The 72,089-nt window shown below is 35.1% G+C and overlaps 1 long non-coding RNA gene across 1 annotated transcript; it reads right to left on the bottom strand.

Moving 5' to 3' along the window:
• Positions 1-35,628: 35,628 nt before the first annotated feature.
• LOC150055703 (uncharacterized) lies at positions 35,629-55,605 on the bottom strand. The gene is made up of 2 exons (XR_016537451.1): positions 55,451-55,605; positions 35,629-35,971 (listed from the first exon to the last, which is right to left on the bottom strand). It is a non-coding gene; the product is annotated as an uncharacterized LOC150055703 (long non-coding RNA).
• Between the last annotated feature and the right edge of the window lie 16,484 nt (positions 55,606-72,089).

The raw sequence follows: 72,089 nt of genomic DNA, 5'->3' as shown, positions 1-72,089 counted from the left end.
GGAGGGCTTTTTGACTGAACAATTCTAAGCTTCCAAATGTCAAGCTTGCAATCTGTGTGTACAAACATCTGTGTGTACAATCTACCATTGAGGGATTTGCTCTATAATCAGTTCTTCTATGAGTTGTGAATGTAGGATCTGCCTAACATGAAATAAAGGCACATAAGGAGGAAGGGAAGGGAATGTCTTTTTCCTTTCCATTTATCTACATTTTGGGAGACACTCCATTTTTACCAACAAGACTATTTGGTTCATGTTGCTCCTCTCTGGGGCAGCAACACCGGAACAGGGAGGGACACACAGGGCCCACTTGTAGTCCCCCAGGAGCCGAGCGAGATGGTAAGTGTCGATGACTCAGCCCTCCCCCAATTACCGGGGAAGAAAAATCCACGCTAAGTCAGAAGCAGTGTTAACCATGAAAGGTCATCAGATCTCTCTGCTGATCTCTGCTGATCTGATCTGCTGTGCTCTCATGTTCTCTGATGCTCTCATGCCTTTATTGCGTCAGACAGTTAGTTTGATACTGTTAGGGTAGGAGAAGGTGGGAACTGGGAAGCTAGCCAATAGGAAGAGGGCCTCTGTGCTACCACTAAGGGTCTGGGTGGGGCTTTCAGGTACTGGGCAGGACAGGTGCTGAAAAGCGAGGGAGACACTGCTGCCAGACCCGGGAAGCTACGGGGGTTCAATCAAGTCACAGAGATGCCTTAAGAGAGGTATGCAAAGGACCAAATGCCTGGACAAAGCCCTTTAATTGCTGCTGAGCCAGAATCAGGCCTCAGAGATGAAGGTCAGGCCCCAACAGGTTCATCATCTAATGGAACTTTTACCCTTGCTTATGTATCTTTCTTTATCATTTTGGAAGATTCTCCCTATGCTCTGGAGTTACTACATCTTTTTAGCTAAATCACTTCAGATCTTTATTTGCAAAGAAAAGAACAGCATTAGTGTGTCCAATAATGAATGGTTATTGCAAGATGAGTTCAGAGAAAATAATTAAGAGGTGGAAATCTCTTAAGAAACTTTTGCAAAACAATTGTAGATATAAACTATTTATGTAAATGAGGGGCTTACGTTGTATCTCACCTTTGTTCCAAGTAGATGACTAGGCAACTTATCCTCAAAAATGTACACTGTATTCTCCCATTCTCTGAAGTTGTTTCCATGAAGAAATGCAGTATCTGACTAATAAACTTCAGTATGGATTTTTAGGCCACAGATAGAAAAGAATAAGTGATTCATTTGGGACTAATTACACAAGAGTGGTTCATTAGCTTATCTGTAAATGGTTGGCATTTCTGGAGTCTGCAGCTAGGTTTCCTGAACAAAAATAACTGCTTCTCCTGGGTCCCATCTCTTACCTTCTAGCTGTGAATTAAAAATATAATTGGCAACAACTTTCTTCTCTTGTCTTAAATTCATGCAAAAATTATCTTCCTTTGACCATTCTTAATCAGAAGTGTGAATATTTCAACAATACTGTGATATAATTTTGTTTTCACGAAACCACAGCCATTTCTAGCTCTTGGATGGAGTTTAGTCTTTATATTTTACAAAGTTCAGTTTTTGTAAGATTCCATTTTGGCCCACCATACACTCATAGTAGTATCCACTCTTCATCCAGCACATGAACAATATTGTCATAGATTTCTTGTGTAATTTTAAGGTTATCAACCTGTCTTGGTAAATTACCATAATTCTGTTACCATACTACAGAACTGTGAATTGATTGCAGTCAGAAACTTAGGAGAATGAACTGAAACTATGGGAGATGTGAGATATTCTGTGGAATGAGAGTTGTTGAGATGTTTGAAGAAAGGCCAAGAATTAAATAACAATTTTTTTTTAGTCTTTTGAGGAACTGCCATATTGCTTTCCATAGTGGTTGAACGAGACTGCACTCCCACCAACAGTGTAGTAGTGATCCCTCCTGGCCGCATCCCCTCCAGCATCTGTTGTTATTAGATTTCTTGATCATGGCCATTCTAACTGGAATGGGGTGGAATCTTAGAGTTGTTTTGATTTTCATTTCTTTTATGGCCAGAGATGTCGAGTATTTCATCATGTGTCTATAGGCCATTCTTATTTCTTCTTCCATGACTTGGCATTTGCCCAATTGTCCAGAAACAAGGACATACTAAATCCACTAGCACAACGATGTTCATTGCAGCACTATATACCATAGCAAGAATATGGAACCGACCCAGATGCCCCTCAGTTGATGAGCAGATCAGTAAGATGTGGTTTTTATACACAGTGGAATTCTATGCTGCTGTCAGAAAGAATGACATCACCCCATTTGTAAGGAAATGGAAAGACTTAGAAAAAAATCATATTAAGTGAAGTAAACCAGACTCAAAGGAACATAGACTCAATGGTTTCCCTCATTTGTCATAATCAGTAGAATCCCTGGGCTCTCCTAGCAGAGATTTACAATAGAACAAAATCTAGATACGTAAGGCCATATAGTATGATGCTAAATGAAAGGACCTCCAGCATATAGAAACAAAAGCCATATAATGAGTGATTGTTTTCCTTAATGTACTATGTTATCTCTCATCTCTTTTGCTGTCCCTTGCTTATCTCATATTGTTACAGTATTTCACCTTGTTATCTGATATATTGGATATATAGGTATTTGGTAATTTGAAATGGGATAGGGAAGGAGGGAAGAGAAGATGAAGGGCAGGGTTGGGGGGAGGGAAATGGGACCAAGACATTTGAAAGGGTATCAATATATGTGAAAGTAATGCACCCTCTATCTGAATATAATGTAACCCTTCTATTAATTACAACAAAAATATATGAAAAAATATTAAGACAAGTGAAGATAATGAAATATGTGTCATTAAATGTGGCAGTTCATAGGCCTCTCAAAAACTCATCTAAGGATATTTTTATTTGAGTATCCTGGAGTAAAAATTTAAGCAAAGATTGTTGTTGGAATTTATTAAGAGGAAATATCAAAGATAGACAATTCCTGACCAACTTATTTGATTAGATTACAATAGACAAACCAAGAAGAATACATCAAAGTGGTCACATTCTAATATGCTGCTCAAACTGTTTCAATAAGTATAGAAAAGCTAAGTTCAAACTGACTTAAGTAGAGGACACAGATTTATTTCACTAAAGTTTGGGTCAAAGGAGAGTGCCTTTGTCAGAGTTTATGTGGCTAATTACAAGAATAAAGAAAAGGAAGAAAAATTCCTTCAAGTTTGAGGTCACAGAATAAAAACCTATTACTCAGGATTAGATGAGGAAAGGAAAATAGTGTTAACACTTTTCAAAATAACTTACAGCTTGTGACTTTAAATATATTTTGATAGTAAAGCAGTTGTTCTTCTAATTCTGAATCTGGGATGTTCTAGAAGATGGAACTATAAACAAAATTCTCTCAGGACAGGTACATGCCTATGTTATACCTTTTTGACTTTAAAAATTAATTGGGTCTTAAAACATGCCGTTGGATATATCTTCTTACCAGAGTAGCTGAAAGGAATGATTTAAGAATAACTTGAAATTACAAAGGCCTTCACAAATTAAGTTAATTCTCCCATGAAATAGCTTTTCTGTGCAGAAAACAACATTGCTCCTCTGTAAATGGCAGTTAAATTTGAGATACAATTAAATTAAATAAATGTAGAAAGTCAGGATTTTTAACTGCATGCTCTGCTTATAGCCTGATTTAAAAACTTTTTCTTGTCAATAAATATTTTCTTTAAATTTATGACATTTTAAGGGTATGTATATACCTTTCATATCATTGCAATCATCATCATCATCATAATGGTGGTAAATAAGTATTATTGCTTCACACTGAAATAGTCTCAATCTTACTCCTCTTTAAACTCTGACATTTTGTGATCTATAGCCTACTTCAAAATAGAGTGTGGTCTCTTTTTTTTCCCTGGGTTCTGTGTAATAAAAAGAAATGGAAGTCCAAAGGACAGCCATTATTTCAAGATTTCTTGTAGAATTTTATCCGGAAAACTAGTAAATAAAATAGCTGTCTGTTAATCTCTGTACTTTCTTCTCTTTTCAGATTTTTGTGAGCTCTAATGATAAATTTATTTTCCTGTGCTGTTTAGCGTAAGCCAAGTCAGGATTTGTCTTGAATTCCAAGGACAAGATAATGTTTTAGATTGGAGTCCTTTTAGTTAAAACCTAGCAAAAGACAATGTTTTTATATGAAAGACTTATTGTATAATTTTGTTTGGTAGCTGTTTTTCTTTCTCTTGTGAGTGAACTCGAAAGAACTTTAAGAAGATATTTGTATTTTGTATATGCTTGATATGAAGAATTAATAGGACTTATTGTATTACCTTTCTATGACAACATACTTGAGATAAATATTTTTTGTTATTACAGTTTCAGTTTACGACTCACTGGTCTTACTCTATGTAGTGAAGACAAACGCATTGTGGTAAAGAACATTTGGTAAAACAAAGTTACTCATCTCATAGCTTCTGGAATGAGAGAGTGAGAGAGACAGAAAGAGACAGAGACAGAGAGACACACACAGAGTGAGAGAGAGACAGAGATGGAGACAGATAATGTAGCCAGAGACATAATATTTTCTTCAAAGACACCACTCATTCACCTCTTTCCTCCAACTCATTCCTACCTTCTTATAATTTTTGTTTTTGTTTTTTTGCTATCTCCCAGTAATGCTTCCTACCAAGGATTAGTCTTTGAACCCATATGAATCTGGGGAACATGTTTGATCCAAATCATGCATCTGGCTTCTTAAGATAGAAACAATCTTCAAAAGGACAAGTCAAGAAGTGACAATGTTGGATTTAACCTGAGCCCTATGATTCTGAACTGTAAAGGTGAAGAACTTTCCTCAGTCCTGCTCAGTTCTAAAAAAGGGATTATTAAAAAGGATGATGGGTCCCTGGTGGCTTAGATTTATAGGTCCCTCCTCTGTTTAACCTCTGACAAGGTCAGGAAGATCTCCCCAAATATCTCTCTCTCTCTCTCTCTCTCTCTCTCTCTCTCTCTCTCTCTCTCTCTCTCTCTCTCTCTCTCTCTCTCTCTCCCTCCCTCCCTCCCTCCCTCCCTCCCTCCCTCCCTCCCTCCCTCCCTCTCTCTCTCTCTCTCTCTCTCTCTCTCTCTCTCTCTCTCTCTCTCTCTCTCTCTCCCTTCTCTCTCTTTCTGTCTCTCTGTCTTTCTCTTATGAATGATGTGTTAAAAAGCTGGCCCACTTGGACAAAAGGAGTGAAATTCTTGTTAAGTGAACTTCAGTTATGATTTCCTTTCTTCCCCAGGCACTTAGAGTTGTGAGAATCTCAGCCTGAATCAGCAAACAACCCTTCCTTAACAACCTCTCTCAAGAACAGATGGCCTCAGGGCAAAAGAGTTTCTGATTTACTATCTTCCTTTCATCCCACTTCCCCATCCATTAACCTTATTTGCTCTCTCAGGAAAGAGAAAGTCCCTTTCAGTGTGACTTGTGAGAAACATTCAGATCTAGTCAGCTTTCTCTCTGCAGTGGCTCCTGTAATATCCACATTACATTCACCTCTTTACTACTCTTGAAATGATCTTTTCCAGTAAACTTTCTCTTTACCAGTGTTCAGAGATGCTTGGGTTTGACACCTACAGAAATTTGGTTGTAAAAACATTAAATTCAGCTTAGGTCTTAAATGGAAACAGTAAATTAAGGCAACAAATACAAATTATTAGTAAGTTATTATCAAGCTATATACAGATTGCTAAACCTTTTGGCTAAAGTTTGAAATTGTATTTCAAGTTCCTAATATACACCCTTGTTTACCTTGTGATGTGGGTGTAGGGCTCTGTAAAGTCCTTATCAAGTTGGTAGATAGTTAAGCCTCAACATAAACAAGAATGGTGTAGCAAATGACAGTCATTTTCAACCTGCTGCTCTTTAGTCAATGATAGCCTACATATACGTTGATGTTCCCTCCAGATTTTAATGAAGATGAACCATTCCTATTGCGTAGTGATTCTATAGCACTCCCAATGACATAGTGTGCCATCATGTGTGGTTTTTTTTTTTTTGAATGATGATGCTGGCCTAAACAAATCTATGCTGTAATCACACAAAATCATCACACATGCAATTTCGCTCAGTACCTAATAACCATGATGCTACATTTCTCGGTTTATGCTTTTCCTTGATTTATGCTTTCATCATTGTTATTTTTAGAGTGTGCTACTTTCAAAGAAAACTTAGCTACAAAACAGCAGGCCTACAGATGACATTAGCTTCACATATATGCCATTTTCTTCAGCCCTTGATGGCACCAGTTGATCTTGTGCTTGATTTTATCTCATACTGTTTGGTTCACATTGGCCATTATCCATGGGCCATAATGTATAGGCTATGTAGCCTAGATAGGTAACAGTTCATATCAGCTAGGTTGTGGTATTGGATTCTGTAATGTTCATATAATAAAGAAACTACCGAAGGACTCGTATCTTAGGACACATCTCCGTCATTAAGCATCACATGAGTGTTGTTTGATGATGTTCTTTTCCAAGGTTCCAAGGTTCAAGTTCTCCAAATTTAGTTTTCTATGTGAGGCTCCCCAAAGTCCTGTATTAGACAAACTCCCACAGTACCTCTGGCCCTGGTCTTCCCCCTAGTAGGCCTTCAGAAAGCTGCAATGGATGGACTATTGTTTCTGAACGCTTTTGTCCAAGCCATATGAATGTGCCCTTTTGTGTGTTTCATAACGTTTGGTAGCCATGATGCCTTTGTAGAAAGCTGCATCTCAAAATTGATAGATAGTGGCTTTTCCTTATTCTTAGTTCTTTGTTACATCTGTCAGTTTTAGTGTGTGTGTGTGTGTGTGTGTGTGTGTGTGTGTGTGTGTTTCCATGCATAATAGAGCTTGAACTCAGAGCCTGGATGATGTCCCTTAGAGATTTTAACTCAAGACTCATGCTCTAACAGTTGACCCAAAGCTCTACTTGTGTTCATAAGTTAAGAATCCCATGGACTTTGCAGTTTAAGCTGCTTGCGAACTGTAATCCTCGGACCTCAGTCTCCTAATTAGCTGTATAATAAATTTAAGGTATTAGTGCCCAGCTTTTTTTATTATTTTCCTTCTTCAGCTTGAAAGAAGCAGTTGACAATTTGGCTCTACCCTTTATGGATCCTTTCAAGCCTCTTTGAGTATTTTAAGCAGCTAACTGGTTTTCTGTTTCTGTGTTTTTACTGGATGATAACTCTTCATTTTGAGTGCTCCTTTTACAAATAACTAGTGTCATTTCTGCCTCCCAACTTTGTGACTGAAATTTTATGAGGGAAACAAATTCCTTGTTCTCAGTGTTGAATATTAATGGATTATTATCTTAATATTCCCTTAGAATAATTATACATTTAATGAACTTATGCTCACCTGTTCAGTCTAGAGATCTAGACACTTGTCTTGCCCCTTGTCTTTCCAGTCCCATAAATTCTATTGACAAGCTACTTCTTTTTCTTTGTTGTTTTTTATTATTTTTTTGCCAGTCCTGGGGTTGGGCTCAGGGCCTGAGCACTGTCCCTGGATTTTTTCTCAAGGCTAGGGCTCTACCACTTGAGCCACAGCACCACTTAAAGCTTTTTGCTACGTATGTGGTACCTAGGAATCGAGCCCGGGTCTTCGTGCATGCTAGGCAAGCACTCTACCACTAGGCCAAACTCCTAGCCCCTTGTCAAGCTACTTCTATAACTTTTCCCTTCATATAGTACCCAAATCGGTATACTTTCTCAGCCTCTGCTCTGGATCACTATTGTACATTCCCCATAGATGGCTATGTGTTTCTCCTTTTGGGACTGTTTCTTAGTCAGCTGATATCATAGATCCATTGGAATATAAATTGAACCATGTTATTCACCTGACCCAAATATTTAAATGGTTTATGAATGTGCTTTAGATTAAAGATCACTGATATAATCCTTAAACTTCTTCGTTTATCTTTATTTTCTACTTAACTGTTCCAGATTCTCCATTTTTTCCTATTTAAAAAAATTACTTATCTTAACTAATTTCAAGGAAAATAACAATACTATTTTTGAAGCATTAAATGTAACCAGGACAAATTTGTGTGTTTTCAAGAATATATAGAGTTAATGCCAACAATGCACATTATCTGACATCAGCTGCTTGCCTTTCAGAGACTGTGAAACACAACTGATGTTAAAGTGTCACTCAGTGTTAGGCTATGCAAAAATATGATATCAAACTGATAAAGTATTACAGATAATCATTTGCTTGGTTGTGTTACTAGACTTTTCTTAACGTCCACATATTTATTTTGACTACAATCTACAAACCTTTTGTGAACCATTTGAGTTGAACACTCTACTGCATTCTTTTTTTGTGTGTGTGCCAGTCCTGGGCTTGAGCTCAGGGCCTGAGCACTATCCTTGGACTTTCTCAAGGCTAGAGCTCAACCACTTGAGCCTCAGCATCATTTCCGGCTTTTTTCTATGTATGTGGTACCGAGGAATCGAACCCGGGTATTTGTCAAGCACTCTACCACTAGGCCAAACTCCTAGCCCCTCTACTGCATTCTTAAGTACTTAGGATAGATTCAATAAATATCAGTTGGATAAAAGTAATTTCAGTGCTTCTTTCAACTTAATGTTAATATTCAAGATATTTTTCCAAGGAAGAGAAAATTATGGCGTGTTTGCACAGATTGACTATCTATTCTGTGGCTGACCTTGAAAAATGGAGCTGGTCCTAGGTAGGTACTGTTGAGCTATGGATTAAAGAACTGAGAGAAATGAGCCTTCTAGTTTCAAAGACAGTATTTTTTTCTCAAGTGATCAGTCTATAGGCTTTGTATACCCTAGTTCTTAGCAAACATTTTCATTCCTCTATTTTTCTCCACAAAGCTTACAGGCTGTGATTTTAAATCTCAAAGGTAAGCTTCTTGTCCCATGGGATGTAGGCACTAGAGCCTGAAATTTTGTCCTTATAATTTTAGTTTTCGGCATAAGTTGTCATATTGAATTGATAGTCAAAATCTAGTACTTAATGTTTTCCCTTTTATTATCTGTGTTTAAGACAAAAGAAAAATCACTATAGATAATAGAATTTACGTGCCTGGTCCAATAGTTTCAAGAGCAACTTCTGCTTCTTCTCTAACTCATCATTTCTAATCATGTCTGATTTATTTGTAATGTAAGCCATAACTGTGGGTGTTGGCTTTGGGAGTTTGACAAGATATTCAATTACAAAGAAATGATGTTAAATAATAAGCAAATAAAAAGTATGGGGGGAAGCTTTTTTTCCATGGACATACTGCTTTCTTTGGCTAGGATAGAAGCATCCTGCTCTCTAAGATAAAAGTAGGTAAAGAAAGCTTGTATCTAGGGGTGACTTTTTAGCTCTGAAAATAGTATGAAGCAAACTGGGGAACTATCAAGGAATGTAAAAGGAATATACTGAAAGTAGGCAACTTCATTGAGACTAAAGGTACCTATATATAAATTGAAGAACATAGAATTACTTATATAAAAATTTAGTCCCTAAGCATTTGCAATACCACATAGAATGTAAAAGAAGACAGAATTTCTTGCTCTTGGTGCAGCTCAGTGTGTGTGTGTGTGTGTGTGTGTGTGTGTGTGTGTGTGTGTGTGTATGTTTGTGTGTATGTGCCCAAGAAAAGCTGGCTCCAAGCACTGGGATTTACCATGATACGCTTCAGATATGGAAAGTATAAGGATGCCTGGGTGATCATTCATTGTGGAATCAGACAAATCCAAGTGGTTAAAAAAATCATAGATTCAAATGGTACTTCAAGAGATAACCTTGACATATCATTTTTAGAATCATTTCAGTATGACATATATCCATAGCTATCATACCAAGAAATCATATTACTAGGATTCTTAGGAAAGTATAGGGAATATGAAATCAAGAAGGACAATAGAATAAAGTATAAGCCTGAATGTGTTGTGCAGGTAATACTACTTATAATTAAAAGAAATTATATTTTAACTGTATTTTCTAATAGAGGAAGAAAAGATAGGTCACTCAAAAGAAAGTTCTTTCTTTCATAGGACTTTAAATAGGTCCAAGGAATTTTCAGAAAAAGAAAAAATAGGAATTGGGTTAAAAGGCCAACTGAGGAAACAAGAACTTGCTATCAGACAGGGAACTGCTCACATCACTGTACAGTCTTGACCTCTTACATGAAAATAGGTTATCACAAGTGTCACTATCAGGGGAAAAAAATAGGTTGACTCTACTTCACCTTTTGTACAAACTTTGAGGTACAGTTGAAACGTTCTACTTAAGCCATTGTTCTATATAATTGACATCGCATCATAGGTAGTGAGTTATGGCAAAAGACTCATAGCTTTCTGATGAAGTGTAATCAAGAAAACTAACTTCCTACTAAGCTAGAAAATAAAATATCGAGAATGGAGATGATTTTAGGTAGCAGTTTCCTTTTCATTGTCTGTAAGGGAGTATGGTCTTAAAATTGTTTATTTCTGCATGGTTATGCTGGTACCAGTGCTTGAACTCAGGTCCTCACTGAGTTCTAACTCATAGCAGGTATTGTGTCCCTACCTCCAGGTCACCTTTCAGCTAATTAACTCATGGTCTTTTCTGCCAGACTGGCTCACAATTGTGATCTTCTTAGTCTTAGTTTTTTGAGTAAGTAGGGTTATGGTTATGACCCACTGGCACTGGGCTTTGGACTTAAAATAAATTGTATGTAATATGTGGCCTTAACCTATTATTTTCTTTAGGCAAAAACTAAACCTGGGTCCAGTAGAATTGCCTGAGAGAGTAATAATCTGCTCTACCTAGGCATGAGGTTTGTAATTTTAATTGCATGGATTAAGACTCATAAGCAAAGAAGAAAATCTGGAAATTATTATAGTGTAACTTATTTCCTTATGTTTCTCTGAAAAATATGTTTATTCCAGTTCCTGGGGGGAAGAATAGGAATGTGAAATTGATTTTTATTTCTCCTTCAACACTCCAACTCTTTTTCTTGGTAATTGCCTAAGTAATTTCAAGAGAAAACAAATTGATCAACAAAATGGTTGATTGAATTTTAGTTACTGATGCTTTGAAGAACAAATTAAGTTCCTTTTGTTTAAGTTTTGGTACATTTTTGTGGATTTCCATTTAGTATAATATACATGTAGATTTCCATCAATTTTGTGTCCTTTTAAAGCTATGTAGAGTGAATAATACATGAGCATTATCATATATAACATTTAAAATTTTGGTCAATTTTAACACCAAATAGCATAAAAATAGTTGGTAACCCCAAAAGTATCTAATATATTAAATGTAAAAGTATTTAATAATAGTGTACTGGTTGAAACATCTAAAAGGTCTGCTTTTATTCAATAGGAAACATACATAAAATATGACACTTTAGAAAATAAAATTTATTTAGCATAGGACTCAGAATTATACATATCAAAGTTTTAACAATGGCACTATGTGGATGCATATGTTGTACTTATTTGTATTCTAATTACTCTGAAGTAATATAATTGTGATAAGGAAAAACATATTAATTTTAAAAAAATGAACTACAAAAGAAAATGGTTTTGGGGAACCAGGATGATTTATACCTCAAAATGAGAATTCATTATAAGCCAATTATTCCTATTGTGCTGGGTGGCTGTATTTTAATTTGATGCTTAGGTATGAAGAACACATAGTTTATTCCATTTAAGTCTCTCTTGTTGGACATTTAATTGTGCTCACCAATTAAATTCATATTATTGAATGCTGAAGTTGCCCCAAATTATCTTGAGTTAACTTACTCAGCAATTGCAATGCTTGCTTATTTTTTAAGTGACATTAAAATTAAAAAATTGAATTAACTAGAATATTAAATGCAGCTTTAAAATCTGTTTATACATTAGTTCTAAGGAATATAATTGTGCCTTTATATTGTTCTGATTGCTCAGTCACCAATAATAATGGTTGTTTGCAGTAACAAGTAGGAGCAGGAAAAAAAACCTGATGGCTGAGAATAATGACTTGGATATTGACAAGGAATGCTGGTTTTTACAGAATGACTTGTGACATACATGAGGGTGTTGCTTTATCCATAACTTACACAGCCTATAAAAACTGGGTTCATCTGATTATCCAAGGCCAACTATTCCCTTGCATGATATGCAAGAAGATCTGATGACACCTTAACTCAATTCTCCTGGACAGACAATTGTGTCTAAACCTCAATAAAAGTCTGAGGTCTTGGGGTGTTTTGTGATAGTCTTTATAATCATCCATCTGGTGGTACACATTTGGTTTTTTTCTCACTTTGCTTTGTATTACTAAAACTGCTTTCCTATAAATATTCTCTAAGTCTTTCCTCAAATTCTTTTCTATACATGAGATATCACTGATTTCTAGATTATTGACTGGAATTTGGTAACATTCATAATCATTTTAGTATGTATAACCAAATCAATTGGTCTACTGCTAAGATACTTCTTTTCTCCAACATTTAACATTTAATTATCCCATTACTCTAATACAATCATAAATTATAATGTTTATTTTTCAATTTTTAAAATGTTTCAGCCAATTATTTTTGTACTGTTAATTGCTTTCTTACTACTGCTTATTATTTCTCCTTATTCTCTTTCCTACATATTCTTGCCTTTCATTCATCTGACTTCTTTCCCATGTTTTTATTTCGCTCTTAGTATTCTGAGGCTGCTTTTCATATTTTTTAAATGTTCTGTTCTTCTTACTCTCTTCCCCATCTTTTCCTCTACTCTGTTGTTTGCTGTACCAAATGTAGATACATTTGTAAATTTTTACTTTAATTCTTTTGAATTTTTCCCCAGAGGTGGCTTTAGATAAAGTCTGAAAATATTTCTGGATTTTTTTCTTCTCTACCTTGAAGTTTTGTGTGATTTTTCTATTTCATCTTAACCAAAAAACAAAGCCATAAATTTCATTCCCAGTAGGTGTCCATTGACAATAGACATCATGTGACTATGTTCTGTAATGGGGCAAAAACTGAAAAGTATGGTTATATAGATTGAGATGAGGACATTACCTAGGCATCCACAATGCAGTTATAATTTTGTTTGTACATACAGTGTAGAGCTGGGAGCATGGCCTAGTAATAGAGTGCTTGTCTAGCATGCAGGAAGACCCAGGTTCAATTCGTCTGTATCACATACATATAAAAAGCTAGAAGTCATGAGGTAGCTCAAGTTGTAGTGTGCTAGTTTTGCAAAAGACCAAGGACAGTGCTAAGGCCCTAAGTTCAAGCCCCAAGACTGGTAAAAAGAAAGAAACCCGAAGGCAGGCAGGCAGGCAGGCAGGCAGGCAGGCAGGCAGGCAGGCAGACAGGCAGACAGGAAGGAAGGAAATAACAGGAAATAACAGTGTAGAAAAGTAAGGGTAGGGTAGGGTGCTGGTGGCTCATACCTGTAATCCTAGCTACTTAGGAGGCTGAGATCTGGGTATTGTGGTTCAAAGTCAGCTGGATCACAAGAAAGTCCATGAGACTCTTATCTCTAATTAACCATCAGAAAACAAAAAGTGGTGCTGTGGTTCAAGTGGTAGAGATATAGCTTGAGCTGAAGAGCTCAGGGACAGCGCTCAGGCTCAACCCGGGCCCAGAATTCAAGTTACGTGACCAACAAAAAGAAAGAAAGAAAGAAAGAAAGAAAGAAAGAAAGAAAGAAAGAAAGAAAGAAAGAAAGAAAGAAAGAAAGAAAGAAAGAAAGAAAGAAAGAAAGAGGGAGGGAGGGAGGGAGAGAGAAAGAAAGGGAGGGAGGGAGGGAGGAAGAGAGAGAGAGAGAGAGAGAGAGAGAGAGAGAGAGAGAGAGAGAGAGAGAGACAGAGAGAGAGAGAGAGACAGAGAGAGAGAGAGACAGAGAGAGAGAGAGACAGAGAAAGAAAGAAAGAGAAAGAAAGAAAGAAAGAAAGAAAGAAAAGAAAATGCAATGTGTTAAGATCCTAGGTTCAAGAGTTAGCCAAGTAAGGAATGTGGAAGTTCTACAAGAAGAGAATGTTTTCTCTCTTCTCTTAAAACTTCATGAAGAACATCAGCTTTGGTGATTCGTAACACTACCAAACTTTGACCACCAACATAGTTATTTTTTGCTGTTTTAGTCACTGACTTTGTGATAATTTATTCCAGTATCAATAGGAAATCTGCCTGTGTAAAGCTGATGGTTGACAAAAATTTAAGATAGATTGTGTAGGGGATATATCTCAGTGGCAGAAAGTTAATTCAAGCATGTATGTGGTCCTGAGTTTTATTCTATAAGCTGCAAAAGGAAACAAAGATCCCCTTTCAGAAAGGGAGATTTGCTGTTTGGAAGGAAGGTCTGGAGAATGTTTATGAGTTCCATGGGTGACTGAGGATCAGAAATAGTTGAGAAGTGCTATCCAGTGGCCGGGTGAACACACAAAAGGGAGATATATTCTGACCATTCAGGAAAAAGTAACAAGTATTTAGGACATTATTAATTGAACATCTTCAAATCTCTATTTTAATCTATGATATAATAATTGTTTCTATAAACTACTTGGGGCATTTACTTTAGGAATTAAAAAAGGCATCCTTACTAGTATATGTTGAAGTTGAGCAGCCATCTAGTTCAACTGAATATGGATGAATATACAAACCTTAACCCTTTCCTTCTAAATAACCCATCTAATGCAATAAAAACAAAATAAAACAGAACAAAAAATGTTTTTTTTATGTTTCAAAAAATACATTACAGTTGAATGTTACACCAATCAGTGTTAGATCCTGAGTTAGACACTCTGGGTAATTTGATATTAGGAGAGGTGTCACTTGCTTTCATGTGCTACAAGGACTGGAATAGGTGGCCCTATTGGGGATGAAGATCCCAGGGCAATAAACCTTTGACATGTCACTTCAAAGTCATTGGATTCTGAAGCTTGGAACTAACCATGTCCTAGTCTTTAGGGTTTAGAGCTCTAAGCATCTTGATGGGCCAGTCTATGCTTGGCACATATAAATGTGCAAGGTAAATATAAGCATAAAACGCCACCTGGTGCATAACAAACTGCAACTATTTGTTATCTGTACCTCTGTATTCTCTTCCCTTCCTCCCTTTCTCCCTCCCTCCCTCCCCCATCTATCCTCTTTCTCTTTCTTTCTTTCTTTCTTTCTTTCTTTCTTTCTTCCTCTTGTTTCTTCCTCTCATTTCTTTTCTTTCTTTCTTTCTTTCTTTCTTTCTTTCTTTCTTTCTTTCTTTCTTTCTTTCGTTTGTTCATTCATTCTTTCTTTCTTTCATTCTTTCTTTCTGAACCAGTATTTGAATTTGAGCTTCTAGACCTTGGCTTTTTTTTTTATCAAGGCACATATTAAAGCACACACATACTTTTTACCTTTTACTAATTAATTTCTTTCAAGGCTGTCTTTGAATCTAGCCATTCAGATCCTAGACTCTTGAGTACCTGAGATTACAGAAGTGAAACACCAGCACTTGGCTTCATTATGGTTATTTAAAACAGACTTAATTTTCCCTTGTAATAAATATTGGTCACTTTTCTTGCGTAACCTTGTGTCCAGATACAGAAAACCCTCCATGATTATTCTGTGCCATGGTCCAAGACCATTTTCATGTTTTTGTTTTCAGTAAATGAAATGCAATGCTTACTAGAATAAATACTTTTGTAGCTATGAGTTTTCTTCTTTATAATTAAATAGGTATCCAGAAATGTTTTACTATTAAATGTCTTAATTTATGTATTTATATGTCATGGAAGCTCCCCCTTGAAGGCCATTAAACTTATGAATAGTCATCGTTAAAGACTAGTCTTGCCCTCCTATCCACTCAAAAATGTGCCTTGCTGTTAAGGAGCTAAATGAGAGATCAGGAATATTTTCAAGTTCATCTGAGAATACATCAGCACCTGAAAATCTTGCAGTGTGTACAGCAAATTCTGGGCTTTGGAAAATATTGTAGAGCTGGAGTTTCTAGTCCACTGAGCTTAAAGTTAATCACAGTGTTTAAGATTAAGTGTAGCATTTAGGGAACAAGGGGGAAAACATACCCCAAGTGGATTTACCACATCTGTCAATTACTTCCAGCTAAGGGAGGCAACTTTGTCTAGAAAGAGAAAGGGAAAATTACTCAAAGGTATTGAATTTCTTTAATATATTTGAATATACAATGAGCAAAACTAATTTGGACAGTAATACCAAAAGAAAGAGGAGAGTGCTTATATATATTATATATCTATGTATATAGATATATTATATATCTATGTATACAGAGATAGATACATTATTAATTTATTAGAAAATATTGTTATTTTCCATGCATATGAACAAATATATACATGCACATGATCATAACACATTCATACTAATATACATGGAGGAACAGATATAATGATAGTATAGATGTGTATGTGTGTGTGTGTGGGTACAATTCACTCTTGACTAAGTACACAATTGAAAATTGCTTCAATTGTCTATACTTCAAAGTTGTTTTAGAAGAATAAATATTCTAAAAATTGAATAAACAATTCTAGTTTTTTTTAACTAATATGGTTTTCCTTTCTTTTGCTCTTTCTTTTGTCTTGGTAGTGGGGGTTGAACTAAGGGCCTTCTGTGCTCACTTGGCATTTTTGCTTAAGGCTGACGTTCTAACACTTGAGCCATTCCTCACTTCCAGTTTCCTTTGCTAGTCAATCATAAATAATTATCTTAGACTTTTCTGCCAGGGCTGGCTTAGAATTGTGATCTCAATCTCCTGAGCAGCTAGGATTACAAGGGTAGGCCTCTGGTGCCTAACTAGATTATTCCAATTTTAACATCAAAGATAAAAAAAAATTGTATCAAACGGACACCATTAATACCCTTAAATTAGCACTGAATTGACTCCAAAATCTTCCATGTATTGAGTGTCACTAGTACTTATTTACTCTAACCTCTTTATAGGGAAAGTAAAATGAACAAATCTGAAAAGAATAAGTCCTAAGTATGAACATCACCTCAACTATAGATTTGGAGAATGCACTTGGGAGAGAGAGGCCTGTATTTACTCATCCGGTCTCTATCTTACTTTCTCCTCTTTAGAGGGTTAGACAGTACCCTTCATAAATTACTGCAAGGTAGAGATAAAACTTGATGATTTTAATGGAACTGACTCCCATTTCCCTAGAGTAATTCAGCTAAAGTTGGTCCATGTTGAACATCAATGAAATAATTTTCTCTCCCTTCTTAGGTTCATTTCTATAAAGAGAATTAAGTGGGAAAATTATATGTCAGAGTTTTTTTGTGACCAGTATTTGAACATTTTAATGAATTGTCTGAGCAAAGATTATTCATTTAAGCACTGTTCGCATTTTAACAATAGCTCATTTGTAGTATTTAATTACATGATGTTCCAGGCGATATCATGTCACTACAATAGAATAAAAAAAAGATCCCCAATCACTATTTTGCATACTTTACCTAATTAGAGAACATTACTTTTATGTTATGAGTTATAGTTTAATATTGTATGATAAATTATATTTTATTATTTGGATAGAGAAGATGGGAGAAAGTTCAGAAAAGAAATGTTTGACTAAACACTTAAAATAAGATTATATGTGCTTGTCATTAATGTAAAACAGGCTGCATCAGAAAATGACTGTATATTTTTGTAATTTTACTTATTTAAAAGGGTTACATGAGTAAAATACAGTAACAAAACATTAACAACAGAGTAGTAAAATCAGTAGAAATAACTGATATGATATAATCATTTCCATTGGTTTAATAGCCATGTATATACAAATAATCTAACCCCACAAATGAAACAATTTGCCTTTGAGTCAAAGAAGGCCTCCAGTGAAGAAATTGTACTCTTTCCAACATACAGTTTGGAGGCAATTGTATAGCCATAGACCAACGTAATGAAACTTGATCCACACATCCAACTGTCTGCAAAATTAACCTCAACAAGGATAATTTAAACTTATAACACTTCTGTAAGATAGCATAAAAAAGATCTCTGGCAACTAGGGCTGAATATCTCATACAAAATACCCCAAAGCTGATGGATAATAAAAAGCAATCACAATTTGGATGTCATCAGAACTAAAAACAATTTTCTTTTTTTTGTGTGTTTGTTTGTTTTTTGTTTTTTCCAGATATTTTTTATTGTAATTAACAGAAGGGTTACATTATATTCACCAGATAGAAGGTGTATTACTTCACACACATTGATACCCTTTCACATGTCTTGGTTCCCATTTCCCTTCCCCCTACACCTGCCCTTTATCTTGATTTCCCACCCTCCCTATCCTATTTCTTTTTTTTAAATTTTTTATTGTAATTAATAAAAGGGTTACATGATATTTGCCAGACAGAAGGTGCATTAATTCACATACATTGATACCCTTTAAGACTCTTTGTTAGGAAAATAAAGGATAATATCTAGGACAAATAGTTATAAATAACGTATGTGAGAAATATTAACAAAACATACATGTAACTATCAAACACAAAGTATAGTGGGTGTGGATGTGCACACAGGCAATCCCAGTGTGTGGAAGACAGAGTTTGCAGTGATGTAAGGAAAAACAAGCAAACAATCCCATCTCCTTCAACCAAGACCATTTGGAAGTAAACAACGTAGAAAAAGTATTCTACTCAAAAGAATTTTAAGGTAAAAATAATTTGGTGAAAAAATACATTTGGCATTTAATTAAAAAAAAATAGTGACAGGGCCAGGAGTTTGGCCTAGTGGTGGAGTGCTTGCCTACCGTGAAAGAAGACCGGGGTTTGATTCCTTGGTACCACATACATAGAAAAAAACTGGAAATGGGGCTGTGACTCAAGTGGTAACAGCACTCAGGCCCTAAGTTCATTCCCCAAGACTGGCAAAACAAAATTATTGATACTTTCTATTGAGGAACACCAGTTGAAACCAAAATTAAATATTCCTAGATTCTTATTAAAGTAACTCTGGTAAAATATGGTGACAGTGCTAAACTGTGCAGACAAACATTGCTGGTTGTTCTGTGAAACCTAGAAAATAGTTTAACAGATTCTATCTAGAAAGTCCAGGAATTATACTCAAGATGTTTCTCTTCTTGAATTGAAGAATTATGGCCATCTGTAAACTTCTACATAATTGATCAAAGAAGCTTTGTAACAAACTTCCACTATTGTAGAAAGAAGAACAATATCACTCTTGGGCAGATCACAGCAAATCAACATATAATCATGATACCTGTGCAAACATTTATTGCAGCACTACTTACAATAAAAGCTTTGGAATCAGGGTATGTACCCAATAACCAATAAGTGATTAAGGAAATGGGTTACACACATTCAATTTAGTGTTGATTAATCCATAAAAATAGAATTATGTCATTTGTAAGATGCTATTGGAGAGCATCAAGTCAAACAAGATATGTTTAGCTCAGAATGACAACTATCGCAATAAGCAAAAATTATTTTTCTCTCCCAATCACCAACAGATCTAATGGTTAAAAATGACTCTTAAGAAGAAAACATTAATAATAATGTGTTTTTCATATAGCCTAATGATCTCATTTTAACTGATTTACCACTTCTAATATCACATCTTCAAATATGGAGTTTAGGACCTCAATATTCTACTATCTGGGCAATACTAGAATTTGAATTCTAGTTAATGTACTCTACCACATAAAGTACTTCACCAGACCTCTATGCTTTGGCTTTGCAATTAAGGTTTCACATTTATGCCTCCGAATGCATGGATGATGATACTTCTATTCATAAAAGGAATGTACCACCCTACAAAGCTGTTTTGGTTGACATTGGGTCTTACTTTGTTCTCCCATGGTGATCATCATTTCTCAGTCTCTGCCTTCTGAGTGGGTAAGATGAGCAGGCATGAGCCTTCATGTCTAGCACTATACCAATTCTAAAGACATAATTCAGACTATAGCATATTTATTTATATTGGATGCAAAGTGTGCTTTGGGTATTGCTGAATGACCCAAATTGCCAAGTGGCATGTTATTCTGATGCGAAATGAATCAATTTTCTTGATTAAGTTGGGGTCCACTTTGCTTCTAGCCTCTTCAAGAAAATTAAAAGCTCTTATAATATTTTCCTAGAATTAGCAATGTTACCATATTCAGATTCATCACCACAATTTCAAATGCTCTTCTTCAGTTACTATTCTAAAACAGTCATTCAATAAAAAATAAAACAGAAAAATCTGAATTGTACAGAGAATGAATTGTCACAACCAATCTCAATACTGTAACTCGAAGATTTTGACTGACCAGAGACGCTATTGAATTCTTGTCTAGCACAGACATAAAACAATGTAGTAAGCACTGTACCCACTTTTCATAGTAGGATACCACTTTTTTTATAGTAGAACATCACTTTTTGTTTGTCCCAGGAAAAACTTCAGTAGGAAGGTAAGAATGTACACCAAAGAAAATAATAACTTTACTGTTTGCTTCAGCAAATTGCTCTAAACCAATTTATCTGGGCAAACAGTTTGTTCTTCTGGGCAAACAACTCCCTTGTCTGGAAAACAGAATGGTTGTTTTTGCAGATGGCTCACATATCAAATGCATTTCTACTCATCCAAACCCTCACCTAACTAAACCTAACAATGCTAAACTATTAGGTCTCATAGCCTTCCAGGACAGTCCTTATTTTAGATCTATCTGTGACACTATTCAACCCATAGTCTCTTTGACCACAGAAACTGATAAAAATTTCCATTATTTTCTATGTTTTTAACAGTGACTTACTGGCAATAAAACAATTGATATAATTTCCACCTAAAAGGTAAATGGCATGTTGAAGATATTAAGAATAATTTAGGTAAGAGATTCACATACATTTTTGAGAATTGTATTTGTTTTAATTTTCCTGAGTATTAAATTTTCCCTTTCAAACACATAACACAGTTAAAAACTTACAGAATAGAATAATACTAATAATACATTGTAACCATGAGTGTAGATACAGGAAGAGACTGGGTGATTTTTAGAGATTAGGAATTAAAAAGGAGTAAAAAGACAAAGTATGGGGGACCCGGAGCTTGGCCTAGTGGTAGAGTGCTTGCCTAGCATGCATGTAGACCTGGGTTCGATTCCTCAGTACCCCACATACATAGCAAAAAGCCGGAAGTGGTCCTGAGGCTCAAGTGGTAGAGTGCAAGCCTTGAGAAAGTCCAAGGACAGTGCTCAAGCCCTGAGCCTAACCCCAGAACTGGCAAAAAAAAAAAAAAAAGACGAAGTATTTGAGGAAGCCTTGTGACAAGGATTTTACTGTAATCTTGTTTGTGATGATAATTGCAAAAAGCTTAACAGGGATGAGGTTGAAAACAGGCACAAATCAACATGCACACACATGCTTACACACAATAAACAAAGGGTGAAAATTACAATGAAATCTGACAAGCCCTTGGGAATGAGTATATCAACTCTGATTTATTGATCTGCTCTTGTACTGTAGCTGACTGTGCATGATTTTCGAATTGAGTCCACCTGAAAGGCACTTACCTTTTGACTTTTTCTTTGCAATAACTATTTACGTTATTGTAATTAATCAATTAATTAATTATCACAGGTTTTCCCTCTTTACCTGTAGTCAGTCATATCTATAACTCAACTGTTGGATATATTACTTTTCAAAACAAGTTATTTATTTATATATTTTATAATTACCATAATATTCTTTCAAGAAAACTAATATCAAATGCTTTTGTAAGATGTATTAAAGGGATGTGCTAAAAAATACAAAAGTCACTCTCGAGCAGATTTTCTAATGAAAATCATTTTGTTAGACACTTGTTTAAACATCTACATTGCAAATACAGTATAGTGATGGTTGAAAAATACTAGATAAGAAAGTCACTCTGATGCTCAATATTTACAAATACTTTTTTCTTAAAATGTTGCAACATAAGCTGGGTTTCAGTGGCTTTGGTCTTCTTTCAAAGCCATCCTATGCAAAAAAAGATAATAAGCAGAAAAAAGCATGCTGGAAGCACAACTTTAGTGGTAGAGGGCCAGCTGAGCAAGCAGGCTGAGCAAGGTTGAGGCCTTGAGTTAAAACACTAGTACTAAGGAAAATATGCTGGGAAAAGAAAAATAAACATGAAGTTTACATTAAGCAAGCTATGTGATTTCTCGTAAGTTACTGAAATAAGTATAAATGTTTACATTTGCCTATCTATCTTTTCTATATAAAAATGACTTTTTTTTTTTTTTTTGTCGATCATGAGGGCCTGGGTGCTGTCCCTGAGCTCTTCAGCTCAAGGATACCGCCCTACCCTTGAGCCAAGCCCCAATTCCCAATTTCTAGAGGTTAATTGGAGATAAGCATCTCAGGTCCTTTTGTGACCAGGCTGGCTTTGAGCCTTGATCCCCAGATCTCAGCCTCCTGAGTAGATAGGATTACAAGCTTGAGCCACTGTACCTGGCTAGAATGACCATGTTTTGAAGGCTTGGTGCCCAATATAATGGTCACTTCTCTTTGGTAAAGTAATTGGGTAGTAAAAGCTCTGCCATAAATGAATGAATGGATTTATTGCTGGAGTCAATACTTGGTATGATTGGTGGTGGAAATGAGGGGTGATGTTTGGTTAGAGGGAGGAAGTCCCTGATGGTATGCCTTTTGAAGGACATCTTATCCTCAGCCTGATTTCTTTCTTGCTTCCAAGCTGCCTCAAGAAACAGCTTTCTCTTACCATTGTCTACCATTGTTTCTTTATTTTGCTACAGGCCTAAAAACAAATGAATTCAGCTGATTCCGAAATAATAATTCTGAAACCATGAGCCAGAATAAATCTTTCCTTCTTCAGATGTTTATACAAACTATTTTGTCACAGTGACAAAAATTGACTAGCCCAGTAGTTATTGTAGACTGACTGAAACCAAGTCACACAGATAAATCACAGTAAAGATCCTAACACACAGAGGCTGTGAGATGAGCTGCTTTATTATTTTAAGTTGCAATATAGAAATCATTGATATAATTAGGGAAACAATAAGAGATATTTTTAGGAAGGAACAGTATGGTCACTTGCTTGTTTTGCCACATTTGAACAAAAATTTGGAAGCATTTCCAAAGAAATAATTTAGTAAAAGAAAGATGACAATTATTTGAGAGTTACTATTTGGAAACCTTCTGGGGAACATACCACAGGGAACAGGAATGGGAAGAAGAAAAGGAGATATTGCAATAAACAAAACAGAAATGATAACGCCAGGCTTCAGAGGATATCATAGGAAAGAAAAATTTGAGAGTTAATAGGGAAGAATCACTCATGTGATAGAATTACTGGGTAGATATTATGATTAAATAATGACTATCTTTGTTTCCTAGAGTCCAGTCTTGAAAGAATGAATGGATAATGATGCTGTTAATCAGAAGCAAGCTTCAGAAACCAGAGCAAATTTAGAGAAGCATGAGGATGATGTTAGTTTTGAGTAGTTTGAGTTTGAGCAGCCCCATTGCCTCTTTGTGGAAATGAAAGCAATGGTAATGATGATAAGGAACATGTATTAAATGCTTAATTATCACAAGTCTTTTCTTTGTATTCAGACATTTAAAAATCCCACACAAGCTATATTCTCAAACAGTTTCTATCATTATTTCCATTTAACAATTAAAAAAGAAAACAGAGGGATAAGAAGGTCAATGATTTCCCAAATGACAAGGAACAATTTTGAAATATTATAGTTTATTGACTTAACTTAGTTATATAAGAAAGGGAATTTCAAAATGTTTTAGCATTGAGATAACACATTTATATCCAGTGAGATAATATTTTGAAAATAAATCTGCTTTCCGAACCTCAAACTTCTTTCCTTCATTTCACACAGATTGAACCAGACCCATTTGCACAAGGAAATAATGGGCAATTGTCATACAAAATTCTGAATTTCTTTTGGTTGATCTAAACATTTTCTTCACCAGATAATTTTGGTTCTTGTGGTATGACTGGGCTTTCTGCCTAGAGGACAATTATAGTATTTAAATTTTTTCTGGTGAATTATTATATTTTTTGAATCAATTATGTGTAAGATATGTTGTTGATGGTTATGGAACAAGACAGGCCTGTTTCTAGTGTTAAATTTAATCATTATGGTACAAGCCTCCTGGGTATTTGTTGCTCATAATCATTTAAGCAGATTATGATACTGTTTAAATCCAGGATCTTTGTCAATAAGAGCCTACATAGCAGAAAGGTCTACCGTGATTTTTCAAATGCAGTTTCACTTGGTTATGCCATAGGAAAAAAATTATGACTCAAATACCATTATGTAAATACCAGTTGCTATGTTTCACTTTCTATAAATAATATTCTTCAAATTGCTGCTAGGATTGAGGGTAAAGTTTCTATTTTTTGAAGCAATTACCTATTTGGTAGCACACAAAAATTAGAAGAATAAATTTTAAGAAAATGTGGAAGTACTGGTAGAAGGGAAGAAAAACAAGAGAGAAAGAGAAAGAGGGCGGAGAAGATTATTCTCTGGGGATTATTTTAGGCCCTCTAGAAGATTGTTACTGCTGAAATAACTAAGTGAGCTTTCATGATGACTGAGGTGCCTAAAGTATAAGTAGATATTTAGAGTTACCAAGTCAAACAGTGAATTAAAGGAAGACTTAAGAGCATTAATTCAAATGATTTCAAGTTATTTACTCTTTGGTGAAATATTTGCTTGCATTCTGCCTTCTGTAGTTTACCATCCATATTCTAAAGTTATCTCAATGCTAACACCATACAAGGCTTGTTGAATGCTTCCTTTCCTTTTAACTAATAAATTTGAAAAAAATAGAACATAGTACATGTGCATAGTAAAATAAACCTGATATTTTCTTATTGAGGTTCAGCAGTTGTTTGTTTGTTTATTTTTGTCTGTGTTGGGGGTCAAACTCTGGGCCTGGGCACTGTCTCTGAATTCTTCAGCTCAAGGCTACAACTCCATCCATTGAGTCACAGCACCACTTCTAGTTTTCTGGTGGCTATTTGGGAATAATAGTCTCCTGTACTTTAGTGCCCTGGCTGGCTTTGAATGATGATCCTCAGATCTCAGCTGCATGATTGGCTAGGTGTACAGGAGTGAACCTCTAGTACCTTTAATACCTGTTATGTTGGTATGTGTGTGTGAATATGAAAGTATTTTATTCATCCTTAGATATTCTAAAATTTATGTTTAGGGTAAAAGATTATTGTTTTGTCTTGCTTTTTTATCTTTCAGTACTAGGGATGGAACTCTAGTTCAAGTAAGTCTTGTTTGCTAAACTGGCACTCTACCATTTGAGCCAAAAATCCCAGTTCTTTTACTTTATAATTTTCATCTAAGGTCATGCTCAATTTTGCCCAAGCCTTCAGTGAATATATTCTTTCAGTTTCTGCCTCAATATTATCTAGGATTGAATTAGTATGTGCCATCAGTGCTCACCATAGATAAGAGATTCATTAGACATTCTTTCTCTGTGTGAAAACCAAGAAAGAGCTTGAATAATTATTAAGAGAAAAAGTATGAGCTAAAACCAAGTACTAAGTCCATAATGTGGTAACGGTAGAAACTTCTTTTACAGATTTTTTTGATTATGGGACTCAAACCCAGAGTCTCAAGCAAATTCTAGGCAAGCCCACCACCGAGATGCATTCCCATTTAACCTCAACTTTAGTTTCATTATATATTACATGGTTTAAAAATGCTATTCTACATGAGAGGAAAATCATAAGTGAGTGTTAGTTACTTCATGATTGTTGTTACAAAATACCAAGAACAAACCAATCTATCAGGAGGGAAATTTTAATTTGTTTTAGAATTTTGAAGGGTTTGGTCCAGGTTTCCTTGGCTCTATTGATTTGCGCCTGTGGCAAGGCAGAGCATCATGGCAGAATCTATTTGCAGAGGAAAAGACATAAACAGGACAGGGCCTATAGATACTCTTTAACAGTGTGTACACAATGATTCAACTTCTTCTAATCCTGATATGCCAAAGGGTATATCATCTTGCAATGGCACTGGAAGGGGGCAGATGGATGCCTCCAACACCACAGCCTTTGAGGGTTCTTAAAGACCCAATCCATATCAAAGATGATATGAAAAAAAAAAACTTGAAATGCTTCCACCTAATGTTTTTAAAATAAGGAAATGGGATTTTCTTAGGTCCTAATGCCTTTTGTGCCATCCATACCTTATTGCTCAGTACTCCTGTTGTCAAGATAATAAACTTTAACAGCCAGTCAGAAATCAAATTTCAATCAGGAGTGGAATTTGGAAATCTGAAGACAAGTCTGGGGAAGGCATTATTGTGTTGGATTAATGCACTTACTCAACTTGCAGAAAGTCTTATCTGTTTTGCTCTTTGCTCAGCAGGAACACATTTGAGATTTCTCCTGCTCAAGCTAGTTTTGTATTTCTTAGGAAGATTTTTAAAGATAGGAAGGTTGGGGAACTATTAAACAGCTTACCTTCAAGTGAGATTCTACCCAGCCATCAGTGTTCCGAACCAAGAAACCCTTTGTCACTTGGCTATTTTCACAGAAAACTTAATGAGAGCAATTGGGAGGCAGCTGGAGCTCTTTGACAACTCTTGAAGAAAATAGGCAGTATTTCTTTGGGAAGTAACTATTAATACTATATTTAAGAAGAAGAATACTTGTCTTGGGGATGGAGTTGGTGATATTGTGTTTGTTGTAGCCTAGAGTGTAGCAGATGCTACTCTTCATAAAACTAACAGATGAGCTATCTTTAGGATGAATGCTACATTCTAAAGGGGGGCATGGATGAAAATGAACATGTACACAGTATAACATTTCCTATAGTAACTAATGCCACATGGGCCTGTAAGAATGTGTATCTATCACTGTTGAATCCTCACAGTGACCCTTGAGTGTGACTGTCCACTTTCACATACATTAACGGCTTTGATGAGGACTGAGGTATGTCTTTGGTTCAGTGCCACTTGACTAGCAAGAAATGCAGTTGACATTTAAACTCAAGCTTCCCAGTTCTAAAATTGCATACTTTTAGGGAAGTCTGGGTTATCAAAGAGCAGCCTTTGGCCCAGCAGTACAGTACCAGAGTCCCACTTACAAGAAATGCATAATCACAAGCCCTACTTTATACTTACAAGATTAGAAGCTCTGAGGGTGAGATCTAACAGTCTGTATATTAGTAGATTCTCCAGGTGATTTTTTGACACAATTATGTAAGTGTTTTATTGGTTAGAACTTTACTGTGGAGTTCTATTTTAAAGGACTTTTTTTTTTTTTGACTCAGGGCCTGAGCACTACCTTTGGTTTCTTTTTCTCAAGGTTAGAGCTCTACCACTTCAGGCCCAGCAAAATTTCTGTCTTTTTTTCCATATATGTTTATTGTAATTCATAGAAAGGTTACATTATATTCACCAGATAGAAGGTGCATTACTTCACAGACATTGATACCCTTTCTCATGTATTGGTCCCCATTTCCCTCCCCCAGCCCCCACCCCTCATCTTGTTTCCCCCCTTCCCTACCCGATTTCAAATAACCAAATACACATCTATCAAATATATCAGATAACAAGGTGAAATACTGAAACAATATGACGTAACCAAGGGACAGCAAAAGAGATGAGAGATAACATAGGACATGAAGAACAACAATCACTCATTATATAGCTTTTGTTTCTATATCCTGGAGGTCCTTTCGTTTAGTGTCATACTGTATGGCCTAGGTTTTGTTCTATTGCAAATCTCTGCTAGGAGAGCCCAAGGTTTCTACTGATTATGACAAATGAGGGAAACCATTGAGCCTATGTTCCTTTGAGTCTGGCTTACTTTACTTAATATGATTTTTTTTCTAATTCTTTCTATTTCCTTACGAATAGGGCAATGTCCTTGTTTCTGACAGCAGAATAGAATTCCATTGTGTCTAAATACAATATCTTGCTGATTCACTCATCAACTGAGGGGCATCTGGGTGGGTTCCATATCTTTGCTATGGTAAATAGTGCTGCAATGAACATCATTGTGCTAGTGGATGTAGTATGTCCTTGTTTCTGGACAATTGGGTTAATGCCAAGTAGTGGAATTGCTGGGTCATGGGGAGCTGTATGTTTAGTCTTTTGAGGAACTGCCATACTGCTTTCCATAGTGGTTGAACGAGTTTGCACTCCCACCAGCAGTGTAGTAGTGATCCTTCCTGGTCACATACATCCCCTCCAGCATCTGTTATTAGATTTCTTGATCCATGGCCATTCTAACTGGAGTGAGGTGGAATTTTAGTTGTTTTGATTTGCATTTTTTATGGCCACAGATTTTGGGCATTTCTTCATGTGTCTATAGGCCATTCTTATTTCCTCTTCAAAGAAATCTCTCTTTAAGTCTTTGGCCCATCTTTAAATGGGATGGTTGTTTCTCTGGAGATTAGTTTTGGAATGATTCAATTTTTTGAGCTTTTGATATATTTTAGATATGAGGTCTTTGTCCATTATATGATTACTAAAGATCGTCTCTCACTCTATAGGCTTTCTAGTTAATTTTGCTAGCTATGTCCTTTGCCATACATAAGCTCTGCAGTTTAATGCAGTCCTACTTATCTAGACTTTCTCTGATTTGTTGTGTTTATTGGTCCCAACCTGTGCCAAGGATAACCAGTGTATCACCTATTCTTTCTTGTAAAGTTTTCAGTGTATTTGCTTTTACCTCAAGGTCTTTGATCCATTTGGAGTTGATCCTGCTGCAGCGTGACAAATAAGGATCCAACTTTAATTTTTTGAAGGTGCTTAACCAGTTCTGCCATTACCACTTGTTGAAGAGGCTATCTTTCTTCCATTCAATTTTTTTGCTCCCTTATCAAAGATTAGGTGGCCATAGGTCTGTGGGTTAATATCTGGATCCTCACATCCAGGTGATTTTGTATACCTGAAAAAATGATACCTCTGCAATCACTTATTATGTCTTCCTCGAGAAAATTTGAAATTTAGAGAGTTAAAAGAGGAAATATGCATCTAGAATAGGTAGCTCTAATGAGAAATTAGAAGATATATCTCCAATGATAAAATCACATGCTGGGAGTTGTATTTCAATACTAAAAACAAAACCCTCCCCCCAAAGCATCCCAAAACAAAACCCTCCTCCCCAAAACAAAAACAAAAAAAAATACCACCAGAGAACAGCAAATTACAGAAACTATCGACATGAGATTTTCAGCAGAAGAGCATATTTTGGAGAACTATGAATCCTCATGGAGAAGAACAGAGATGATTCAGTGAAGTCATTCAGCAAAAACACATTTGGCTGATTTTGTGGCATCATTTATTTGAATACTCATTAGAAAAGGATTCCTCAGAGCTTCCATTGGAGAATATTTGTATGAGGAAATTGTAATTTGCCTAATGCAAATCTGTATTTGTTTGTTTCACTTTATTGACTTCTAGTTTCTTCCTATCTATTACAACCTGCATCTTTCAAGTGGAGGTGTCATCTATCTATGATGTCAATACTAATGGAAAAATTCACAATGATAATTTATACTAGATAAACAATACACCATTATCAGGAGGAAATCTAAGGCAAACATAAGAATTGCACGTACATTAGAATAAGAAAATCTACATCCTCTGTAATATTATTGTCTTCGACAAAGCAGTAGGGTATTTTTTTAATCTTTTGTTTATGCAAACTAACTCCAAACTGTAAGCTAAAGAGTTAGTCATGAAATTGTCATTTATCTCAAGTCAATTAAAAATAAATATGGCAAGCAGATGTGATATTATAACTAGAGGAAACAGAAGCAAAAATTCAATGGTTTTACTTAAACAAATGAACAGATGCATGGAAGAAACAAAATCTGTAAAACAAACAAACATTTGGAATGTGAATTTCTATTTGGGAAAATGAAAGAAAAAATAAGTGCCATCCTCAGTTGAGATGTCTGGTATGTCAAGTAGTGTCCATCTCTTTTATTTTGTCCAAATATTTTAACTTGGACATCAGCAATACTATTAATATTAGGCTTTCAGCTCTGATTTTCTCCATAATTTAAATTTCATTCATGGCCGCAGCGAGGAGTAGCACTGCCACCTAACAAGGATTTCTGGACATTTTGCATTCAAGATGTGGAGTGGATGAAGAGAAGCCTGGAATGTGTCAACTGTGGTCATGTTTGTGGTTCTCATGTTCCCTGAGACTCATGGCTGCCAGGATAAATTTGGCAGCAGCAAGATGGGTTCCTGCCAGTACTAGATTTGAGCCTTGTTTGGACTATTTTTTGAGTATTTGATGGATACTGAATTTTCTTCTTAGGGCTATTATAGTATATGAGGAAAACAGGGAAGTGAATGTAAAAGGCTCTTCAAATATGGAGAAGACATACATCGAGAAACTCCCTCACACATTTTTCCTGAAGTGGAGTTGTTAAATCACATTGCAGTTTCAAGCTCATTTAGGTAACCTCAATATTTATTCTTTAAGGTATTTTGACCCATGTTTCAGCATCAGAAACACTTTGGATGGGCACACCCTGTGTAATGTGTACTGTTCTGTAATGCCCATTAAGCAGGGTATTCTAGCAAGAAGATATTTTTTTTCTAGAGGAATGCTACACTGCACTATATATGGCACATCATAATAGTGCAATATAGGAGACAAATGACTGGATTTATACTAAGGATCAATTTTGGATCATACTTGAATAATTGACTATCTCTGCTATGTTGAGAAAGACATTCAGTATATATATATATATATATACACAAACACATATGTGTGTATATATATGTATAAATTCTGGTGGAACAAATGGGACAATAATTGCTTCTGATTTTCAAGAGGCTGCATGACTAATAAAAAGTATAAATACATTCCATCAATATTTTGATACATTATTAAAAAATTGAAAATAAGCAATCTAAGATATATTTTTGTCTTAAGAAATATAAGTTGTGGGTGTAGCCTAGTGTTAGATTGCTTATTGAGCATGCCTGAAGGTTTGGGTTCAATTCCTCCATATCACATGCACAGAAAAAGCTTGAAGTGGTAAAGCACTAGCCTTGAGAAAGCTCAAGGACAGTACCCAATCTCTGACGTCAAGCCCTAGGACCAGCCAAAAGAAAAAAAGAAAAAAGAAATATCAAGTTATAATATTGCATAAATACCTAAAAGTATAAATGATCTACATTTATATGATATAAATTTTGTAAAACACTTCTATCAGAAAGGCCCAGGATTTAGGACATTTTAATAGTGATAATGGGAAAGATGACTCTCATGAGAAATGCTATATTGGGAGGATGAAACAATAAAGTAAAAGAAAAGTTTATAATTGAAGGGGATAATTGGTGGCATCTACTTGTTAGAAGACATAACATTTAAAACTTGAAACAGTAGATAATATGAAGCTTTACTAGGTCTACAAGGAGCATGATATACTTATAGGGACAAAACTATTTTTAGGAAAATAGATCCATTAGGCTGAGTTTCTACTTTTCACACAGTATCTCATAATAAAACTGTTTCTTTGGAATTATTTTTGTTTCCCGACTCTTAGTGAGCATATTTTTTAGAGGCAATCTTATCTCCTTTCAATTTCAGCATCTATTTCCATTGTCTTTTCTTTTTCTTTTTCCTGTCAGGGTAATCTATACACCAGTTACAGTTACATTTCACACACAGTAGGTGCATTACTTCTCACACATTGATAACCCTTCTCATGTTTTTGTCCCCATTTTCTTCCCCACCCCTTCTCAATCATCTTGTTTCCCTCCCCTCTCTTTCCTATTTCAAATAAACCTATATACAATATACAAAGTCAGATATAGTAACAATATGAAATTGATCAAATGATGAAAAGAGAAATAATATACTACACTAAGAACAACAATCCCACAGGATAAAGCTCTTGTTTCCATATCCTAGATATCCTTTCATTTGGTCTCATCCTAAATGACTGTATGTACCTTGGTTTTGAGCTATTGTAATCCTCTGCTAGGTGAATCCTAAATGTGTACCAATTATTAAAAATGAGGGAAACCATTGAGCCTATGGTCTTTTGGGTCTTGCTTACTTCACTTAATATGATTTTTCCCAAGTCTTTCCATTTCCTTATAAATGGGGTGATGTCATTCTTTCTGATGGCAGTATAGAGTTCCATTATGTATAAATACCACATCTTGTTGATCCATTCATCTACTGAGGGGCATCTGGGTTGGTTCCATATCTTTGCTATGGTCAATAGTGCTACAATGAACATCATTGGGCTAGTAGATGTACTATATCCTTGTTTCTGGACAACAGCGTAAATGCCAAGTAGTGGAATTGCTAGGTCACGGGGAGCTATATATTTAGTCTTTTGAGGAACCGCCGTAGTGGTTGAATCAGTTTGCACTCCCACCAACAGTGTAGTAATGATCCCTTCTGGCCACATTCCCGCCAGCATCTGTTGTTATTAGATTTCTTGATCTAACTGGAGTGAGGTGGAATCTTAGAGTTATTTTGATTTGCATTTTTTTTTTTTATGGCCAGAGATGTTGAGCGTTTCTTCATGTGTCTATAGGGCATTCTTATATCCTCTTCAAAGAAATCTCTCTTTAAGTCTTTGGCCCATCTTTTAATGGGATGGTTGTTTCTTTGAAGATTTGTTTTAGAAAGATTCAATTTTTTGAGCTATAGATATATTTTAGATAAGAGATCTAAATATTTTGGAGATGGGGTTTCTTAGTACTGTAAACATGAATAGTATTATGTCACAAACTAATATATAATCAATATTTTTGTAGGTCATGGTCCTTGTACTCTGGGCCTGGGCACTGTCCCTGAGCTTTAGAGCTCAAGGCTACTTCCCTACCCCTGGAGCCACAGCACCACTTCTCATTTTCAAGTGATTAATTGGAGATAAACATTTCACATTGTTTGGTGCCAGGGCCAGCTTTGAACTTCGATCCTCAGACCTGAGTAGCTAGGATTACAGGCATGAGCCATTGTGCCCAGCGATCTATTTGTTTTCCTATCTCACTTGAAGGATTTGAAAATTTGGGGATGAAAAGTGATTTGTAACCCTATTGCTAACTTACAAGTAATTTTTAAACTATTAAACACAATACAAATACAAAAGTTATATTTTTTCACATACACACAAAACAAAATCCAGTGTACCTAATATAGTTCAATGAATTCTAGAAGCAGGAGTTGCATTTTATCCACAATACGACAAAAATATCCTTTTTATTGATATTTTACTTTATGAGATACCGGAAATTATATTTGAAATGCAATATGTTAATGTTGTCTTGCCTTAATAAATTAACAGAAGAAAAGCAAATCATATGTACATTACAGTGTATCTGATAAGAAATTATCATCCTTATGTAGTAAAAAGGAAATGATACTTTATTGTACCTTTTCAGACCTGTTCTTGTTTCTTCTTTTAAAGAAAGCAATATGCTTTTTATGACATGAAAATAATTTTCCCCTTCTATCCCGATTTTATCAAGATTATTTAAATGCCCACCTGCATTTCTCATGATAGAATTTGCTCATTATTTCATATTGAAAATACTTCTAGTTTCTAGAACCTGATAATTTCATCTATGTAAAATTAATAAAAGGAGATGAAATTATTCATTTAAACTTCAAAGAAAAAGGTAAATATTTCATTTGACTAACTAGCCATCAGAAATTTGAAATTTTTTGTAATGGACAAGAACAAGCTGTTTTATTTTAGGTTAAGGGATATAAGAATGTCTCCAACAAGTACATTGACTCTGTGGAGATAAGGTAATGCTTTCTTTGGGCCATGAAGAGTTCCACACCTCTTCTCCTGCAGGGTCCCTTTCTCCGAAATGACAGAGGATCTCATGTGTCTACTGTTGAGGGGAGCAGGGACTGGTGCCATCCAGAATGCCTAAGAGTCCTCCCCCTCGCCCCCCCCCTTGTGGAAGGTCAACAATGGTACAGCCCAGCCACCTTGACCTCCCCACCCCCAATGAGGAGGGATATGTGGTACAGCCCAGCCACCTTTGCCCTTCTAGGGAGGGGCAACCTTGACCTTCTCCCCACCCCCAGCAGGAGGGATATCCACTTGGGTTGGGAGGGGCCCGGCTTTGTGTGGAGACCTTTCCAATTTGCGCACGAATTCCAACTAAGGTAATAGGTAAATTCAAACACTGGACTGTGACCCTATTGGCTACCTGCGTGTGGCCGGAGCTGGTAATGGTCCCTCTGTGTATGTAAGTATCCCATTGGCCACCTGTGTGACCAGGTTCAACCGCATGGGTTTTGCCCTTAAAAACCCTGCAGACAGAGCTGCTCAGGGTCACAGTGTCAGCTCCCGAGTCTGCACTGTGTCCCTGGCCAGTCAGTTCACCACCATCTATTTCCCCTGGCTGGTCAGTTCACCATCTACTTCCCCAGTAAATTCACCTTTTTATATGAAACTGTCTCTGTGTGGTAGACTCTGGTGGGACGTGGAATCCCCACCTGGAGGGATGTGGAATCCCTTCCTCTTGACCCCATAACATCTACCCTCAATTCCTCTTGATTATAATTCATTATGAAAAAGGAGTTTGTTCCAAGGTCTCTTTGTAGCTCCTTTCCTCACTCTTTCCCATCTTAACTCTCAACCTTTAAATATTTTTTTCCTTTATTATTTTTTCCTTGTGGATAATGTCCTTTCTTTGGGTGTTTTATACTTTGTTTTGTTTTGGTTACTTGGATTTTTCTATTTCTAGTGCTAAATGGGATGGTTCTGATCATGGTCTGGACTCTGAGAAGAGTAAATAAAAGAAACTAATTTTTCTCTTTCCTCAGAAAAGTTTTCATATTGTTTGGCCATCCAGTATGTATGGGAATGAAGTGAGCCTCCTGTTGTCCATTGTTAGTGCTCCAAAAATAGATCTGAGATAGAGATGGCTCTATTTTTTCCCGTCCCTTCAGTACTTACTTTGGCTTCTCTTGATAGCTGATCAAACAAACTCACCTAGATAGTAGTAGAGTAGGGAGCAGGGGATTTCTAGTTACCCTGAACACTCAGCCAGTGGGTTTTTAGGAAGCTGTCATTTACTAGCCTAGCTTTATAACTAGACTACTTCCTGGTTTGAATATATTCATTAATCTCCAGAGATCCATTTTTAAATTGCTTCCTCCATCCCCCAAAATACAGTGACTTCATTCAAAACCCACTACTTAGTTTTTTGACTGTCCTACCAAAGACAATTGGCCTTTGCCATACAATTATATAGAAAACCTTGCATCTCAATCCATACTTCGTAGTGTCTGAATCCTCCCATAGGAATTTCTAGTCTCTTTCCTTTCTTCCACTTAAAAATGTATGCCTTGCAATGTTTTGTAATATCCATCTCTATTACCAAATTGTTAAATGACATCAGTTACACTGGGGACCAAGTTTTGAGTAGAGAAAAAGATACTTTTTTTATATTACTTTAGTATTTCTTCTGTGTTCTGAACCCAGATCTTACATTCTCTAGTAAGTATTTCAACTATAATTTCTCTGGAATTTTTCTTCTGAAATTGTTTTAAGATCCAATGTTTTTCTTACAAATTTTTGTCTGACATCTGCATGTCATAGAAATTTGTTTTGGTATCACATATAAGTACTAAAACAGATGTATTTGTTGGCAAAGGCACCTATTCATTTTTAGGTTAATAGAATATCAAGATTCTTAATGTCATAAATGACAGACTCTCAATCAAAATTTGCTTAAGAAAAAATTATATTTATTGGGTCTAATAATGACATAATGCAGTGGCAAATATGGTTTCAGGATTTAAGTCATTTCATCTTTCACCATTTCTTGGCTTATATTCATGTTTTTTGCTCCAAGTGGTAACAAGATGATTCCAGTTTTTTTCTCAGTCTTAGATCATAAAGGAATGGGTAGGAAAATCCTTTTTAATGATGACAGCAAAAAAGAGTCACATTTCATCTTCCAAGTCCTTTTCATCTTATGTATCCATTTTTTAACCTTCACCATAGCCAGGCAAACAGTATTTCAAATAGCCAGGTTTTAATCATAAAGAATTGAGAAATGAATACAACTGTAGCAGTAGCAAAACAGCATGAGAAGAAGAAAATTAGCACATTATCTGGAGATGCTGGGCATCTACAATAAGAGATATTGAGTGGAGTGTGCATTACCTTATTCTATAGCAGAGTTCAGGAAAGTTGTGGGTGAGAAATATGTTTAAACTCAAACATAAAAGATAGCTAGAGAGGGAATATTTTCTGTAGTATGTGGGATACATTGTCATGATACATGAGATATATAGTATGATTTTTCTGATTAAAATACTTTGACAAAGTTAAATTACAACACAAAATATAGGTATATGATAAAACATACAGTCTATGATATAACAAATTTTTTCAAAATTCAGATATTATCTTAAGCAGAAAAGGTTTCTAAAAGAAAAAAATTGCATATGGTAAAACAATTAGAATGATTACAACAATTATTTAATTTTAAATGACCCTAGTGATTTTCTTTGTATTGGCATTAGTAGCCATTTTCTGAATAGTATGATATATATATGGAGTTCTGCTGGGCTACAACTTGTAACATTATGCAGAAGAATACATGTCAAAGGTATTTCTAAGGAATATATATATATATACATATATATATATGTATATTATCTTGTTTAAAGCAACAAGATAGCTGGGTGCTGATAGTTAATGGCTGCAGTCCTCAGTACTTAGAAGGCTGAGATCAGAGCATTGTGGTTTGAAGCCAGCCCAGGTAGAAAAGTCTCTGAGATTCTTATCTCCAATAAACCACCAAAAATCCAAAAGTGGTGCTGTAGTTCAAGTGATAGAGGGTGTAAACCATGAGTTTAAACAAATGCTCAGAAACAATACTCAGTCCATAAGCCCTAGGATGAGAAAAAAAGAATATTACAATAATTCAATAATTCTAAAGGATGTAAGTAAAATACCAGTAGTAAACAAAATACCTTATCCTCTAATAAAACATATTAGTTTTATAAAACAAACTAGTTTTGACAACCAATACTCTCACCAGGTTCAATAATTTAGATGGATAAGTAACTCAGTATTTTTCTTTCATAAAAATAACTTATTCTACAGGGATGGGAGTTTGACCTAGAGGTAGAGTGCTTGCCTTTCATGCTCAAAGATCCAGGTTTGATTCCTCAGTATCACATACGTAGAAAAAGCTAGAAGTGATGCTGTGACTCAAGTTGTAGGGCTCTGGCCTTGAGAAAGACCAAGGACAGTGTTCAGGCCCTGCGTTCAAGCCCCAGGAGTGACAAAATAGTAATAATAACACTTTATTTTTATGTTGCTACTATGTCTATGTCTATAAAGCAGTATGGTTCATGGATGGCAGTCTTTATAATCAGGAGATCAAAGTTAAGTCAGGCTCATTCCCATAATTCTAGCTGTTCAAAAAGCCAGAATAAAATCATCATTGTTTGAAGGCAGCCAAGACAGACTGGGGCAGGGGCAGAAAAATCCATAAGGTAATCAAAATAAGTATATAGACAGGGCTGGGAGTGGGCTCCCTGTGTCAGCAGGAGCTGGTGGTCATAGAAATGCCACTGGTTTCCTAGATTCTCCGGAGCTTTACAATAGAACAAAACCTACATACATAAGGCTATGACACTAAACAAAGGACCTCCAGGATATAGAAACAAAAGCCATATAATGAGTGATTGCTGTCCTTAATGTACTATGTTATCTCTCATCTTTTTTTGCTGTCCCTTGATTACCTCATATTGTTACAATATTTCACCTTGATGTCTGATATATTGTATATATGCTTATTTGGTTATTTGAAATAGGATAGGGAAGGGGGGAAACAGGGGTGGGGTAGGGAAATGGGGACCAAGACATGAGAAAGGGTATCAATGTTTGTGAAGTAATGTGCCTTCTATCTGATGAATATAATGTAACTCTTCTATTAATTACAATAAAAATATATGGAAAAAAAGAAATGCCACTGGAACCACCAGGCATAGGGAGCAGAAGCTGGCAAGGAAATGAGGAAAGCAGAAGAAGGAAGTGAAAGAGAATGCTTTTTGAAGAAATTCAGAAAGTTTTGAAGAGCTAGACAGAAGGAATTAGGGCCCCTGGTGGTGGGAAGAGAGTTTCCCTGGGCTACCAGAGGTCCTGACAACTCACCAGAATTATACCATTTGTTGATGTAGGACTGAGTGTTCAGCACCTAGTATACCACACAGGTGGTACACAAGTGCTTCCCCACTGTAACCCGCTTTGGTGGTCTGCAAAGGATTTCAGGAATATACAATATTTTCTTTATCAAGCCCAACACTCCTATTTGAACAGAGCAGGGCTTCAGTCAACCAGCTTGTACTTTTGCTAGCAACTGGAAACTTGAGGCAGATGAATCTCAAGATTCAGTTCATAGTGAGATCTTTCTTTTTTCATATATTTTTTATTGTAATTAACTTCACAAACATTGATACATTTTCTCATGTCTTGGTTTCCATTTCCCTCCTCCCACCCCCGAGAGATCTTTAAAAAAAAAATAAGCATCTTCGATAAAAACTGTTTGGTCCCTTAAAACTAAATTAAACATGTTGCTCAAAAATCTCTACTGTTTCTTTAGCAAACCTAGAAAAACTGAAAACTAGAGTACGGTTTACAACTCATGTGATGAACTTTAATGCCACTGTTCTCATCTCCCTCTCCTTTCTTCGCTTCTGCCCCCTCTCTTCTTCCCCTTCTTTTCCCCCTCTTCTTTAGTTTCAATTTTTATGGCAAGCACATCATCTCCTTCTGCTTGTTCCAGACAAATGGAGAATCCTAGTGAGTTACTTATTTTTGTTTAGTTTTCTTTGTAGGTCGGTCATGAGGCTTGAACTCTGAGCCTGTGCAATATTCCTAAGCTCCTCAGCTATTTTTGCTCAGTTACTCCCACACTGTCTTCTTGATAGTATGCAATCAAACATTATAAATGCCAGAATGACTAAATATTTTACAGTTAAATTTCATCATCTTAACTCAATGACCATCAAGGCACAGATAATTTGCTCTCTGATAAATTATAATTGCTTTCTGTATCAAAGAGTAAAGAATCCACCCTGCTTTTCCAACAAAGGCTTTTAAATAAAGAATTTTTTAGATTGCAGCAACAAAGCACTTCTCTAGAAATGACCACACAAACAGTTCTATTTTGTTGAGTGTAATAGGTTCAGATAATTAATGCCTTATGTTTAATGAGAATGGAGTTTCCAGGATTTGTAAGGCCTGTGACAGTAATTTTTTAACACATTTTCTAACGACTATTTCCTGCTAGAGAATAGCTGCTCTCCAACATGCCCTTTCACCTTATTTTTTTATTATGAACTTTCAAAGTGAGTATTACTGTAAACCATAGATATGTTTTTTATTAGCATACTTTTGTGGTTCAAGGAAAAGTTTTTTGTGACATTTTCATACATATAAACAATGTGTCAGTCAGCCCTATCTTTCCAAACACCTCCACCCACCTTCACTCTTTGTTAATGTAATTTCAACAGGTTTCACTGTTCTATTTTCATCCATATATCTATTGCAAGTTCTTCATTTAAATTGCATTATGAGAAACAAGGCAGAATCACCACTGGTTAAGCTATCTTATAAAAGAAGCTTATTTATTAATTTGGATCTTAGGTATAAGATAGGTCAATTTTTAAAAAATATTATTCTTTTCTTTTGTTGAATTGATTCATTTTTTCTCTATTCCCAGACTAACCAGTTTACAAATTTTATTGCCTTTACTAATTAGATAAGCAATTACCAATTAAGTTACATTTTGAAGAACCAATCATATTTTATATCTTAATTTGTTACATTACCATTCATTACAATAGCAGGTGTTTTTTTTTTTTTTTTTTTTTTGCCAGTCCTGGGCTTGAGCTCAGGTCCTGAGCACTATCCTTGGACTTTCTCAAGGCTAGAGCTCTACCACTTGAGCCTCAGCACCACTTCTGGCTTTTTTCTATGTATGTGATACTGAGGACTCGAACCCGGGTCTTCGTGCATGCTAGGCAAGCACTTTAACCACTAGGCCAAACTCCCGGCCCCACAATAGCAGTTTTTATTTAATTGATTTATGTGTAAATTGTGACAATCTAATTTGTTAAGGCCTGCATATTTTAACCTAATTGGAATAGTAGTTATTATCTTACATTTAAATTTAGTGTGTCCATTTAGTGGAAAGACAAATGACATAAACTCAATGTAAAATATTGAAAAAATTGGCCGGGAGTTTGTGCATGCTTGCCTAGCATGCACAAAAACCTGGGTTCAATTCCTTGGTACCACATACATAGAAAAAAGCTGGAAGTGGTGCTGTGGCTCTAATAGAGCACTAGCCTTGAGGAAAAAGCCCAAGGACAGTGCTCAGCCCTGAGTTCAAGTACCAGGACTACCAAAAACTAAAACAAAAACAAAATATTGAAAAAATTAGAATATACATGGGTTAATTCATGTCAGGATTGTCCATTTTCTTCTAAGTTGTATTGAGATAAGTGGAATTTTATCTAATCATGTAGATAAATTGTTATAAGAGAAACAGAATATAATGCAGAATACAATTCAATGTAAAAATGTTCAATAAACATTTACTTTGAATAAGCCTTACTCTGGTGCTGATTGCTTACATCTTTGATTTGGACAGTGGAGTAGTTACATTGGTTCTCTGAGAGTCAGCCAAATGAAATTCAGTTTTTAAATCTGGTTCAGCTCCCCCTGACCAGATAAGGGACAATCACCTTTACTTACTCTTTGTTAAAGAAACTCTGCTTTATCTTAATATATTAAAAAAGAAAAACAAAAACAAAAACAATATCAGGTTGCAGTAGGGAGCCAGTGGCTCATGCTTGTAATCCTAATTGCTGTTCAGGAGACTGAAATCTGAAAAAGATGGTGATTCTAAGCCATCTCCTGAAGGTAAGTGTGTGAGACTCTTATATTTAATTAACTGCCCCAAAGCTGGAAGTAGAAGTAGTTCAAGTGTAAGAGCAGATGAACTCAGGGAAATCACTCAGGCCATGAGTTCAAACCCATGGAACACAAATGTGAAAGCACACACACACACACACACACACACACACACACACAAATACAAATCCTGGCTGAGGTTTTATATTTTGGCTTTTAAAGTTCATCAAATACCTATTTTTGTTAGTGACTTTTTAAAAATATATTTTTATTGTAATTAATAAAGGGGTTACATTATATTCATCAGATCAGATAGAAGGTACATTACATCACCAATATTGACACTCTTTCTCATATCGTGGTCCCCATTTCCCTCCCCCCCCTCCTCCTGCTCATCTTGATTTCCCCCTTCCCTCTCCTGATTCAAATAATCAATTAAGCATATATAAAATATATCAGATAACAAGGTGACATAGTGTAACAAACCAGAATACAAATCCTGGCTGAGATGTTATATTTTGGCTTTGAAAGTTCATCAAATACCTATTTTTGTTAGTGACTTTTTACAAATACTTTGTGAATAATTTTGCTACCCAGCATTTTCTTACTGTCAGAGATACATAAAAATGACAATATATAAGGTTATCTATATGTTGGTGGACATTTTACAAAACATAATAGAAAATGCTTTATTACCTGATTTTTCTTTTGTTAAGTGCTATGGTTCTTTCAATGTACTGTATATTTCCAAATAATTGGAAATAGAAACACTAAGCATTATTACCAGACTTGTCTTAATTTTATATTAAATATGTAACTTTGGTTAGAATAATAATTGCCTATATTTGCATTTAACCATATTTTGTACATTGCTTGCTATAAAACTAATGTTCTTTTGTCTGAGAATAGTCATCACACTTTATTTATTTATGTATATACAAATGTTTATATATTTTTACTACAGGAAATTAGCTTTGTTCTATTCAGGAATAATAGCAGCAAGAAATATGCCCTCAACAAATAAAAAAAGACTTGTGTAATTTCTAAAAATTCACTCTGTGTTCCAAGATGATCATAACTTATTATGATTACTTTAACTCTAGTTCTTTGCTCTTAGGTATAACCCTTGAATGGCAAACACTGATGTAAATTTATCATCAAATACATGTATTTTTAGGTACTGATAACTGAAAGAAGTCTAACCAATCAAATATACCTTTCTATTCCCTAAATCTCTAGTTATTTGTGAATATCTTGCTATTTAATGTAGCTGTCTTTTTGCAAAAGGAATCTGTTTAAAGCTCTTCTAAATGTTTGTATAATTTGTAAGCAATAAGTTGCAATCTTCTTTCCCTCCCTCGAGGGATAGTACTATGGAAAACATGGAATGCAATATCATTTAATTTCCTTGTAAATATTTTAATGTTAAAATTTTTAGCAAACAAATTACTAAAAATTGCTGAGAAGAAAGAAGAAAGGTATAGGATGCTTTTATAGGATGTACAGGTTGTCCAAATATTTTAATGGTCAAAAAATATAAAATGTGGGGCTGAGAGTGTGTCCTAGTGGTAGAGTGCTGTCCTAGCATACACAAAGCTCTGTGTTCGATTCCTCTGTACTACATACACAGAAAAACACAAAAGTGGTATTGTGGCTCAAGTGGTAGAGCTCTAGTCTTGAGGAAGCCAAAAGACAGTTCCTAGGCTCTGAGTTCAAGCCCCAGGACTTGCAAATATATGTATAAAGAAATATATAGAAATAGAAAATTATATATAAATGCAAAATTATATAAAAATAAATTCTATGATTGTTGTCCTTGATGTACTATGTTATCTCCCATCTCTTTTACTGTTCCTTGGTTATCTCATATTGTTACAATATTTCACCTTGTTATCTGATATATTTTATATATGTGTAATTGGTTGTTTGAAATAGGAGAGGGAAGGGGGAAAATCAAGTTGTGAGGGGGTTATGGGGGAGGGAAATTGGAAACAGGACATGAGAAAGGGTATCAATATTTGTGAAGTAATGTACCTTCTATCTGATGAATATAATATAACCCTTCTATAACAATAAAAATATATGAAAAAAAAATTCTATAAATGAAAATTATATATGATAAATTATATAAATGCAAAATTATAATTATATATTTTATATATGCAATTTTACATTTATAGCTTCTTGTGACAAAAAAATCACACGAGTGATGGAATTTGAAGATACATTATACCCAAGCAGAATTTCTCTGTAAATGATGTAGTTACATGAATTATTCTGAAGCTCTCCTGTTTGTCAGTGTTAGAATTATTTGCTGCTTCTTGCATTGCCCTTTTGTTAATTTCATATTGTTACAATATCCCACTTTGTTACCTGATATATTATATAAATGTTTACTTGTTTATTTGAAATAGGTGGGGGAAAATGAGAGGAGAGGATCGGGGGAGAAAAATGGGAACAAAAACATAAGAAGGGATATCAATGTGTGGAATTAATGCTCCCTCTATCTGGTGAATATAACTATAACCCCTCTATACATTGAAATAAAAAATGAAAAAAAAATTACTGCTTCAAAATTACTAGAACAGTTATATTATTCAGTTTGATTTCTGATTTATGTGAGTGGTATATGATAGTAGGCTATTACATGGCAGATTAATATTTTTTAAAAATATGGAAGGATTAAAATATAAACTATAACTGGGCCAGGATTTTGGCCTAGTGGTAGAGTGCTTGCCTAGCATGCACGAAGACAGGTTCAATTACTTAGTACTACATATAAAGAAAAAAGGCAGAACTGGTGCTGAGGCTCAAGTGGTAAAGCTCTAACTTTGAGAAAGTCCAAGGACACTGCTCAGGACCTGAGCTCAAACCCAGGACTAGCAAAAAACCCCACAAAATATATACACATCTATCTGTCTATCTATGTATATATATATATATATATATGTATTATAACCACTTAAAATGGCTAATATGTAAGTAAAAGTTAAGATGTTGAAATCCCAATCTTGAGCACTTAGGACCTGATATCAATCCCCACTACTACCAAAAGGATTTTAAAGAAAGCAATATTTATTTAACTTAGCAATTGATAGCTTGCTTTTATTTTTTTTCTAACAGAAACTTTATTATGTTTAAAACAAATATGTGATGGATATATTTTTGAGTATATTTTGCACAGTTATGCTGCTTTTATTTCTAGGCTCTGTTTCCAAAGTTGAAATAGACTTTTGAAAGTATTTTTTTGCTTTATTTTGTTATGCATTTTCATGTTTTTGTTTTCATTTTCAATAATTTATACCCAAACTATTAAAGGGAAATGATCACTCTTTCTATTATGACATTTGGAAATTATCTAGTGCTGTGTCCATTTATTTTCATGAAGTTGAACCAAATACTGAGCATTTGGCATCATTTGTCTATTTTCTATATATGTCGTATTTTTGCCCTTGTAATTTTTTTTTTCAGACATGGGGCTTGAACTCTGGTCTATTCCATTGTCCCTGAGCTCTTTTTTTGTTTGTTTGTTTGGTTTTTTTGGTTTTGGTTTTATTTGTTTCTTTGTTTTTTATATATTTTTATTGTAATTAGTAGAACGGTTACATTATATTCGCCAGACAGAAGGTGCATTAATTCACATACAATGATACCCTTTCTCATGTCTTGGTCCCCATTTCCCTCCCCCCTACACCTACCCTTCATCTTGTTTTCTCCCCTTCCCTATCCAATTTCCAATGGACAGCAAAAGAGAAGAGAGATAACATAGTACATTAAAGACAACAATCATTCATTATACGGCTTTTGTTTCAGTATCCTGGAGGTCCTTTCATTTAACGTCATACTGTATGGCCTTATGTATCTAGGTTTTGCTCTATTGCAAATCTCTGCTAGGAGAGCCCAGGGTTTCTACTGATTATGACAAATGAGGGAAACCATTGATCCTATGTTCCTTTGAGTCTGGCTTACTTCACTTAATATGATTTTTTCTAAGTCTTTCCATTTCCTTACAAATGGGGCGATGTCATTCTTTCTGACAGCAGCATAGAATTCCATTGTGTACAAATGCCACACATCTTGTTGATCTACGCATCAACTGAGGGACATCCGGGTTGGTTCTATATCTTTGCTATGGTAAATAGTACTGCAATGAACATTGTTGTGCTAGTGGATTTAGTATGCCCTTGTTTCTGGTCAACTGGGTAAATGTCAAGTAGTGGAACAGCTGGGTCATAGGGGAGCTCTATGTTTAGTCTTTTGAGGAACTGCCATGCTGCTTTCCATAGTGGTTGAACGAGTTTGCACTCCCACCAACAGTGTAGTAGTGATTCCTCTTGGCCACATATCCTCCAGAATCTGTTGTTATTCTAACTGGAGTGAGGTGGAATCTCAGAGTTCTTTTGATTTCCATTTCTTTTATGACCAGAGATGTCGAGCATTTCTTCATGTGTCTATAGGCAATTTTTATTTCTTCTTCAGAAAAGACTCTTTTTAAGTCTTTGGCCCATTTTTTTAATGGGATGAGCAGAAAGAACAGTGCAGGAGGAATTTCAATACCAAACTTTAGACTTTATTACAGAGCTATAATTATCAAAACAGCTTGGTACTGGCACAAGAACAGGCCTGAAGACCAATGGAATAGAATTGAGGACCCAGATATTAAACCACAATCCTATGGCCACCTAATCTTTGACAAGGGAGCCAAAAAAATAGAATGGAGGAATGACAGCCTCTTCAACAAATGGTGCTGGCAGAACTGGTTAAGCACCTGCAGAAAACTGAAGTTGGATCCTTCTTTGTCACCCTGCATTAGAATTAACTCCAAATGGATCAAAGAGCTCGAGGTAAAAGCCGACACACTGAAAAATTCACAAGAAGGAATAAAAAATGCACTAGGCCTATTTGGCACAGGTTGAAACTTTCTTAATAAGGACCAAGAATCACAAGAAATCAGAGAAAGGTTGTATAAGTGGGACTGCATTAAACTGCAGAGCTTTTGTATGGCAAAGGACATAGCTAGTAAATTAATTAGGAACCCTACAGAATGGAAGAAGATCTTCACTAACCATACAATGGACAAAGGTCTCATATTTAAAATATATCAACAGCTCAAAAAATTGAATCACTCCAAAACTAATATCCAATGACCCTGAGCTCTTTAGCTAAAGCCTACTGCTCTACCTATAGAGCTGCTGTAATAGTTCTGGTTTTCTGGTGGTTAATTGGAGATAAGAATCTCAGGAGACTTTCATTCCCAGGCTGGCTTTGAACTGCGATTTTCAGATCTCCACTTCCTGAGTAGCTACTAATAAAGGCTTCAGTAACCAATGTCTGGTTTCCTTGTAATAAGGTTTTCTACTCCCTTTAAGCATGCTATTGCTAGAAGCTTCCCTTTTGCTACTTCACTTTGTCATATGTTTTGAAACATTATTTTCTAATATTCTTCATTTGGATATAGTTATAGCTCATTAGGTATCACCTTTAGAAAATCATGTTTTATCACCTCAAAATTATACAATAACATTTTTTTCTTACCTTTTATGGTTTTCTTTTCATGGACAGTAAAAGCATAAGAGGATGCAACTTTTCATATATTTTTCCTATGAAATTTAACTGACATTTGTTGATAAATGAGAGGAACACTGAAATAATGGGATCCACCCTAATTGAACTTCTATAAAAGGAAAGACTGAGAGCAGAAAACTGAGTACATAATAAGAAATCTCAAGGGAACACAGGGTCAGAATAGTCTGTGATAGTGAAGAGTTGACAAGCCTCTGTAAAAGCAAATGATTCTAAAGATTAAGTGCTTCCTGCTATGCAATGTAGAGAGAGAAGTAAAAGGCTGGTAATTGGTGTTATTTTCCTTACACTGAATGATGGGAAGATGGTAACTATTTTCACTTCATTTTGCTATGAGCTCTAAAAGAACTTTAAATAGAATATCTTACTTTTTTGTAGCTCAGACTTATACAAGCACAGGAAACAATATCACAGGTATATTTACACCTTGCTAGAAAATCATATACTAAACGGTATTTTCAAATCTGTACTATTAAAGCCTAATTTAAAATCAAACATTATAACTTACAGTTGGAATTATCCCTCCAGAGTCAAACTGAATTGTTATTTATAAACAGATTAGATAAATCTGATGCTTTACAAGTGTTTAATGTTTATAATAAATACAGTAATATTAGTATTTAAATTTTTATAATAAAGAGATTTGAAATTATTCCATAAAGCAACTGCCCTCATGTACTGAATATTGATATCTTGGTCAAAGATGAATTTCATGGATGCATGGCAGTGGCTAATAATATTGACAAACTGTAGTAAAGGCCACACAGTTTAAATTTCTATAACTATATCATACATGTGCACGACAATAGAACTGCTAAAAAATGTTCTCTTTGTATCTCCAGCTTCTGATGGCATGTGAATGAATTTAAGATACTAATCAATAGAAACATTAAAAAATCTATTAGAACTTTTGGAGTGACAAGAACTAATGAAAAATTGTAAGAACTTAGGAAACAAAGTCCAGTTAAGTGTAGCTTGATTTTTCTCTACTTTGGTATGGACTACAATTCTAATAAAATGTTATATACCACTGGCATACTTTAGATGTATATGATTGCTCTAGAGTTACTATTTCTTCTACAAAGAATACTTCAACTTGATAAGAATCAACTAACTGGCTGCTAAATTGACACACACAATTTCAGTAATTTAATTGAGGGACGAGGTAATCACTTGTGTGTGATAGGATTTAAATTATTTGATAGTTAATCTCACCGGGTAGCTGATTTAGTTGCAAGATGGCAAAACAGCAACATTGCTAATGTTTTGCCTCTGGCTGTGCCTGTGCGTGCTTTTCTTTTTTTCTTTTTTTTTTTTTTTGAGTTGAAGGTCATGAAGGTTCTGACCTTTGAACAATTCAATGTATGTATATACTCACGTATGAAAGGCATCTGTAGGGGGGAGAGGAACTTTGGAACATGGGGGTTGGTGGGAGGAAGTATGTCTATGGGGGTATGCCCTAACAAGATATCTCTTGTACTATCCCCTCACTCTATTTTCCTGCATTATGATGTGATCCCATTTCTAAGATGTTCTGTGTCACTATGGATCTAGAAACATAGGAATTGGGGGATTAGGGTTGTGATTGTAGATGAAACTCTCTGACACTGCACAAAACACACATTTCTTCAATATCAGGTTGTTTTGGTCAAAATTACATAGAAGTAAGAACCATTTTTCAAACAAAATTTCTGAATTCATCAGGTATACTTTACTATACCCATGAATCTGAAAATAAAAATGGAAATACAGTTTCTAGTTGTTGTGAAAATGTAAGGAAATTGATAATGCCATATGATGCAGATAGACAGAATACTTTCTGTATCCTTAAGAAGCAAATGTTATTCATATTTCTAGTGCAAAACCATGATTTCCCACTTATTATTCTTACCAGAAATCCAACTTTTGTGAATATATCACAGAAAGTATGTAAGTAAATATATGTGACTATATTAAAGAAAGTATGTAAGCACATCCATCATAAATGAGCACACTGTAGGGAGAGAGACATGATATATACGTATACCATCCATGTCTACTGAGGCTCCAAACTTATTACAATAACGATTTATGAAAAAGAAAATAGTAAAAATGTAATGCCAAGATTTATACAGAAAGCAAAAATCATTATTATCAGAAATACAGAAATCATTAGTGTAGTATTCAAATATAGTTATCTATTACAAAAAAGGGAGTATATAGCCAATTTGTGATAATATTCCATAACTTTTTCAAAACTTATCAAGGTGCACTTTACTTTATTTTGAATTATATTTGGATTTTCTCTCATGAAAACATTGACATGTGTATATTTGTGTGTGTGTGTGTGTGTGTGTGTGTGCGTGTGTGTGTATTAGTAGAATGGAAGTAAATAGACCAGATTAATAACCTTTGTTAAAATTTCATTGAGGATGAGATTTAGTGGCATTAAAGACATTGTTCATGTTTAGAAATAATTTATTTTACATGTAAATATTTACTTATATATTTGATGAAAATTTATTGAGTCCTGAGATTTTTTTAAGAAAACATTCACAACTGTAATAGTAAATGCATAAAATACTATTAAATTCATAAGAACAACTCTATGATAAATTGGCTATTTCCTTTGATATGTTGAAAATTTTTAATAATTATGCTATTATGTAAAAATGATTATCAATGTGTGTTTAACAGATGTAGGGTTTTTCTTCAGTACATGTTAGAATGAATTAATCTTCCTATTAGTGTCATGAATGCATGAATAATTATTTAGCAATACGATGGATTTTATGTTCAATACAGACAAGTAAAAACTGAGTATTTGAATATATTACCACTTTTAGCTATGTTTTTACCCCATTAATGTATCTTCCATGAATCCTGTCATTTGTTATGATTAATATACATATGCAATCACTATATTATCTCTGTCGTATGTTCTCATATTTAAACCATTTTTAGGCAAATGCAGTCTTTCCTTCCAAAGAATATGGCTATGCAGTTATCAGAATCTAAGATTTGTTTTGCTCACTGCTGTACTGGCAGGTCTAGAGCTGGGCATTAGTGGCTTACACCTATAATCCTAGCTTAGGGTGGCAGAGGTTGAATAGATCATTGTTGCAGCTAGCCTGAGTACATCTAAGAGCTTTGGAAGTGATGCTCTGAGCCTGTTGTTCTACCCACCAAGTGACATCAAACCCATATAGATGGTGGCCAGGAGTCTTTAAAATAATGACAAAACCTTTCTACATGAAGGATTTTATGTAATGCAAGTAATTTCTAGGGCCTGGAACGGTAAAATATCTATAATCTCAGCTAAGAGGAAAGTGGGGGAAGTGGGGAGGGGATCTGAGGCCAACCTGGGTAAATACATGAAGTGTTATATGAAAAATAAACCTTACACTCTGAAAAATATGACCCAAGCAGTGCAACTCTTGCCTACCAAACATAAGGCCCTGTGATCAAATCCCAGTTCTGACAAAAAATTAAAAATAACTATTGCCTGAAATAAGGTTCTATAATTCTGATATTGAATAGTATACTCATTTATCTTTTAATGTATTTGAATATAATAGTTGTTTTTAAAAATTCCTTTAATGTTTTATTTATAATAATTCTACTTTTAAACAAAACGTGAATAGAAGTTGGAAAAAACTCAGCATTTTTGCAGTTCTTGGCTCATGTTTTTTATCATTCAATAATATTAAAAATAGGAATTTCTATTTGTTAATACAAAGATAACTACAGCATATATGACCTGCAGGGAAAATGACAAAACTAACTCCACAGCTCTGGTGTAAAGACTTGAATTCCTCTAGATTTGCATGGAATAAGTCACATTAAAAATCTAGCATGGTACCTGAAATAGTTGATGCTCAACACAATGTAATTCTCCTTCACAAATACAGAATTTTAATTGTGTTTTAAAGAAACACTGAATAAAAGCAGGAAATATATCATTGTGGTTTATTTTTTGAGTTCAGAAGATATTAGTTTTATTTCACTTTTCTGAGATTTGGGGAAATCTGAAATTTCAGTTATTTAAATGAAATTTCCCCTCCCTTTGTCTGTGGGGGAGAGTGGAAGGCATTGTGTTGATTTGTAGCCCAAGGTGGCCTCAAATACTCTAAGGCATACTGTCAAACTCATGATATTCTTAACTCAGCCTCCCTAGTGCAAGGGTTTTGGCTTCTTTGCCACCATGACTAAATAGAATATTCCTCTTAGCTGTTCCTCAATTCCTTTATATCTTACTAGATTCATGACTGATAATTGGTTAATTCACTTGTTATTTACTACTCATTCATTTGTTCAAAATGTTACTGAGTATATTAGCCAAACTCCTATACATGCTTAGAACAAATAGGAAAATAAAATAAGTATATATGAGCCTTTCACTGATGGTTCACACCAATGATCTTAGGCAGAGAGCTGAGGTTCATTGTTGGAAGCCAGTTCACAAGGGAAGTTCATGAGAGGTGTATCTCTAGTTAACCACAGAAATGCTGGGAAATAGAGTTATGGATCAAGCGGCAGAGCACTAGACTTGAACAAAATAAAAGCTCATCAGCAGCAGAAAGGAAAGAAGAAAGAGGTCACTAGAAAGGTAGAAATTTGAAGGAATTAGCTCATATTACTGTGGGTACTCACAAGTCTAAAGTCTCTGTGCTAGACAGACAGCAGTGTGAAGACTCTAGGAAAAGGTCATATAATTCCAGCCCACTGGTACCTCAAAAGCAAAATTCCCTTGCCCTTCAGGTTCTTCGGAGGTTTTTTTTACATTCTGTTTTCAATTGATTAGATAACACTCATTCACATTAAGAAAGACAATGTATTTTGCTCAAAATATGCTAATTTAAGTCTTAATTCTATGTTAAGAATACATTTTTATTGTTATTTTACAGGTGATCTATAAAGAGCTTATGGCTACATAAGTCAGGTAATGAGTACATTTTTTTTCTTTTTGAACCAAGTCCCCGTGCTCTCTGCCAGTTGCATAGTTCATTTTTTCACATAGTGATTAACAGTGCCGTATTAGTTCATCTTTTGTCCCATCCTTTGAGTATCCCCATTTGCCTTCTCAGAGACAAAGTAAGAAGTAACAAAAGGAAAAGACACAAAATCATCAACAACAGTCAATAACTTATTTCCATTTCTTGGAGTCCATCTCATAAAATATTATTTACATAATCACATGAACACAACTATTGAGACTTTGTGATCCACTAGGAATTTATCCAGTGGAACACAAGCACAAACACAGTCACCAGCACAACCATCTTCATTACAACATTGCTTACCATAGCCAAAATACGGAATCAACTTAGATGTGCCTCAGTGGAATGGATCAAGACAATGTTGAATAATACACAACAAAATTCTATGTCTCCATCAGAAAGATTTTATACCATTCATAAGGAAATGGAAAGATTTTGAAACAATTAAATGAAGTTAGCCAGTCACAAAGAAACATAGTTTGCATGGTTTCCTTGATTTTTTGTGGTAACAAGAATAGGCGTTGGGCCTTCTGGCCCATTCTTGTTCTACAAGTGAACACACTGATTGGTATATAAAGTACACTGGATCAAAAATACCTTTATAGCATCATTTAGCCTTTTATCAAACACCTGGGCATTTATTGTCTTCCATGTCGAGGCACAAGTTTAGAGTTCACACTCAGTTTCAGATGTAAGAACAGTTTGGGAACTAAATATCTTTCTAGCATATGACCGACTGGCAGAAAGTGAAAGAGAAAGCAAGGGTAGAAAGAAGGACAGATAACAAGGTCAACTAGCTAGATCACAATGGGGAAAGCAAAATAACAAATCCTTGCTGAATGTCAAGGGAACTAAGAGCAGGGAGTGAATGATTTTGCCTGAATAAAGTAGGAGGCATATTGATGCTCAAGAAGCCTTCATCTCATCCAGTAATTTGACCCAGAAGAGCAATAGCTTAAGTCAGAGAGAAATTTAAAAAGATGTGTAAGATCTGCCTTGGGGCTTATATGGAACTAGTTCTAGGCTTAAATCCAAAATATTTGCAAACTTAAGCTCAGATTCAATTTTATTGTGAAACCTAATATACATTGAGATCTTAGCTAGAGAGCTAAGATATCTTTAAAAAAAATCTCTTCCCCATATGTATGTATGTACTATATAATATATAAATGGAAAATATATAGTATATATTATATAGTACATACATTATATATATATATATATATCTTATAAAAGATTGTTTTTAACTGCAAAGTTTTTGGATGCCTATTTCTAATGTTTTTGAATGTGAGCCACCTCAATTTTCCATACAAAATTATAGAGCAATCTTGCTTCAGTTAAACACAACTTTCCCCCCTTTTTCTTTTGTATTGTTTTCCTTCCTTCCTTCCTTTCTTCCTTCCCTTCCTTCCTTCCTTCCTTCCTTCCTTCCTTCCTTCCTTCCTTCCTTCTTTCCTTCCTTCCTCCTAACTCCCTCCCTCCCTTTCTTCTTTCATTGATTCATTTTTGTTTTTTGATTTATTGTTTTTAGTTTTGGTAGGATTTTGATACTAATACTTAATCTTGAGCACAGTGGGCTGTCTTCTTTGTCTTTATTCAACATTCTATATTAAAGAAATAGTTCTACACCCTGAGGTGATTTCTTTTTTCTTTTTGTATAGTTTCTTTGTTCAGCAAAGAATTAGATTACATTCCTGAAAGTAGATCTGTTTTCTTAAGATGTAGTTGAAATGACTATTGATAGATCAAACTAGACATTAATCAGTTTTCCTATTGCAATTAATATAGTTTAAATGTATTAATGTGAACATCACAGGAGACACACTGTCAATCTAGATTTCCAGAAAGAATGTTACAGGCCTTCCCACCATTGAATACTGGCAAGAAACTGAAAATTCTATCTTTGTTAATGCCTTTCTTACTTGCAGCCTATGGTGTGGCTGTATCATATGATGTGGCTGGAGATCATTATCTCCAGCTACCTATTTCTCTTTGTTCTTCACTGCCTACTATCAAGAATGACCATATCAGTGTTCAGTGATTTTACTTGAACGGTGTTATCTTTATTAGCATAGAGAGATAACCTATAATTTTTATAAATATCCTTATCAAAAAATATAAATATATAAATTATTATTAGTGGTAAAATACTGGGGACAAAATAATGATTTCCTAATAGCCAAATACAATATAATGAAAAGTGAAATTTTCAGAAAGTATTAGGTACCAAAGAAATATACAGTGCCTGACTTAGAATAAACTGATGAAAAAAACAAGGCTTCAAAATAAATGTGACAAAAATGAACATATTCTGAATTAAAAAGTATATAAATGTTTTATGGTTTGGACCCTTTAACCATATCAAGGATACAAAAACAAAAACAAATCTGATTGTAGTGCAAGTAAGAATAATTATGAAAAATTCTTCATGTAGAAATTATTTTTGATTTTTCTTACTTTCTAATTTGTTTACCTTGATTCAAGAAAGAGGATTCAAAGAGGATTTTTGTGAAACATGGAAGATAAATAAAATGGGAGCTGATTCAGCTGAAGAAATCCAATATATTAAGCTGAAAATGGTAACTTTGAGACTGATCTGCATTTTCAGAAACTTTTTATTGCTGGAGCTAAAGACACATTCCTGTGGACTTCAGCATAAATCACAATTACTCAGAATCAGAATAGAAATAACCTGGACACAGATCAATCAACTACAAGACAAACTCAGAACTCTGAACTAAGAAACAACTCACAAGAAAATGTCAGCTTTAAACTTTCCACCAAACCATTCACCAAAGGAAAGTGACTAAAATGAAATGAAAGTAGTCTCTTCCATCTTTTACCTCTTTTTCCTGTCCTTTCCTTTCTACCTGTTACCTTCCATTATACCTTCAACCTTGGCCCAAACCCATAGATTGGAATGATTTAGCAAGATGAAATGGTATCCTCATACCCAAAGGCAGACAATATTATTTGGCTACTCGGAAGGATCTAAGTGAAGAGCAGGCATATGCAATCACTGTCACTTAGATTTTAGAACATAATTAAAATTAAGCTGAGGGTTTGTATGTCATAGATACATATTAATCTATATAATAAATATAGGGATTCCTTCTTGAATACTTGTTTGTTAAACATGTCATTTGAAAAATAATGTAAAAATCAATGTTAATAAATTCTTTAAATAAAAAAGAGTAGGCATATGAATTATAGCATGGTTGCATTTTCTTATGGTGGATTGTGCATTGAATAGAAGGAGCAAGAATTCATAGATCTGATCAAATCTAACCAAAATGTGGGCTGAAGAAGACAACCCACAGTGAACTCTCATTGATACTCTTTTTCATATAAGATGTCTTCAAGAGATCTACTTTGAGGGTTGGTGGTCTACTGGTGCTGCCATTGAGTTGGGACTGAATCACGTATAATGGCACCAATTTGGTCGGTGGGATAGCCGTTAATTCGTTCATAGCTAGATGTGCTTTTAGTAGGTTTAGCTTAGATGATGGAAATATGCCACAGGGGTATAGATGTCAAGGGTAACACTGTCTCCTTTACCTCATCTCACCACATACCCCTGTTGCTGTGATATTCTATCTCATTTCAGGCCCAAATCAATGGACCTAATTGACCTTGGATTAAAAACCCTGAAACCATTAACCAAAATAAACATTTTCTCCAGTAAGTTGATTTTTCTCAAGTATTTTGTCACATGATAGAAAGCTGACAGGATCAGTTAGAGATAGAAATAAATTGTTTCCTGATCTTATTTCATATATCAAGTATTCTGACATACCAATACTAGACTGTGCTGTCATCCCGCTTGCAATTGTAGAATTGATAGCAGAAATTTATCTCCCTTTCAATCCATTCTCCATGAAGCAGCCATATTTTTAAAAGTGCAAATCAGATTATGATAATCCTTTGCTTTAAAACTTCCAATTGCCTTTTAATGCCTTTATAATCAAATTTAATCTCTTGACCATAGCACATAAGATTCAGGTTTTGGCTTTGTCCCAGTTACTGATGGTTTTTTCTTACACTCACCTTCTGAACCCCTGTTCTCTAAACACATTGCTTTGTTTTATATTCTTCGAGCAGGCCAGGCTTTTTTCTACTTGCAAAAGCTGTTTCTTTATCCTGAAATGTTCTGGCTCCAAACTTACATTGCTTTCCTTAGACACTTAGGTTTTAGCATAAATTTTCTCTACCTTAAATTATGAGGTTATTTCTCTGACCTCATAATTTATATTAGATTCTGTATTGTTGCCCACTAGTGTTCCACACTTACCATTCTATTTATCACCAGCTAGATTTATTTTTCTTCTTTGACTTATTGCTCATTTTAGTCTGAGATGATTAAAAAGATAATAAATTGCAGGAAAGTAGTGAATACATGGTTTTCTTTGAAGATGCTTTCACAAAGCAGCATATGTGCAATATATTTTGTTGAACAAAGTTTATTTTTTTGCCAGTCATGGGGCTTTAACTCAGGGCCTGAGATCTGTCCTTGGACTTTTTTTCTGAAGGCTAGTGCTCTGCCACTTGAGCCACAGCAGCACTTCCAGCTTTTTTTATGTATGTGGTACTGAGGAATGGAACTCAGGTCTTCATGCATGCTAGGCAAGCACTCTACCACTAGGCCAAACTCCCAGCCCCTGAATAAAGATTTTTAATATTACATGATCATTATGTACATGGTTGCTTTGTTTTAAAATAACTTCTTGTTTTAAGAAAATAAATGCACCATATTCATGACTTGATGCTGAAAGTAGCTTAAAATGTATGGCTTCTATATATTTTTATTTTGGATATAATTGAGCTTATGTTGCTGGGATAGTTCAATTATCCAAAATTGGTATAAAATACTAATCACATGTCACTAAATATTAATACAATGACAAACAGTTATCTTTTCAAATAAAATATATATTTATCAAAATACATAATCAATAGACAAGTCCAGGTTATAGACTGCATTTATTAACAAAACATTGTCATAAGATGTGAGGAGAAATAACAACTCTTTTGAAATCAGATTTAAAAACTCAATTTAAAACGTACAGAAGTCATTTTGTTGTTTTGATGGCATTAAGTGCACTCTAGAATTTTGTTGAACATTATTAGTTATTATATAATAGTGTATAATCTGAAGGAATAATATATATATATATATATATGCTTTTATCATTGAGCAAGGAGAATTTGGAGATAAGAGAAATAGTTGTGGTACCAGAAGAGGAGAAGTGAAAAATGAGCATAAATTCTTCACATTGGAAGAGCTGTATTATCTCAAAAATAAAAATTCCAGGAATTGAAAGAAATATTTCTATCCCTCCTTTTTTGATAGAAATTATTTTAATTTAGTGTTCTTTCATTCACCACAACCCTGCAAACTTCCAAAGCCTTAGTGAGCTCCAGTGTAACTGAACAGATAAGATACAATTGCATAAAACAAACATGCAAACAGAAATGCTACTAACGCTCTTCAGTCTTGCTTTTGTCATTAGTCAGATCTTAATCTCATAAATCATTGTAAGTTTGTAAATTGTTTCTATAATACTATTCAAATAACGAGATAGAAAATACTCACAAAATACCATTCAGTACAGTTAACCATTTCTTCCTGTTTATATTTGACAAGTGTTGATCTCAGAACATCACATGAAAACACTAAATGCTATCGTGATTTTTGCATGTTTTTCATTTGATATGCTATGTAGAAATGTTTTATTGCAGTAGGATGCCATGTTCATATATGAGTATCTCTCACTTGTATTATATAAAAGTTATTTTAATTTAAATTTTAGTTTCCCTGTGTGGTAAGAAGAGAAAAAGAAAGACTAAAACTCCACAGCAATGAAGACAGTATCATATTATCAAAACAAAAATAAATAGGTAAATAGATCAATGAATATAATAGAGAGTTCAAAGATAGACTTGGTAGAGAGATACTTATTCAATTATCAGGTATTGTTCTTAGCAGTTTATACGAATTAACTCACTTGCCTCTCACACTTATATAGCTATGAGATCCATACTTTACTCCAGGTTTAGCTGCGAAACTGACAGTGAGCACCAAGATTAACTTGGCCAAAGTTGTGTAGTTAATGCTATAACCAGAGAAATACCAGATACTGAAGAACTTTTCATGAAGAAGCTCTATCAGATCTGGCTCATGTCTTCAGTTTCTGGCTCATGTCCTAGTGTAATATGGTTTGGAAAGCTATCCTCTAAGTGTTGGCTTAGAATTCCACATCTCATCCACCTGCTCCCTTATTATCATGACTATAGCAAGCTCTAGGGGGCTCACAGGGGCTCCATGAGCCCCTGCTCAATGTGCAGGATTTAGGTGGCATAAGGGTCTGATAACAGGGATGAAATAGGGGTGGGGACTCGAGTGTTTGTATCAGCACTGGAGACATTGCATTGCTTCCATATGTCAACTGGTATCATAGGACTCCAAGTCAAACAAATCTCAAACTTGTGATTGCCCAGCATGTTCATATGAGGAAATGAGTTGGTGAAGCTCTGATAAAAGCCTCTGTCACAGTTAATAAGTGATTTAGACAAGACTAGATCTTACGGAGTCCCACAAGGAGCACTCCTATCAAGTGCTTCTTATGAGGAAAGACATATATAATGGGGACAAAAGCAGTGTAGAGTAATGACCATTAGAGAGCAAAAGAAAAGCATGCTAATTAGCAATGACATGTATCACAATGAAGCTGAGTATTTGTGCTTACTCAATGATCAAGATGACATGTCTACACAGATATCTTCTATTGAAGTGATTTTTTAAAATTAAAATGCATGATGTCAATGATAAGGGCTTGAACTCTTCACTTTCCTTCAAGATAAGAACTCTACCACTGGATCTATTTCTCCTGTCCCAGCATTTTGTTGTAGATTTCATTGGATCAGAGGATGCATATTCATGAACAAACTAGTAGGCTTATATTTCCTAGTGAGGGAATTGTCATTGCTATATTGACAGAGTTATGAGAGAATTTTAAATATGAAATTTGTCAATATAAACAGAACTTTCTTTTTCCATCATTTATTTATTTACGTATTAGATTGCAAGGTTAGGGTTTGAACCTAAGCTTTATGCTTAGTACATAGGTATTCTATAGTTCTTATTTGGTCTCATTTCCTAACCAAGCTTGTAACTCAATTGCTGGTCTATTTTAGCCTTCCTGAAGTATCTTGGATTGGAAGCAAATGCCATAATGTTCATATTTCTTTCTTTTTGTTGAAATGGATTCATATAGATTTTCTATCTGAACTGTACTGAGACCTAATCCTCTTAATCTCAGTTTTTTACCTATTGCTTTATTATGAGACCTGGTTGTTTTGTAATCATTGACATTGCTACTGTATTAGACAACGATTTGGTTTTTCTTTCTCTTCTCTTCCCTTCTTCCCTTCTTCCCTCCCTTCCTCCCTCCCTTCATTCCATTCTTCTTTCATTTTTCCTTTCTCTCACCTTCTGTTTCTCTCCTTCCCTCTGTACCTTTCTCTCTCTTAGTCTCTTTATTTCTCTTTCTCCCTTCCTGCCTTTTCTACTTTCCATCATTCAGTATGTTTTCTTGTGACTATGGCTTTTGAGAAACACTTACATAGACTACTTTAAATATATATGTATATATATATATGCTTTAGTAACATACTTTATTAGAAAATATGATTTATCATAAACCAAGTTATGTATCTAGACCCTTAGTTATAGCTGACTCAAGGAAATATATTTGGGTAAAATCAGGCTAGTCTTTTAGATTAATTTTTATTTGAAATTCCAGAATTTTGCCTTTGCAAAAGCTGGTAAACATTTTCTTTGAATGTTTATATGTGGGTAATATAGATTACAGGTAGCTTTCTATTAGAATAGAACCTGGCTTGAGGGTGAAGAATAATGAATCTATCGCTAAGTACAAAAGAATGGGCCCTAGATTAAGCATATTCTAGAATATTCATCTTCCTGAACCAAGATATTCCTCTTAATCATTAAATACATTCGGAAGGGCTTTTTTATTTGTTGTAAAATCATTCTAATCAAAAGATTTTGCACATTATATATCTTGGGTAAAATTATAATGGTCATGACTACAGATGGGTGAGATAATCTGAAAACTGGAGGAACAAGAGTGAAGACAGAACTCATTGAGAAAGAAGGATTAAGATGGAGAGCCTGAAACTTCACTCCAGAACTTATTGACTGGTGGTGGCTACAGGATTCACTTTGACTTTCTATCCATGGATTCTGAGCCCTTTAGTAGTAGTAATCATCCTTTATTCTTTTCTATTGTTAATCAGTTACAGATTCCATCATTCTTGTTTCTGTATTTTTTTTTGGTCTAAGACATGAACATAACTATTGCTTGAGGCCAAACACTCATTTTATTTTTTTAATATCAAATCATTGATGCACTACTTTGAAATATTAAACCTTTAATAAAAGCTATTGACTGACAAACTACATTTTATTTCAGCTTAGGGAGTGATATTTTATAAAATTTCTTCTATTTCAATTCTTGTATGACTCTTTAAAAATTATATAGTATCCTAAAGTGCTTTGGAGAAAAAATGTATAATATATTGGAAGATTAGATCAATAAACTTTAGCTATGATAACTTCTGATGAAGGACTTATGGGAAATGATAAGAGATAAATTTTCTTGTTAAGAAGTTAATGCATTAAGTAAAACTTAGAATAGCTTAATTTAAGACTGACAATATTTTTTAGTTTGTCTCGCATGCTAGGCAATTTATTAATAATACACTTCAATTCTCAATAATGTCTCAGTTCAAATGATAAATTACAGAGCTTATTACTTATTTGAATGTCTCCCAAAATTGGGTGTTGATCTGAATTACCTGAAGAAAGTTTTTGTTTTATTTATTTATTCATTATTTATTTATTTTTATCCCTCTTGAACTCTGGGCCTAGACTGTCCCTAAGCTCTTCAGCTCAAGGCTAACTCTCTACCATTTGAACCACAGTGCCAATTTCCATTTCCTGATGGTTAATTGAAAATAAGAGTATCATGGTCTGTTTTGTCCAGGCTGGCTTTGAATCATGATCCTCAGATATCAGCCTCCTGAGTAGCTAGAATTACAGGTGAGAGCCACCAGTTCCCTGCTAGGAAGTGTTTTTGAAATTATAAAGTATTATATATTATATATATATATCCATGAAAAGATCTGAAAAGCATTATACTATATACTTTAAACAAATTTTAAAGTAAATATATGTAGATATATACATATGTAGTACTCTATACATCCTTTTCACATTTGTCACATTACTAAGATGATAGTCATGTTTCATTATATTCTAAATTAATTAAGATATGACTCCATTTTTTGTGTGATATGCCCTCTAAAGTTTATCCTTCTGATTTTGTCTGCCAAGAAACTGAAATTAGTGGTGTGGGAGACTCTGGTGCTGAGTCTGATTCAAATATTTCATTAATTTTGGAAATTTTAATTATTTCCAGATTCCAAGTACTTTTGAATGCGTATTAATTTTTGAATATCTGGTTAACCTGTTAGTAATTCAGTGTTGAATATGAGTGTAACAGTCCAAGATAAAATGTGACAAATTAGCTGGGTCAATTTTCAGGTCTCTTTGAAGAGGGAGCATTTGATATTTTCCTTTATAATGTGAGAATAACAATTTTGCACAGCATCTGAAGAGTGGTTAACTACCCAAGTGGGCCAGTTATATGATCATTAATAACAGAAAAATATTAAAAAAAATAACTTAGGGAAAACTTAGGTGAACAATAGATAATGCTGATGTAATGTTGAGTTTTAGGAAAGGCCCAAATCAGTTATGAAAATATTAAAGCATTTAAACACTAAGTATATAAAATATGCCATTAGCTTACTGAATGAAGAAAGGATCAACTGAAAGACAACAATGGATTTAGCTGAAATGATTAAAGGAGGAGAGCAAGCTATGAACCTAAGTAAATTGCTGAATGCTGGTATGAGATGAGTGGTATCTGATTTCCCAACTACTTACTAAACAAAACTGAAATATGTAATGTATTACATATTTGACTTTCTTAATCACTGAATGTTCTATCTTTCTTTAATTGAAACTAGCTGGCCTGGTGTACTTTGATTATTTGACTATATATACAATTGTCCTTGAGTCCTAAAGCAAATTGTAAATTCACTTCGTGCAATAGGACTATGGATGGTAAACAACATTGAAGATAAACTTTGAGAATCTGTCTGAAAATTTCAAGGGACACATCTTAAATGTTTATGTGTATTCACATGAAACGTCACGGACAGAGCCTCAATCACGTCCTAATTTCATCAATCAAGAATTAGATTGTGTTCATCGAAAAGGTAGGGACACATTCCCAAAGTTTTATCAAAAGAGTGAGTGATGTCATTTTGTTTCTAATAGTTAAAATGAATATAATACCTTTATTTTTTACTTGAACTCAGTCCCTGAACTTTTATGCTCAAGCTTACCCCTGTACCACTTGAGCCACAGCACCATTTCTGGCTATTTCTTAGTAGTTTATTGAAGGTTAGAGTCTCATGGACTTTTCTGCCTGAGCTGGCTTTGAACAATGATCTTAGATCTCAGCCTCCTAAGTGGCTAGGATTATACACATGAGGCATTGATCAGTGCCTTGTCTCATTTTTTTAACTTAGTCTTTTAGAGCTTTATGATATTAGAATGGGTATAATGGGATGGATAGGATAATTTGTGAAGAAATCATGTTTGCTACTGAGCTATCAAATAAATCACTCCCTAAGGGAAACAGTACAGAAGATTCTCTCTTTAAGCAATTAAATAAAAATAAGCACTCTAAATGAGGCATTCAGGGTTGGGATAGATAACAGTTTGTCCAGAAGTGGAAATATTGCCAATTAATGGTAAGGGACATATATAGAATTTTGGAATATTGCTGTTAGACATGCTTAAAAAGTTGGCAAACCCCAGGATGCCTACCCTTTATTATTAAATGTCTAGAACAAAAAATGAGGGGGAAATTGAATAAAAGTTCCTTTATTAAAGGTGAAGTATATTTAATAGAGGATCATATTTTACAAAGGTATGTTAGTAGAAGAATAAGGGGTTTTACATTTCTCTTTACTGTACAGTGTTCCACTATAGACTCATGAAATTTTATTTTTTTGTTTTTTGTGGTCATGGGGGTTGAACTCTTGGCCTGGGCACTGTCCCTGAGCTCTTCAGCTCAAGGCTTATGATTTACCACTTGAGCCACAAAACCACTTCTGGTTTCTGGTGGTTAATTGGAGATAAGAGTCTCAAAACCTTTGTGCCTGTGCTGGCTTTCTACCATAATCCTCAGATCTCAGGCCCCTGAGTAGCTAGGATTATAAGCGTGAGCCATCGTGCCCAGCTGGACTGTTTGACCTCATTAAGGACTCCGTATTATATGTATTATAAGGACTTGGATCAACAGCAAGCACTGGAGATCTATAAGTGAAACAGAAAGATGAAGCTTCTAAGATTATAGCACTGTGCATGTAAATAAATACAATACAGTGAAATGACAGAGTGCTATGGGAATATGCATGAATGTACTTAACCCAGGCCCCTTCAAAAAAATTGCTTGCCTGTGATTGAAAAACTAAGGAGAAGGTGTGAGTGAAGATATATAAGTAGTGTTGGTGGGGATTGAAGTTTCTGGAAAAAATAGCTGAATATATATATAGATTTATATTAAAGACAAAATAATTAGAAGCATTTCACTCTGACAAAATGTTAAGAAAGGTATGTGGGAGAATAGCATTCTATGAGCACAGGTTTTTCCACTCTCTGTACTTATAGAACACTATTCAAATTATTTTCTATAAGAAATACTAGCATAGGGTGAGGGGGAGGGTAATGGGGACCAAGACATGTGAAAGGGTGTCAATGTATGTAAATTAATGCACCTTCTATCTGGCAAATATCATGTAATCCTTTTATTAATTACAATAAAAATATTTTAATAAATATAAAAATTAAAAAAAAGAAATACTAGCATACTGGATGCTGATGGCTCATGTCTGTAATTCTACCTACTTGGGAGGCTGAGAACTGAGGATCAAGGCTTAAATCCAGACTGTGCACTAAAGTCCTGAGACATTCATCACCAATTAACCACCAGAAAACTTGAAGTAGAGCTGTGTGTCCAAGTGGTAGAGCACTAGACTCAAGCAGAAAAGCTCAGGGTTAGCACCAAGGCTCTGAGTTCAAGCCTCATAACTGACAACAACAACACATCACACAGCCATGTTTATTACAACACAATTCACCATAGTAACCAAGTATGGACTTAGCCCATATGCCTCTTAATGCACGAATGAATTATGAAAATGTAGTACACACCCATACACACATGTACACACACACACGCACACACACATATGCATACTCACACAAAGAAATCTTACTTACCTCTTAGGAAGAGTGATGTTGTCAAAGAATGGAAAATCCTGAAAAAATTGCATTAGGGCCAAGAGAGACAAAAGATACATATTTTCCCTTATATGTAGAAACTAGAACTAGCTTATAAACTTTTAAATATGTTGGGTGATATGCAAATGTTTACAAATTCACTAACTAAAATATAGTAGATTCAAGGGAGAACTCAAATAGTATAATTCTTTAGAAAAGCAAAGCCAAAATTCCACAATAAACACCAAGGAGTGGTACTTGAAAAGGGTGGTATGGGCTTAAAGAGACAATGGTGAAGGAACAAAAAGGAGAAAGAAGCAGAGAATGTAATATATTACCTTAAGAAGAAGGAGGGCAATGGTGATAGAATAGGGATGACTGAGAATGTTGAAAGGGATGACATAGATCACAATACATTATGTTCACAATCTACTTTGTCCAATAGCAGGTCCTTTGTACAATTGTTTAAAGAGCATTTAGAAGGAACAAATGTGATTTGCATTTGAAAGTCAGACATGAACGAATTTGGAGTAAAAGAGAAAATGTGATCTTTTCATACAGAGAGAAAGAAAAGACAAAGGCTAAGCATAGTTTTGCACACACAAGGAAAAATGTGCTTGTTTGGATATGGCACTTTAACCAAGTATAAGAAGGAAGTAATTAAGTGTGAGGAGAAGGAGTTACTTGGCTACATCAGAATATTTTTGTGAGGATAAGATAGAACAGAAGGAATGCTGCAGACCTTTATTTTAACAGACCTTTATTTTAAATACTAATCATGACGGATATTTGGCAGACGTGTTTGATGTAATTGTCTCCAACAAGAACCATAGTTTTCAAAATGGATAAATCTTGGTGAACACCAGTAATGAAGTTCTGATCTGAAAGTGTAGATTTTATATTTTTATTGGCACAACATGTTCCAATTAACAAAGTTTACGAAGTTCATATCATATAGACATGAGAAAGGGTATCAATGTCTGTGAAGTAATGCACCTTCTATCTGGTGAATATAATATAATCTTTCTATTAATTACAATAAAAATATATGAAAAAAAAAGTTTGTATCTTATTTAAATTGTGGAACCATGATACAAAAGTCATCCTCTGATTATAGATTTCAAAAATTTTCTCAGTCCTGTCAATATTTAAATATTTAAATGAAAAGTATAGTACCTATGATTTTCATATTTTCATGCCTTCTTGTACAAAAGGATACAGAACAATCATTGAGATTTCTTGTACCTTGGGAAAATTTTGAAAGTCATTTTTCTAAAGTGACACATATTAAAATTATTAATAATTGTTACCCAAGAATTGCATTTTTGTGCTATTTTATGACAATCTGGTATATAATAACACTATTAGAAATATTTTGACCTGAACTTTCCATTGGAAGTGTATTCCTAAAATACATTATCCCTGGATGTGAGAAATGCTAAAGTGTAAAAGAAAGATAACATATTCCAGTGTTTTAAAATAGTTCTCACTGTAATCTGCTATCTCCATTTTATTTTTTGATAGGTGTAACATGATTGACAACAAAATATACTGCTTTCTATTGTAAACCACAAGTATTATTTTCAATTAGATCATATTAATTATTATCAATTAACTAGGCATTAGGCATAGATTGTTTTTCCATTCTTAGAGTTAAGGGTGCAATATAATAGGGAGATGAAAGTGCTGATGTTTCCAGTTTTTTTTTTACAAAGAGTAGTACTAGAATTTGTGAAGCCAATGAGATTCTGACAAATAATTTAGCTGAAAATTAAGATTGTGTCTTGCTAGTTCAATGGTTTCCCTCATTTGTAATAATTAGTATACATTTAAGACTTTCCTAGCAGATGATTACAATAGCTCAAAACCTAGATCCATAAGGCCACATAGGATGAGACTAAATGAAAGGATCTCTAGGATATGGAAACAGGAGCTTTATCTTGAGTGATATTTGTTCTTAATGTACTATGTTATTTCTCTTCTCTTTTGTTGCCCTTCGGTTAATCTCATATTGTTACTGTATCTGACTTTGTTACCTGGTATATTGTATATATGCTTTTTGGTTTATTTGAAATTGGAAAGGGAAGGGGAAAAACAAGATGATCGGAAGGAGTGGGGAGTGGTATATGGGGACAAAAACATGAGAAGGAGTACCAATGTGTGAGAAGTAATCCACCTACTATCTGGCAAATGTAACTGTAACTCCTCTACACATTACCCCAACTATAAAAAATAAAATAAAAAAAGAATATTTTTATTGCTTTTATTATATTCAGTTAAATATACTGCTCCTTGCGTGAAGCATTCATGGAACATATGGAGCCACATTAGATACAATGTTTCTTTCTTGGTTGTACGCATTTCAGTAGACATCCATTTTCACTTCCTAAGTAAAAATGAAGAGTAAAATTCCAGTTGCTTTTTTTTCCCCTCACTCCCTTTACAGTTTGATGAAAGTGAGCAACAGTGGTAGGCTACTTCTGTTAGAAGATCCATAAGCTAGGGGAATGCTGCAAAAATCAAGAAGAAAACCAGTATTGAATTGCCATGGTTAGGAAGGATAATTATGGTTGCCATACACCTAAAAAATCCTCCTCATCTCTAATCACCTGAGAACCCCTAATGATACCAAAATGGATTAACATTTTCTACCTACTGAAATACTTGTATTAGAAAGAAAGGAACAACATAGCCTGTTCTGCTAAAGATGTAGGAAAATGTTCCTATCAGCACTGCAGGCTTCATCATCCTGACCAACCGGATCAATTTTAGTGTCCCTCAGTGGATGGCTGTATACACGCACACACATGCACACATATTGACACACAGTGGGAAATACTAAGCTATATAATTCCCTTTGCATACACTATTAAAATAGGAAAATACGGTCACTTTTGAAAACAAGGTGTCTCTGAAAAATATGTTAAGTAAATTGTCATATGGTAAACAAGTACCATGTGTTCTCACTCATATGTGCATAACCAAGGAAGTTGATGTCATGGAAGTAGAGAAAAGAATGACGTTACTCGGTACTACTGTTTAGGTATGTAATGCTCCCATAGGCCTATGTATTGGTTCCCAGGTTGGACTATTGAGAAGACGATGAAACTTCAAGAAGTAGAGTATACTGGGAGGTCTTGAAATCTCCACAGGGGTAGATATGAAGGAAACATTATGACCCTATCTTTTCCTTCCTGGTTATGAAATGAATTTGTCCTCTTAATTTAATTCTTCCCCCATGATACCTTGATGAAAGCAGTTAGATCAATTAACCATTGACAAACCTCCCAAGCTGTAAGCCAGAGTCCATGTTTCCTTTCTATGAATCAGTTATCTCAGGTATCTGTTATAATAGAAAGGTGACTAAAAGATTAGAATCCGAGGCTGGAATGTAATTGAAGATGTTCAATAATGGGTACAGAGTTTCAATTAGTCACTAGGAATAAGTTGCGGAGATTATCATGTAATACTGATGTTATAAAATTTTACATTTTTAAAGTGTTTGCCCATCTGGAGCTTGAATTCAGGGCTGAGGACTGTCCTTGGGTTTTCCTCAAGTTTAGTGCTCTACCACATGAGCCACAGAACCAGTTCTGGCTTTTCTATATATGTGGTACCAAGGAATTGAACCTGAGTCTTCGTGCATGCTAGGCAAGCACTCTACCACTAGCCCAAACTCCCAGCCCCAACATACATATTTGAATACATAAATTTTCCTCCAATAATAAGTACTTTTTTAAATTTTTTTATTGTAATTAGTAAAAGGGTTACATGATATTTGCCAGATAGAAGGTGCATTAATTCACATACATTGATACCCTTTCACATGTCTTGGTACCCATTTCCCTCCCCCCCCACACCCCCCACCCGTCTTGGTTTTCCCCCCTTCCCTATCAAATTTCAAATAACCAAATACAAATAAATTCAATATATCAGATAACAAAGTGAGATACTATACCAATATGAGATAACCAAGGGACAGCAAAGGAGATGAGAGACAACATAGTACATTAAGGACATTATATGGCTTTTGTTTCAATATCCTGGAGGTCCTTTCAATTAGCTTCACATTATATGGCCTTATGTATCAAGATTTTGCTCTATTGCAAATCTCTGCTAGTAGAGCCCAAGGTTTCTACTGATTATGACGAATGAGGGAATCCATTGAGCCTAAGTTCCTTTGAGTCTGGCTTACTTCACTTAATATGATTTTTTCTAAGTCTTTTCATTTCCTAACAAATGGGGTGATGTCATTCTTTCTGACAGCAGCATAGAATTCCATTGTGTACAAATACCACAACTTGTTGATCCACTCATCAACTGAGGGACATCTAGGTTGTTTTCACATCTTTGCTATGGTGAATAGTGCTGCAATGAACATTGTTGTGCTAGTGGGTTTAGTATGTCCTAGTTTCTGGATGGTTGGGTAAATGCCAAGTAGTCATTCTTTAAAGAAATAGAAGAGGCAATCCAAAATTTCATATGGAATAATAAAAGACCCCGCATAGCAAAAACACTTCTTAGCAGAAAGAACAGTGCTGGAGGAATTTCAATTCCAAACTTTAGACTCTATTACAGAGCTATAATTCTCAAAACAGCTTGGTACTGGCACAGAAACAGGCCTGAAGACTAATGGAACAGAACTGAGGACCCAGATATTAAACCACAGACCTATGGCCACCTAATCTTTGACAAGGGAGCCAAAAAAATAGAATGGAAGAAAGACAGCCTCTTCAACAAGTTCTGCTGACAGAACTGGTTAAGCACCTGCAGAAAACTAAAGCTGGATCCTTCTTTGTCACCTTGCACTAGAATTAACTCCAAATGGATCAAAGACCTGGAGGTAAAAGCTGACACACTGAAAACTTTACAGGAAGGAATAGGAGATACACTAGGCCTCCTTGGCACAGGTCAAAACTTTCTTAATAAGGACCAAAAATCACAACAAATCAGAGAAAGGCTGGATAAGTGGGACTGCATTAAACTGCAGAGCTTTTGTATGGCAAAGGACATAGCTAGTAAACTAATCAGGAAGCCTACAGAGTGGGAGAAGATCTTCACCAACCAAACAACGGACAAAGGCCTCATATCTAAAATATATCAACAACTCAAAAAATTGAATCACTCCAAAACTAACCTCCAAAGTAACAACCATCCCATTAAAAAATGGGCCAAAGACTTAAAGAGAGTCTTCTCTGAAGAAGAAACAAAAATGGCCTATAGACACATGAAGAAATGCTCAACATCGCTGGTCATAAAAGAAATGCAAATCAAAACAACTCTAAGATTCCACCTCACTCCAGTTAGAATGGCCAGGATCAGGAAAACGAATGACAACAGATTCTGGAGGGGATGTGGCCAGGAGGGATCACTACTACACTGTTGGTGGGAGTGCAAACTCGTTCAACAACTATGGAAAGCAGTGTGGCAGTGCCTCAAAAGAGTAAACATAGCGCTCCCCTATGACCCAGCAATTCCACTACTTGGCATTTACCCAACCATCCAGAAACAAGTGCTTTTTGTAACTTGTACAAAATTATTTTACATGAGAATATGGAAAAAACCTCTTTTATATTATTTTCCAAAAGACTTTAAACCTTTTACTTTTTTTTTAATTGCCTGACTTGGGACTTAAACTCAGGGCCTGGGTACTATTCCTCAGCTGTCTCAAGGCTATTACTCTACCACTTGAGCACCACATGTGACTTTTTCTGTGTATGTATGTCCAAGGAATCAAACCCAGGGCTTTGTGCATGCAAGACAAGCACTCTACCACTAAGTCTCACTCCTGGCCCCTAATTGTATTTATTTATTTATTTTAAAATTTTTTGCCAGCATTTGGGCTTGAATCCAGGCCTGTGTGCTCTCCCTGAGTGAGCCTCTTTGTGCTCTAGGCAGGCACTCTACCACCTGTGACACAGCACTATTTCCCTTTTCTTTCACTTTTTTGTTACTTTCCTGTGCCCCCTACATGTACACACATGCACACACACACACACACACACACACACACACACACACACACACACACACAATCTGTTGCAACACAAGGACTGAATGAATCTTCAGAAATTAAGTGAAATTCTCAAAAGTACTGAAATTGTATATTATAGAAATACAAATGTTTCCATTTTCCTAGGATATTGAGTCTTCCACACTTTCCACTCCTCCCCGCATCCCCTCCACCTCAAGCCAAGGTCTTATCATTGGTCTATCACAATCTCCTCCTGGCCCCTAATTTTATTTATTTATTTATTTTAAAATTTTTTGCCAGCATTGGGGCTTGAACTCAGGGCCTGAGCACTATCCTTGAGCTTTCTCAAGGCCTTGTGCTGTTCTTTGAAGCACAGCACCACTTCTGACATTTTTCTATGTATGTGGTACCAAGGAATAGAACCCAGCGCTTCATGCATACTAGGCAAGCACACTACCACGAGACTAAATTCTGGACCCTGACACTACATTTTTTTTTGTGGGTCAAGGGGCTTGAACTCTGGGCCTAAGCACTGTCCCTGAGCTCTCCAGCTCAAGGCCACCACCCTACCCTTGAGCCAAGCCCCACTTCATGGTTTTCTAGAAGTTAATTGTAGATAAGAGTCTCAAGTTCTTTTGTGTCCTGGATGGCTTGGAATCTTGATCCTCAGATCTCAGCCTCCTGAATATCTAGGATTACAGGTGTGAGCTACTGTGCCTGGCAGATACTCCTTTTTGATAATACTTTATATGCAGTAATTATCTCTTGAGAGCCAAAGAGAGGGATCAATATTGTCTAACAACGAAGGCATACCCCACTCAATTCATTCCCCTCTCTAAGCTTCTCAAGGCTAGTATGAAAAATGATTCATGTCCTGACAAAGAATATCATCAGAAGCCAAAGCCATGAGACACTAAGGGGTCTAATATCTTCAGAAGAAAGATCAGAAGCACTGGGCTCTCATAGCTTAAAAAGATAGAATAGATAAGAGTAGAGTACTTGAGATGTTATTTAATTAAAAGGCTTTATTTTATTTTATTATTTTTTCCATATATTTTTTGTAATTAATAAAAGGGTTACATTTTATTCACCAGATAGAGGGTACATTATATCACACACATTTATACCTTTTCTCAGGTCTTAGTCCCCATTTCCCTCCCCCCATTTTCTTAATTTTATTTTTTATTGTTGGGGTAATATATAGAGGAGTTACAGTTACATTTGCCAGGTAGTAGGTGCATTACTTCTCACACATTGATACCCCTTCTCATGTTTTTGTCCTAATTTCCCTTTTGTCATCCCCTCCCAATCGTCTTGTTTCCCCCCTTCCCTTTCTAATTTCAAATAAACAAACATATATACAATACATCAGGTAACAAAGTCAGATACAGTAACAATATGAGATTAACCAAAGGACCAAAAAAGAGAAGAGAAATTACATAGTACATTAAGAACAACAATCACACAAGATAAAGCTCTTGGTTCCATATTCTAGAGATAGAATTCTGGTGTACCTGGGCAGTTTCACTCACTTACCCATGCTGTTTCTCCCAGCCAGCAAAGGGGACTGTGGCACTATCTAGTCAAGCCATGCCCATTTTAGTAGAGAACTGCTCGAAATGTGAATCTTTATTTCCTGTGGGGCTTTCTTTTTCTTATGATACTCTTCTATTGTGATAGCTCATTGTCCACCATATTGTTGAATGCTGCATAATGATGCAACAATATGTATGTCAATGATAGGCTGCATATAGATAATTATGAGAGCACTGAAAAGCTCCTATCACTTGGGGATGTCAAATTGCTCACAATATTGCAGTGTTATGCTTTGCTCATGTGTTTGTGGGGATGCTCAAGTAAACAGACCTCATGACGCCTATTGTGGAAACCTATGGTGCATACAATTAAGTACAATCTTAACAATTCATAATGTTGGTAAAGCACAGTTCGGTTATGTGTTTATTTTCTGTGCTTTGATCCTTTTGACTGCATTACATTGTAGTCACATTTATTGTGAAACGCTATGCTATCCTGGTGGAAGCCTCATGTATCTCCTGTTAATTTGCCTCCTGATTATTATTTTCAGAGGTCACATTGTGTGCTCAACTTATGTATCTACATTTGAGTAAGCATCTACAGTGTGCTTTCTTTCTTTCCTTTGTTTCTTTCTTTTTTTTAAAGCCATTTTAGAAAGTTTATTTTAATGAGCTCATATTTGAGTGAATACAGACCAACTGGTATATAGGTAAGTGGATTCAGAAATGAATGATTAT

Source organism: Megascapheus bottae, chromosome 13, assembly GCF_031878675.1.
Source record: "Megascapheus bottae isolate mThoBot1 chromosome 13, mThoBot2.hap1, whole genome shotgun sequence".
Classification (NCBI taxonomy): domain Eukaryota; kingdom Metazoa; phylum Chordata; class Mammalia; order Rodentia; family Geomyidae; genus Megascapheus; species Megascapheus bottae.
Note: the sequence above shows the minus strand (reverse complement) of the source record. Positions and strands in the feature narration are given on the sequence as shown.